This window comes from Pteropus vampyrus, unplaced genomic scaffold (assembly GCF_000151845.1).
Source record: "Pteropus vampyrus isolate Shadow unplaced genomic scaffold, Pvam_2.0 Scaffold37, whole genome shotgun sequence".
Taxonomy (NCBI): domain Eukaryota; kingdom Metazoa; phylum Chordata; class Mammalia; order Chiroptera; family Pteropodidae; genus Pteropus; species Pteropus vampyrus.
This window is the reverse complement of record NW_011888818.1, coordinates 6708710-6777451: the sequence shown is the minus strand read 5'-3', so window position 1 is coordinate 6777451 and position 68742 is coordinate 6708710. Positions and strand designations below refer to the sequence as shown.

At 48.4% G+C, this 68742-nt stretch overlaps 4 protein-coding genes and 1 pseudogene across 15 annotated transcripts in view; 1 reads left to right on the top strand and 4 right to left on the bottom strand.

Annotated features, from left to right (window-relative positions):
* Positions 1-8492: 8492 nt before the first annotated feature.
* DCTN1 (dynactin subunit 1) lies at positions 8493-37579 on the bottom strand. Of its 4 annotated transcripts, none has more exons than XM_011358126.2 (29): positions 37286-37389; positions 24899-25144; positions 24528-24606; positions 24302-24336; positions 18415-18609; positions 17883-18080; positions 17518-17722; positions 17363-17441; positions 17084-17243; positions 16853-16957; positions 16479-16670; positions 16273-16389; positions 15893-16045; positions 15142-15302; positions 14870-15038; positions 14546-14614; positions 14246-14308; positions 13994-14143; positions 13666-13827; positions 13451-13582; positions 13131-13256; positions 12766-12908; positions 12327-12493; positions 10919-10933; positions 10594-10727; positions 10286-10478; positions 9968-10047; positions 9339-9428; positions 8493-8968 (listed from the first exon to the last, which is right to left on the bottom strand). In XM_011358126.2, the coding sequence occupies exons 2-29, from the start codon at positions 25124-25126 to the stop codon at positions 8831-8833; spliced, it is 3738 nt and encodes a 1245-aa protein (XP_011356428.1). In that variant the 5' UTR covers positions 25127-25144; positions 37286-37389; the 3' UTR covers positions 8493-8830. The 4 variants fall into 4 exon arrangements, with proteins under 4 accessions (XP_011356428.1, XP_011356430.1, XP_011356429.1 ...); XM_011358128.2 differs by having other exon boundaries at positions 12360-12493; XM_011358127.2 differs by lacking the exon at positions 10919-10933 and having other exon boundaries at positions 37286-37579.
* Positions 37580-43615: 6036 nt separating this feature from the next.
* Positions 43616-48659, bottom strand: LOC111738352 (annotated as a pseudogene).
* A 448-nt stretch (positions 48660-49107) lies between these two features.
* CUNH2orf81 (chromosome unknown C2orf81 homolog) lies at positions 49108-53891 on the bottom strand. Of its 2 annotated transcripts, none has more exons than XM_011358124.2 (4): positions 53756-53891; positions 51026-51247; positions 50715-50936; positions 49108-50551 (listed from the first exon to the last, which is right to left on the bottom strand). In XM_011358124.2, the coding sequence occupies exons 1-4, from the start codon at positions 53771-53773 to the stop codon at positions 49292-49294; spliced, it is 1722 nt and encodes a 573-aa protein (XP_011356426.1). In that variant the 5' UTR covers positions 53774-53891; the 3' UTR covers positions 49108-49291. The 2 variants fall into 2 exon arrangements, with proteins under 2 accessions (XP_011356426.1, XP_023385235.1); XM_023529467.1 differs by having other exon boundaries at positions 53734-53877.
* Positions 53892-53899: 8 nt separating this feature from the next.
* Positions 53900-57674, top strand: WDR54 (WD repeat domain 54). 3 transcript variants are annotated; one of them, XM_011358121.2, is made up of 10 exons: positions 53900-54029; positions 54427-54649; positions 54818-54880; positions 55260-55326; positions 55419-55472; positions 55803-55930; positions 56803-56903; positions 57003-57165; positions 57342-57416; positions 57493-57674. In XM_011358121.2, exons 1-10 carry the CDS (start codon positions 53965-53967, stop codon positions 57622-57624), a joined length of 1071 nt encoding a protein of 356 aa, XP_011356423.1. In that variant the 5' UTR covers positions 53900-53964; the 3' UTR covers positions 57625-57674. The 3 variants fall into 3 exon arrangements, with proteins under 3 accessions (XP_011356423.1, XP_023385238.1, XP_023385239.1); XM_023529471.1 differs by lacking the exon at positions 53900-54029 and adding an exon at positions 54036-54051; XM_023529470.1 differs by lacking the exon at positions 54818-54880.
* An 86-nt stretch (positions 57675-57760) lies between these two features.
* Positions 57761-68742, bottom strand: part of RTKN (rhotekin) — a 14415-nt gene continuing 3433 nt past the window's right edge. For 5 of the 6 annotated variants that reach the window (XM_011358116.2, XM_011358118.2, XM_023529469.1 and 2 more), the window contains 11 exons: positions 64034-64233; positions 62320-62381; positions 62173-62226; positions 61953-62070; positions 61528-61737; positions 60706-60800; positions 60502-60608; positions 60135-60263; positions 59285-59453; positions 59029-59133; positions 57761-58440 (listed from right to left, as the gene is read on the bottom strand). In XM_011358116.2, coding sequence (XP_011356418.1) covers positions 58127-58440; positions 59029-59133; positions 59285-59453; positions 60135-60263; positions 60502-60608; positions 60706-60800; positions 61528-61737; positions 61953-62070; positions 62173-62226; positions 62320-62381; positions 64034-64233 — 1563 coding nt within the window. In that variant the 3' untranslated portion in view covers positions 57761-58126. The remainder of the gene's footprint in view (positions 58441-59028; positions 59134-59284; positions 59454-60134; positions 60264-60501; positions 60609-60705; positions 60801-61527; positions 61738-61952; positions 62071-62172; positions 62227-62319; positions 62382-64033; positions 64234-68742) is intronic. The other variant, XM_011358119.2, reaches the window with a different exon arrangement.

Below are 68742 nucleotides of genomic sequence, written 5' to 3'. Positions count from 1 at the left end.
TGAGGGAGGAAGAAGTGGGAAACAGGAAGTTTGGAAGGAGAGACAGTGAGTAGGAAGTAGATGTGGAAGGGAGGCAAGCTGGCAGGGTGGAAAGGTGAAGAGGAGCGTGCTGGCAGATCCAGGCATCAGGTGTGTGGTGTGGTACTACACACATTTTCCCTCACTTAACTCTCTCAACTGTCTTGTGAAAAGAGATTTTCATCCCCAGCCTTGCAGATAATGGAAGCTGAGGCTCAGAGAACATAATACTCGCCCAAGGCCCCATGAACACAGGAGAAAGAGCAGGGGTTGGAAACTCCGTTAAAAAACGAACTCTACTCCTTTCTTCCGCAGGCCCGTCTATGGAGTCTCTCAGTTTCTTCAGACACATATTTCAGGGTTTACTTTCGCTTTCAGACAAGAAATTTATATTCTGGTTTAAAGTCCTCACTTAATTCCTAGCTCACATGGCGTTTTCCCTCAGTGGAAAGCCATATCCTTGGACCTCGGGCCACTGACAGCAGACATATAGAAAGATGTGTTTTGGAGGTCCTGGTTTGCCTGGAACTTTAGTGATTTTAGCACCAAAAGCCCCACGATCCAGGTAACTCCCGAGCTGCGGGCAGATCAGGATGGCCTGGGAAAATCTAGGTGCCTCGAGGAGTTTCAAGCAAGACAGGATTAGACGAATTCACAAGCAAAAGAAGGAGAGGCCCCTAAAAGAAGTGCAAAGGGAGAGAGGGGTTTAGTTTAGTAAAAGAGAAACTGCAAGTGTTTGGAGGATTAATTGTCCCACAAACGAACATTGCCTGCCTTCTAAGGGCTAGGCCCAGTGTGTTAAAAAAATTCTAAAAATCGCTTCATGAAGAAAATAGCCTTGTGCTGGACAGTGAAGAGGTCAGGTAGGGGTAGGATTTGGAACGGCAGAACTACCAAAGGGAGGCAGAAGGATGGGGACTTGAGAAGAGAAAGAACACAGTATTTCCCGGCAACTAAGGCTGGTTTGGAGAGAAAAAGGTTGGGGCCTGAAAAATAGGCTCGGTCTTTCTAAGGAGAGGCGTAAACATCAGCAACGCTCCTCATCCGACTCCTAATTGACAAAGTCTGTGGATGCTTTTCAGGCCTCTCCTCGATAGACCTGTTACATTTGACGTTATTGACAACTCTTTCCTTCTTGAAACCCCTTCAGTTAGAGATGACTGGGGATGTTTGCCTGTTTGTTTTGGTTGGGAATATTTTGGGACTTCTGGATCACACTGGGTATGTGTACCTTCATCTTTGCTAGAAAACAACACACAGTTTTCCAGAAGGGTTGTAGTACTTCACACCCCAGGCAGCAGTGTCAGATCATCTAACTGGATTATTTAAGGACAAGAGTTGTTAGATTTGGAATGTTCTAGGTCTCTGCCTCCTGGCATTTGCTCAGTTTCCCCTTTGCAACTTCTCCCCACAAATCCTCTCTCCTGTGAGCTTGAGTCCTGTTGCTGGCCTAAGCCAATCCCGCCACCGTCAGCTTTCTCCCCACAACACAGACCAGTTAAGAGCTTTAAAGACTCACCTTCCTGAAACCTTGCTTTTGCATTTTGTTCTGTGTTCCAAAATTGCCAGTGGCTTCCCAGGGAAGTCGAATAAAGTCTGCACTCCTTGGACTGGCACCCAAAGCCTCTCCCTGCCTGGCTCCCTCATTCTTTCCAAGACTTATTTCTCCCTACTCCCCAAGGGGGCACCCTTGAATCCAGCCAAGGGGACCCATCTTGCTGGTGGGGGGCGGGCACAAATTTGTAGAGCCACTCTGTAAAAATAATGTGGCAAAATTTAATAAAGATGAAAATACACATCCTAAATGACCAAGCAATTCCACTTTCATACATACCGGGGCACATAAACAAAAATGTTTCTACAGCATTCTGTAGGCAATTAAATTTGGAAGCAATACAAGCATCCGTCAAGAGTGGAATGAATAAGTAAATTCCAGTCTCTGCACCTATATTCGCTCTGTTCTCCCAGTGACTCTAGGTCAGTGGGCATGTTAGTTTTTGAGACAACATATCTTCATTTAAAACAAGAGAAAGTTGGGATTTTTTCACTGAAAAATGAATTTCCAAAGTCATTGTGTTAATATGTAGGAAAACTCTAACAGGTTGTGGTCATGTTTCATCATTTTATTAATTTAAGTGTTCCTTTTCTTTTTTAATTCGCTTTTTAAAATTTATATACAGCAAAATCCATTCTCTTTTGATGTTTGGTTCTACAAGTGTTAACAAATGCATACAGCCTATCCTTTGCTTTTTTGTGTTTTTTACAAAAGAGTATCAAGATGGGTTTAAAGTGATTTCTCTTTGACTTCATTCACCGGGGCTTTGGAAAACAAAGTTTAATTTCACAACTTGGTAGGGAAGCTATGTTTACTCCATGAGTTCACAAAAGTTCAGTTCCACCTATTGGTTCTTGCTCAATTGTTTGAGGTCCTGATTGCCTGTCAGGATGACCAGTACTGGGCTGACCCTTTCCACTAAAGACAGAGGGGTCTCTTCTGGCAAAACAGTCCTGGCTTTCGCTCTCTATGGAAACTTGACAAGCCATTAGTGCTGCTGAAAGGCATAGCCAAGGATCTTTCTAAACAAGGTGCTCTTGGCTGCTAAGTATGTAGGTGACCTAAAACTCCAGAGGGTCTGCTGTATATGAACTGACTTGTCCCCTAGAAAATGTCAGAATTCGATGGCCTAACCATTGAGAGAGAGTGAAAACTTGTCCCTTCACTTTTCCAAGAAAGGCAGGGAATATTGGACTGTTAGTAATCGTACAGTTTTCAAAGTACATTAAATTAGCTAAGTTAACTATTCAAACATAGTGCACCATTCCAATTGTTATGACATTATGCAAAAATTTTTTTAAATTTTTCACTAATGGGAAATAAAAATCTAGAAATACCTGCCTACCATCCCATCAAGAGACCAACTACTACCTCATCCGATATTTTACCCCTCCACACTCCTGTTGTTTTGACCTTTTTACTTCAATGAGTGACTACAAAAATGGGATGCTAGGCCCCACCAAGATGGCAGCGTCAATGGCCAGCCCCACTGGGGTGAGTAGGAACTAGCAGCTCTTGCGAGTTCCCAGGTGATGCTGATGCTGTTGCTCAGGGGACCACACTTTGAGAATCACTGCTCTAAATTTAACGATTTATAGAAAATGCATAAGGTAGAGGAACCAATTAACACCACGAGGATGCATTAAAACAAAAATCTAGACTCTGAGAAATAGTTCCTTCAACAAATAAATTATAAGGAAAAAGCGAGCAAGGAAGAACCTAGAGATTAAAGAAGACTAAATAGGTACAGAGAGCAGGTGAGAGAGCAGCCCAGTCAGAGTACAAGCCTTGTCCTGTGCGTGAAGCTGGATGTCCACATCTACCAGAGTCTGCCATGGGCCTCCAACGGCAGCTTAGACTGGTCACATCCAAATCACTTTAAAAGGGAAGATGTCTATATCAACTCAAGTATAAAATATCAGGGGAGCTCTTTGCTCAGGCACCAGTAGAACAATATCCTGGCTTTGCCAGGGAGACAGTGACAGATTTTAGCTTCTACTTTGTAATCTGGTTCCAAGATGACACTAGGCATAGCAGGTTCATGGGCATTCACTTCATAGATCAGAGTGATGCCTTTGACTTTAATATTTTTTTGCAAAATCATTTCAAGTGAGTAAAGCAGGTATCTGAGATGTCCAAAGAATCTGAAATCAAACATGGCTATGGAAACCACCCCTTCAACTTCCTGTAGTTCAGAATATACAAATTGCATGTAGTTGGTTATATTGTATTCAATTATTATTGCACTTAGCTTAAAATAAGAATTGACATTGCATTTATAGGGATCAATGAGTGTTACTATTCGTAAAACTGTACGTTTTGTGTGCCACTTATCAACGTTACCCATAAATCAGCACTTGGGGAAATTTTACTCTCTTAACCTATTAATACTAGGAATAAAGTATAAAAAGTTAAATAGAAGAAAAATGATGCTGGGAGCACAATCTTTGAGGTTGGAAACCCCTTCTCTCAGCATTTATAAGTCCAGAATTTTGACAGGGATAGAGATGGAGAAGGACATCTTTCCTGGTCACTGTCCTATACTCTTCTGCACCGTGCTCAGGGCGGTCCCATCACCCTCTTGTGCGTTCATATGTCACTTCCCATGATAAGAAGGTTGTTCAGTGGCACCTCCACTATTTTCTGTTGGTTGAAAAGTACAACATCTTTGGATGAGTTGGAGAGCTATAGCTTTAGCTATTTTACGGGTTTTCCCAAAGTGAAGGGTTTGATACCCATCACCTCAAAAACAAGTTGCTCTCTATCACTTTCCTTTCCCGCTGCCTGACCTATGCCATATACAGACCTTCTCAGTTGGATAGGTGCTATCTAGTTGGTTCATCAATGGGTAACTTAAGGCAGAAATAAGAGGATATAATGTCTTTTCTTAGCACCTATTTGGATGCTGTTATGAACTGAATGCTTGTGTCCCTCAAAATTCATATGTTGAAATCTAATCCCCAATTTGATGGTACAAAGTGGGACCTGTAGGAGGTGATTAGGTCATGAGCATGGGGCCCTCATGAATGGGATTAGTGTCCCCATAAGAGATCTGGCTTACTCTCTTTGTGAGGAAGTGAGAAGTCAGCTGCCTACTAGCAAAAAAGCACCCTCTTCAGCACCAGACCACGCTAGCACCCAATCTCAGACATCCAGCCTCCAGAACTGTGAGAAATAAATTATCGTTGTTGTAAGCCAGCCAGTTTATGGTATTTTGTTAAAGCAGCCCAAGCTAAGACAGGTGCATACACTCTGAATGAAAGAAACCCTTATAGTTTCAAAATACATTCTCTCTCCTTGATTTCCATCTTTTCTCTCTTCCTAACCTCGGGTCCATTTTGTTGTTCATTGTACTCCCCCCTCCAGCATCTCTATTCTTGCAGTCATGGTAGGACATCTAAGTTAATGTTTCAAACAGAAAACACTGAAAGAAAAATCTCTATAACCACTAGTGACTAAAGTACTGGGAAGCTACGTTCTCAATCTTTGTATCCTCAGGATGATAATATATTTTATATTTAAATTGCTGGTACATTGAAAATAAAGTTTAAGATACATGCATCTAAAGCATATGCTGTATTGGTACAATAACGCTAATTTGAAATTTGAAATGTTTGTAGTACATTGCCTTTCTCTTGAACCTGTACACTTACTGTAAAGCACAACAAAACATGTAGGAGATAATTAGGGAAATTTTAACACTGGACATTTGATGAACTTTTTGTTTAGTTGTGATAAGGGTATTGTAGTTTTCTTTTTTAAAGAGTGCTATCTTTCAGTACTAAAACACTTTTGGATGAAATGATGATGTCTGAGATTCACTTCAAAATAATCTTCAGGGAGAGGAGAGTGAAGAGGGGGTATGGATGAAAGAAGATCGGTCTTGAAATGATAAATATGGGCACAAAGAAATTCATTACACTCTTATTCTCTTCATTTGAATGTTAAAGTTTCCTGTAATAAAAAGTAACAAAACAAAACACAGAGGACAGACATATACTTCCTGACGCTAGTTATCTGAGCAAGACAACTCCAAGTCTCACCCCTAAACTCCTCAGCCTTCTGGGGAGAGATAGAAGCGAACATCCCAGGTCACCTCTCCGATCACCTCGGCAGTAGTGATCACCCTGGGAGCAGTGCTGCCTGTTTAAGCTGGTGAATGAACATGCTTCTCAATATACACAGAGAAAGAGAGGGCTAAATGGAGCATAACAGGGAGGCAGGAGGGGCTGCTCACCCTCAGGACCCATGTTCTCTGGGTGTCCTGGGCCTCCTTAGCAGGGGTCAAGAGATTCTGTGCCATGAAGCTTCCTCGGTTAGAATACAAGTGCTACTGGTTCACCTTCATCCCCAAGGCTGAGTAGGGTGGAATCAGCCTGGGCCTTGCACATTTCCTAGGATTAGTGGCAGACTCAGGTCTCTGTATTGCCCACACTCCTGCTACCACTGTGGAGTAGCACAGAAAATGGGAACCAAGCAGATAAGTTGGCTGGGAGAGGTGGAAAGTGCCACAAAACTTTGACTCTCTCTCAGCCTTGGCCTGCTAAGAGTAGAAGGAAATAGTGCCTGAATGGTAGAAAATTAGATAGTAGCTACCCATGGAAACCAGTCAAAAGCTGGCCCACCTATCTTTTGGGTCCCAAAATATGGTTGTACCATAAGTGTATGTCTTGGGAACATGGCCGCTTTTATCTATTTCCTTTTCATTTGTTCAATATCAGCCTCTCTCAGGTATCCTTTTTTTATTGAGTACCTGTGTGAAGCATACTATTTCATTTAATCTTCCCCTGATGATTACCTGAGGAAGGGATACCACCTGAGGAAGGTGCCATTAGCCTCACATTACAGATGCAGAAACTGAGGCACACAAGTTAAGGAACTTTCCTAAGTCCACAACTTGTAAATGGAAGAGCACAATTCTTACTTCACAAAGCTGCCTCAATACTGGAGAAGATGATGACCTTGAGAATGTGCCTAAGAACCTCAAAAAGAAAGGAGGTCCTAGGGAATAAAATTGAGACTGCTCATATCCTGCCCCTGCCAGCCAGTCTGCTTGGTTCACATGCCATAACTGGCAATTCTAGGTTTGGATGGATCAAAGGAGGCTGTTCCATGCTGTGTTCCATTCTTACCTCCCTAGGCCTCTCTCTCCGCCATCGCATCCCAGTTTCCAGAAATCTCTCAGGCCCCATGAGCAGCAGCTCCATTATCATCATCAATGGGCAGTGATGCTCACATCAGCTGTCTGCCATCCCCTGGCCACCCAACTTCCCCACTGAGTATCAGGCCACAGTAATGCACTAGTGCTGCTCTCTCCCCTCTAACCCAGTTTCTGCTCCCTCTAGTCGAAGAGACTGCTCCGGCCAGCTTGCCAGATTCCCAAATGCCACTTTCTAGAACTCAGCCCACCTGACCTCTGAACTGTCAGAGGCTGTGACTACCTCTCCTGATCCTGGCCCTGTGACACTTCCTCTGGGGGCCTCTGCTCTAGTGGATGTGAGCTCCTTAAGTCTCAGGGCTGCACAGGGCTCTGCCCTCCCCGTCTTGTACACTTTCCTCAGGTGACCTGTAGCCTCCCCCGACTCCCAAGCCTGTGGCAGCTTGCTCTGCCTTGACCAAGTCCTGTAAGCCAGTGCCCTTCTGCTGGCCTCACCACTTCGAAGTTGAATAACATGCCATGCTGCAGGGCATGGGAGCCGGCTTCCAGTGGCCAAAGTAATATAATCTCAGCAAGTGGGGGCGGGGCGGGGGGGGAACACACAATCCAATCCCAGGGAAAGGAGAGTGTGGTCTGCAATTTCTTTAGCCATAGAGAAACCCAATTTGGAGAGGTGAGGTGAAGACTCTGGTATCAAGACACAGCAACCCTTCTCAACCAGTTCTGTGAGAATTAAGCCCTAACACCCTGAGGTATCACTTGTGTGTAACAAATTATAACTCAAGCATCTAGAATGGTATTAACCATGCCTCGAGTACTGAGGAAAGTCACCAAATCATTTTCTATTTGAACCCCAGTTGAGAAAGGCTGAAGTACAGAGCAGGCATCAGGCACCAGAATCTGGCCCTTCCCAGAGGGTGCTCGACTGGGACTGTGCCCAGCACCAACTGTGTACGCTGAGCTCCCAACATGGAGCCTCCTAGACCTGTCTGCTTTTCTCTCTCAAGAGAGGAAGCACCCAAGTGGAGGGCCTGCCCTAGCCAGAACTGCCCTTAAGTGCTAAGGGTCTCTTCCACCAGCTGGATCAGACACCTCTGGGAGCCGGGCCAGGAATTCCTCAAGGAGGTAATAAAAGAGTAGAGCAAGGAGCCAGCCAACTACACTAAATGGGTGCTAAGCTCTAAAATGACAGGGTGCTGCTCACTGGCCTAATGGGCCCCAAATCTAGAAGTGATTTCAGTAGGTCTAGGTCAGGGCTCGGAAACCTACGCCTGTGTTAAAGAAGCTCCCCAGATACTAATTTGTGGAGGGACTTGGGAGCAACTTGGTAACTTCTTCCTTACTGACCTGTTGCTTTGCTCTTCCCACACTTAATAACTGTTCCCTCGGAAGGGCCCCAGGAGACTGTGGCCAGTGCATCAGAAAGTTGGCTGGGCTAGTGATCACATCTTTCGCCCAGCTCCAAACACTGGTCTAAACAGCAGTGGAAGATCCAGCAAGCAGAGGCAGGCGTGACAGAGGCTGTACAGCCCCTGCCCTCCTAACCCCACAAATGAATGCAGGTGCCAAGCCCTCGGTCTAATCCTTTCCCCTGCTGCTCACAATAACATACTGCATGTCAATCTGAGGGATGCAACATTCTTCTCGTCACTACAGAGGGGTCCTCAACTTTGGCACAGCCAAAACCTCCTCGGCATCCCTTCTCCTCCACTCTCGCTGAGCCGAATGGCCCAGGACTCATTCCACACACCACACAGAAAGCACTGAAGCAGAAGTTGCTTTAATCAAGGCGTGAAGTCCTCAATCAGGTGGACCTCACTCAACCTTTGGTGGTGGGGTCTCAGCCTATCCCCGCCACATGCCCTGAGGCCCCTCAGGAAGGAGGGAGCAGCTGAACAGCAAATATGGCAGAGGTCAGGAAAATGGGGGAACTCAGGGCAAGCGGCAGGGGCAGGGCACTGAGTGTAGTGAGGCTGAACGGGGGCTGGAACAGCATTACACACACGCTTCTACCTGGGGGCCAGCTGAGGTGGCTGTGCATCAGGCAGAGCGCCACCAGGAGGGCTGAGAGCAGAAAAGGGTAACGGGGGAAGGAGCACTTAGGAGATGAGGCGACAGTGAAGCTGGTGTAGCTGCTCCTGGGTCAGCACCAGCCGGTGTCGCTGTCCAAGGCCAGCTGCACACGAGAAGGTCACTTTGCCCATGTAGACAGTGTCGTCCTGCTGCTCCTCCTTGGCCTGGGAGTTGGCGAGAAGAGAACCCCAGGTCAGGGGCTCACTTGTCCCTGAGACCAGAGACCAAGGTAGCCCCTGGGAGACAGGTTTGGGGGCTATGGTGACACATTCCAAATCAGAATTGGGGTACGCAGTCTCCCAAGGGAGTTTTGAGCCCCTCCTGGTGTCACAAGTCATAGAAGTTATTTAACTGCTACAACAGTGGAATTTCTGGAAGCATTGCAAGAACTTCTGAGTTGACACTTGGTCAGATACTCAGGATGTGCAGTTGTTGGACCTGAGACCCCAGAGGCCACTTCAAATTCTTGGGGAGAGGAGAAGGACCCATTTGAGCCTCCATGCTGCCCACCTCCCTCCCCACACTCCCTCTGACCCTGAGGAAGGCTGAGGAAGGGAAGGTGGCGAAGTCAGTGGGGACCGTGGCTCCAGGGCGCTGCGATACAGTCTCCTTGAGGACCTCATCCTGGCAGAGGAGGGAGAAGAACAAGGGTTCATTTAGGAGACAGACCCCCCTCCCCACCCACACACACATAGGCTAGTCCAAAACCTCCTGGTTTCACGGGAACACTAATACCAGGAACAGGGACCCAGTCCTCTCTATCACCAAACTTCTGCTCTCGCCTCCAACCCCATCCCCACCCCAACATCCTTCCTTATACTTGTCCTTTAAGGCCCCATTCAGAATCTACAGGCTTTGGGAAGCCCTCCCCAACTGCCCTGCCCCATGGCGATCTCAGCTCTGATAAAAGCTGCACCTGAACCACACACTCTTAAGATCAACCCATTTTGTTGATAAGAATCTGCCTTCTGTTTGCACCAAAACAGTGAGCTCCCAAGGCAGGAACCCTGCCTTCCCTTCCACCTCCCCTGCAATGTGCCATCTAGCACAGGGCTGGCCAGAGGAACGCTGGGAGGGCCTGTGGAAGTCAATGTGCTAAGACTTCACCAGGGACTGCTACAGAGCAAGCTCTTAGGGTGAGGAAGGACAGGGTCAGGGCTGACCTTGAGCTTCTCGATGGTGTCGCTTAGGGACTTGAGCTGAGCCACTTGCTCCAGGAGCTGGGCCGACGGGCTCTTGGCAGCTGTGGGAGAGAAGGCTGGTGAGGGCCACCAAGACCCCAGAAGGTGGCTGTCCTGGATTAAGGGTCAGCAATGCAGACACTGGACCCTCTCATGGAACAGGCACATGAAAGAGTGGATGAATCAAGCAAACTGAACACTGAGAAAAAGAGCAGTATGGGAACTGCCTGGGCAGGGTCTATATCCCTGAGGCAAGGGGAAGGGGTGTGTTATTCATCTCAGGGGTTGGCAAGTCCATACCAGGGCTGGTGCGAGTAATATCTACTACGTGGGTGTGCGCGCTCAGCTGATTCAAAGTCTCCAGCAGCTGGTTGGTCTTACGATACAGCGCTCCAGCTGCTAGCTCACTGCCAGGGCCCTCATGGGGCGGGAGGGAGAGCTTTGCCACATGCAGAGGGGGCAGGGCTGCTAAGGAGGCCTTCATTTGGGCTCCCTGTGGGGGGAAAAAAGAGGGGTAATGGTAAGAGGTGATAGAAGGCCCTGCCATCTATCATCAAGGAGGCAGATAGGCTTTACCTCCACCCCAGTCCTCCCTGTGACCTCCTCACCTTGAGAATGCTGTTCTCATGCTGGAGCTGGGAGATGTGCAGCCTCATGGCAGAGATCTGCTGAAGCAGCAGTGGCGAGTCCCTCACCAGCCCGGGGCCTGGCACAGACCCCAGAGCCTGCCCGGGGGCGCCTCCTGTGTCACCACAGTAAATGTCATCAGTCCCAGGGGTAGAGGGCTGAAGATGGGTTCCATCCCTGCTCATCTCCTTTCCTTATATCCTCCCACCCCAAGTCCTGGTGGCTCCCAAGAGGGAAGTCTCACCCTGCTCCCCCAGCCCCAATTCCCACCAGCACGGGCAACCACCAGCCAGGGTGGGTCTCTACCTCGCTGCTGTTCTTCTGTGCTCAGGAGAGCCATGGGGAGCAAGGAAAGAGGAGAGAGGAATTAGGTGATTGGGGGGTCAGGGGGACACCGCAGAGAAATTCTGGACACGACCTACAGGAAAACCCTTTTCCTGATTGCCATACTTTCTCTAACAAGGCCCTGCCTCTGCCCCCCACCTTTGGGAAGAGCAAACGTGTGAAATAAAGATGGGAAAGGGAAGTGAGGCCATAAGACACAGTGTGACGTGTGAGGAAGACATGGGAGTGTGCGCTGGAGAAAGCGCTTGGGGCATGAGGCCACTCCTGCCTCCCTGACTCATACTCCGGCTCCAAGACAGGCGGAGGGCATGCTCCCGAGACCCTGATGTGTCGGTGCCCTTACTGCTTCTAAGCAGCAAAGCCTAAGTTAAGGATGGAGACACATTCGTGTTCCTGAGGTTCTCCACTGCTCTGAGGCAAAAGACATCCTTTTTTGGTGGGAAGGTTCATATATTCAGAACCAGTATTTAAAGAGCCTGTGCTAAAACAATACAAAGTGGTAATTCTGGAGACCCCGCCCACAAGGAAAAGGAGCCATAGGAGTCTACGGTCAAGAAGGTACTTGGTCACCTCCCAAGCTCAAGAGGCACCAGAGACAGGGGCATTGATGAGGATAAGACCCTAGGTGAGGCCAGCTGACAAAACAGGCACAGGAGGGGCAGTCAGGAGACCCTGAGGCCTCACTCCAGGGCAAGGAGACTATCTTCTGGAAATGAGAGAGTAAGTGAGAAACTAAAGAAAGAACAACAAATAAACTCTAGGTCAGATGAAAACTAAGATGGCAGTGGGCACCTCTCTGGTCAGGAAACTGGGGAGACTGAGCCTGGAAGCCAGAAAAACTCATAAAGGAAGGAGCCCTGACCATGCTAAGAGATAGGCAAAGGTCAGAACACAAGCCCCAAGTGAAACTAAGAGAATTCAGCAATGGAAGAGACAGCCACACCACAGGGAGAAGCCACGTGAACTCAGCAGGGAAAACCTGGTGCCCACGCAGAGGAGCAATCAAAAGCAGGCATCAGGCACAGCTGGATTCTACAGCAGTCAGCCCGGCCAAGGCAAGGAATCAGGGCTGGGTCAAAAAGGCCACACTGCAGACCCAGAAGGGACATCTACTAGAGTCCGACCGTCACTGTAATTCTGAGCGGCACTGACAACTTGGTAACACCCCACCTTGGTTAGAGGGACTCTGCACATATCTTTGGGAGAAGTCAAATCTTGGTGAAAGCTGCCACAGAATGAAACTGGGCAAGCTCATTCCTGGCTGAACATCTAGGGGTAAGAATGGGGCAGAAGTCAAACTGAGGCCAAGGACAAGAGGGAGGCCATTCAATCTCCTGCGGGCCAGTGCTGCCTGTCCCACTGCACTCACCACCTGCAATGCCAGAGACCAGAGTAGCAATACCGGAGGGAGGGGGCCCCCGGAGGCCCTCGATTGTGCGCTTGGACTGGCTGTTCAGCCGCTGCTTGAGCTCTGCCTTCTCTGCCTCCAACTGGTCAATGTCAGCCTGGAGTGCATCCATTGTCTCCTCGAACTCCCTGTGAAAGAGAATCCGAGCTTGGGCAGTGTCCCTACCCCATGGCCCCATCCTACTTCTCAGTCCTGGCAGGTCCTTGTAGTAGCCCTGCTGGCGAGGTCCAGAGGTGGCACAGGCTCAGACTGGGGTGATGTAATGGAGTCGGCAGTGGGCGAGGAAAATGGCGCCTGTTCCCCTGGGGAGCCTCAGGATGAGAGAGTAGGGCATGTCAGGAGGCAGAGCTGCCAGCAGGAGAGAGGGCTGGAGCAAGCGGGGGCCAGGGAAGAGCCTAACTTTTCTTTCTTCCGCAGCAATGCCTGGGTTTCCTCCAGCCGAGTCTGGACTTTCTCGATGCGCTCATCTGCATCCTTGGCAGCACTGTCCAGCTTCTTCTCCAGGAGGCTCAGCCGCACGTTGGCCTCACTCAGCTCCTCCCCCTGGACAAGGGCAGAGAGCTTCTAGTTCCCTTACACCCTCCCATGGCCCCCAAGGACCCAGGATAGACCGTAAGATGGAAGCCTCTCTAAAGGCCCACTAAGCTCCCACTGATCACAGGCACTTCTTGTCTCAACCCTAGTCCGTCCTAGTCTCAACCAAGACTCACCCTGTGCCCTGCAACACTTCCTGGCCCCTAGACCCTGAGACTACCCTACCCTCACCTTGATCTTGAGTGACTTCTTCAACTCTTTGATAACTGTCTCTCGATCTTCAAGCTTCAAGCCCAGGCCTTCAGCATCTGTGATCTCTGCACGAAGGGCTGCAGCCCGCAGTTCAACAGGAGGAGGCTAAGGGCCGGGGTGAGAGCAGAGGGCAGGGGTCGGGAGAGGAGGTCACCAATGTGCTCCTTTCAGAGAGATCCAGTTTCTTGCCTTCTAAGGAGGATGATGCTCTCCAAGTTCCTTCCTCCACCTCCCAGCCCTCCCGCAACGAGCAGTGTCTCTAGGTCCCAGCCCCCTGGGTCCAAGGAGCACATTCCCACCTTGCTGGGGGGTCGCTCTGCATCATACTCTCCCTCCTGCATGGCTGTGGCCAACTTGTTCATGGTGCTGATGAGAATGCTGCATGACTGGCGTAGACACTCATAGGGGCTGCTGGACGGGGTCCCATAGATCTGCAGGAGCCACGGGCAGTAGTGAAAACCTCGTACTGGCCATTTGATCCCCCCACACCTTCTGCCCTGCCATCCAGGCCCACCTGCTCGCTTGCTTTGAAAGCCAGCTCCTCCAGGGCAGCCACAGGCAGTCCCTCATTCTCCGCCAGTGGAGCAATGAGCTGGGCAGCAGCAGCTGCCACCTCCTGCAGCACAGCCACCACCCATGTCAAGTGTTTTCTGCAGTCTAGGAGTGTGTCGGATACCTGTGCAATAGGCCAGGGTCAGGAGTCCAACCTGGGTCCAGTACCACGGCTCCCAGCTACCTCAAAATCATTCTTGCCCCATGACCAGATTCAGGACTTAACATACTAGGCCCTTCTTTGCTCTACTCAACTTCCTTCCCTTCCCCCCCCCCTTGCAGCCCTAAACCTGTGGTCCAAAGGCCAGTGCAGCAGGGATCCCAGGAGCATCTGTCCCTGGCATTCGCCTTCGGATCTTCTTGCAGAACTGGCGGATGTCACTGCATGACGTTTCCAGGTCCCGGAGCAGGAGGGCAATATCTGAAGCCTCCTGCCCACCCTTTCAGGGAACAGGAGGAAATGGATGGGGAGCCGAGACAGCATTAGGGCTGGAGGTGAGGAGGGGAAGCTAAGAAGAAAGAGGAGCCAGTTGTGCTCTCACCTGCAAGAAGGCACGCAGCCGTCCCACCTCCACACTCATGCAGTCCAGGGCACTCTGGGTGAACTGTGAGGACAGAAGCATGTCAGCCTCCAAGAGGAGCCCTTCTGCCCCATCATCATCTCTAAGAAGTCCCAGCCCTCTAGTGAACCCCATACATAATGGGTTCCCAGGCTTCCCGAATTTGGCCTCAGTGACTCTGTTCCAGGCCTATGTGCTACCCCTGAGGGTCAGATCCCTCGACTTGATGCCCTCCGTTTCTGATCTCTACAGGGGGCTCAACCACCAGCCCAGACACTTCACCTTGATGTGGTCAGCCAGCTGCATGGTACTGTCCTCGGGCTGTTCAGCAAGGTGGATACTGTACAGATGCTGAGGGATGACAAAGAAACAGAAGCCTTTAGGCCTTGGAGGGATGGAGGATTCTTCCCCAATTGCAGTTTGAGCCCCAGTCACCACAGGACTCCAGAGGTAGGAAAATCTGAAAGCTCCAAGGGCTGCATCTTGAAGTGAGTTCATCTAGAGCATGCTGAGCCTCAGGCACACAACCTAGGCTATGCTGACCACAGCCCTAGAAGGAGAAACCCTCCCTCCCTCCTGCACCAAGCCAGGATCCGCATCCCAGACCTGGTAGTACTTGATGGCCTTGGTGAGAGGCTCAACATTGACAGTCTCGTCCAGCTGGTCCTTGTGCAGCAGTTCAATGAGGAAGTCCAAGGAGCGCTCATGGGCACTCATCTCAGGGTAGAGGCTGCCCACCTTCTTGTACACGTCCACATTGCACTGAGAGAGAGCGCTAGAGACCAGAGAAGGGCCCTGTGAAGCCAGGGTCTGCCAGGCAATCTCAGTTCAAGCCAATCTGAGACCTGAGGCCTGGAATAGAGGTCAGAGTCACTTACTGCTCATAGCGGTGGAGTGTGGCCTGCAGCAGACTCAGTGAGTACACCAGCCCAGCGGCAAAGCTGAGCTGCTCCCCTGCAGCTCCTCGAAGCCCAGGCCGCTCTGAACAGTTCTCACTTAGGTCAAACTTCTCCTGGGCCTGCTTCCGGATCAGCTCTGCCTGTAGGAAGAAGTGCCAGGGACCTGGGGCTCAGAGCAGAGGATGGAAGACACAGACTCAGGAATACAGGACACACTGCTGAGCAACTATTAGGGGGTGGGTGGAGAAAGCAGAAACAGCTCTTAGATGGGCAGGGAGTCTTGCATAGGGAAAGGGTAATGATGTGGTTACTGGCAGCTATGAGGATTTGGGATGTGGGGATGAAAGGGCAGTGGAAACAGTGGGACCAAGCTCTTTCCCGCAAGCTTGAAGCTGCTGCTCCTGCTACCCTTCCACTAAAATGCTATCCTGATAATTATCCCCCAACTAACTCCTAGTCATCTTCTGGGTCTCAGCTCAAATGTTATTCCTTCAGTGACACCCCTCCACCTAAATCAGCTCCCCAACTGTGCTCTCTCAAAGAAGCTATCCCCACTGTAACAGGCCATCTGTGACATGTGACCACCTGCAACTTTGCTGACTACGTTCACCCAATACATCATAAACTTGGGAGAAGGGACACTGACTGCTGGCTTCACTGTACTTCCTCAATGCCTGGTTCACAACAAGTTCAACGGGTTCCCACTGAACATGTGACTGACTGGCCGTACCTTGCAAATGAGACGAGGCATGAGCAGCAGCACCAGGACACAGTCGTGGTCTCCACCTGGCCGAAGGAAGCTGTCAGGCATGAAGGCTGTCATCAGGGACATGTGCCGATTGGCCTGGGCCACCTCCATCTGCCTCAATTCCATCTCAATAGCCTGTGAGGTAGACAGGGAGGCAGGCTCTCAGACAGGATAGAGTTCCAGACCTACTGTGCCTTGCTCACAAGGTCCCCTGCTTCTAGGACAAGCCCAGGCCAGGAGTCTTCCAAACCATGACACAAAGCACCTGGTCCCCAAGGAACCTCACACCAGGTCAGTCCACAGCCACACTCAGGCTGGGCTCTCCCACATTCTCCCTTCACTGGCCAACTTGCTTTCCTGACCTTGGCGTGGGCCTTAGTCTCAGCAAACTTGATTTTGAAGTCAAAAGTCTCTGGGGGTGGCTGCTGCTGACGCTCCACAGATGCTTCCTGCTGGTTTGTCAGTTCTCGATTCACGTCCTGAGAGCAGAGATGGAGAGTGAGGCATAGCTGGGTCATGAGGGAGCTGTGGGGTGATCACAGGCAGAGAGCAGGGGATGCACAAGTACCTGTAGGTGGGCAGTCAACTGGCGGTATTTCTTGATAGTTTGCTGGTAGTCTGCGACCGTCTCCTGAGCGGCCTCCACACGCTTCTGGGCCTCCCGTACCCGGGCGCCAGCCATGTCCAGCTGCTCCCGCAACTCCAGTTCTGTCTCACGTGCATTCTCTTGCAGTTCATCGTTCATTTCATTCATCGCTTCCTGGGAAGCCACAAGGGAATTGGGGCAAAAGAGAGGCAAGGTTAGGGTAGCAGGCCAGGGTGAGTCCACTTACCGCACACCCTGCTCAAAAGTCAAGGGTCATGTGTCAGTGCCTCTCTCAGCAAGTCCCTTTTAAATACCCTCCATCAGGGTCAGAAGTCAGGGGTCGGCTCTCGTCTTACCAAGTCCCCCACGGTCTCTCTCAATTCCCGCACTTTCTCTTCTAGATTCAGGTTCCTATCTGTCAGCATCTCCACCATCTCCTCAGCACCCAGAGCAGCATCCACCTGTGTTGCAAGGAGGGAACAGGGAGAAGGACTGCTGAAAGGTGCCTAGAGAGGGGAGGCACCTACGGAAGACTCAGAGAGTGGGGCTGGAGGGAGACTCTGGGTAAGGGGCTGGGCTCTCCAGACCTGCTCCTTCAGCTCATCGATGGTGCTCTCCGCCTGGCTCAGCTCCTCTTGTAGACGCTCCCGCTGCTGCCTCACAACTTCCAGCTCCTGGTTCTTCTTTTCCATGAGCTTCTGGAGTTTCACATGTTCCTGCTTCTCTGAGGAAGAAAGATCCCGCATCCTGTGGGGAAGTGGAGAGAGAGAAGGTGTGGCGTGTGTAAGAGTCACTGGCAATGGGCACTGTGGCACATCTGGAGCCAGGAGAGTGGGCCCCGGAGCCAAGCAGTGAGGGGAGCCTACCTCACCAGGGCATCCTTTAGGCGGGCATTCTGCTCCTCAAGCTGCTTGAGCTGATAACTGGATGCAGCTCCATCTGAGCCTGAGGAAAGCCATTAGCATTTTCAGACATGGTTCCAAACCCACCATTCGTTCCCTAGCAGCTCCCAGGCCCTTACCTTTCTCTTCAATCTCAGCCTTAAGGATCTCCAGGTCAGTGGTAAGCTCGTCCACACGCTCCTTCAGCGCCTCGACCTCCTGCTGCAGGGACTCAGCCCGCTCTTCAGCCATCTCCTTGTCCAGAGTGGCCATCTCGATGGCATCAGCAGTATCGGCCATCTCCTCCATGTAGCGTTCCTTCGCCTCTAGCGCCTCCTTGGCTTCCTGAGGAGGGGTGGAGGTTGATGGAGCATAAGTACAGAGATGCCTCGCCTCCCATGCCCTATCTCACAGAATGTTCCAGGCTCCAGCTCCAGTTGAGTTTCCAATACACTTCCTCAGGCCTGATGCCTCCCCAGCCACCCCCTTCATGCCCGAGTCTCACCTTCCGCGCCTCCTTGAGGCGCCGCTGCAGGTCAGCCTGCTGCTCCTGCATTTTGCTCTTCCATTCCTGCACTTGCTCCAGCTGGATCTTGTGTTTTTCCAGCTCTTTTAGCTTTGCCTTGTCTTCTGCCCGTTTCAGCCGCAGTGTCTCCAGTTTCTCCTCTAGGTCTCGCACTTGGGCCCTCAGCCCCTCCTCCTCCTGCAAAGGAGAGACCCCTCATTCCGTGCATAGCCTCCTCCTCCTCCCCACCAAGGCTATGCTGGAGCATAAAGGACAGAAATGTGTGCACACAACATTCCAGCTCCAGGGTCAAAAGGCACATAAACATCTAAGAAGAAACTAATACGTATGGGGAAAGTGTAAAAGGGCAGAGAGGAAAGGGCAGCTTAGTCAGTGGCAGGATAATGCTATGTCTCCACCCTTCTGACCCAAGTTCTAGGTCTCCCCCAACCCTGGGAAATGTCCAAGACCTTGGAAATGTCACGGGCCCCTTTGTGTCTTGGTTCATCTTCACTCCAACCCCAGTCCTTACCTTGGAGGGGGAAGGAAGTGGGGGCGCTGCTCCAGGAGAGGTGAGGGCTGGCGTGGGGATGATGGGTGCTGCCAGTGGAGTCTGAGCTGGGGTGCTGGGCTCACTGCTACTCAGCTCACCTGCTGATGCTGAGCCAGAGGGGCCTAGGGAGCTACTAGCTCCGGCCACCCCAGTACTACTGGCTGGGCGGGTGGGCTATTCAGAGAAGGTAGGGGCAGACCAGAAAAAAGTAGGAGATAAGGGTGGTGAAAGAACAAGAGACAAAATATGAGAATATGGTGAGGGAAAGAGACAGAGAAAGAAAAAGGCAGGAAGAGAGTATCAAAGCACAATGAGAACACAGAAATAGATTGAAGGGGAGAGGGAAAATGACACAGTCAAAGATAGTGACAAAAGATGGGAGGAGGTAGGGAGGCAGAGGGGAGGGAGAAGAAAGGATGGAGGAAGACATAAGATTATAAGGTTCCTCCCTTGGCAATGACCCCACATTCCTCACAGCTCTGGCACTACCCCCTTAGAGCAGAATCCTTACTCCCCAGAACTCCCCTTGGTGACCCACTTGTAATCATCTTAGCAGTTTCTTAATACTCCCAATCCTATCGTTGCTCTGGACCTGCACCCTCCTCTCCCCAGAGATAAAAAGTGATTCAATGTCATTTCCAGAGAAAAAGAACAGATTGGAGTTTGTTCTCTAACTTTTATGTTCCCAGAGAAGGCTGGACTGACTAAAAGTGGGGAGACCAAGCTCTACACCTCTGCTAGGCCCTCCCTGCTCTTTGGGAGTCAAGTTGATTCTCCCTCCCTTAGTCTATTTCAGGGCACCCAGCAGGTAAAAGGGCCCCAGGTGAAAGTTGTATTCTTAGACTCCCCCTTGAAACAAGGTCAGCACAGCCAACTTTTCTGTCCTCTCCCTCCCCCAAGAGAAAGAGGCTCTAATCAGGCACCACTACCCAGGCCCGAGTCAGGCTGGGGTGGAGGAGCTGTGCAGCCTCCAGCCTTGGAGGGGACCGGCCTTCCCAATGCTCTCCCACGCAATGCTGAGCTTTGACATTTTACTGGTGGGCTGATACTCAGAGACCACGTGTATCCACAGACCCTCCCACAGACATTTACAAGGCCAAGTGCTTCTTCGCCTCTCTTTTAATCCCCACCCCGTCAAAACTAGTCAAAATGCCTTTCTTCAAGAAAGCCTGCCTTGATTAACCACGATCACTCTCATTTCCCTTTTGAATTCAAGCTACTGGCTCAGACATCCTCCCAAGAGCCAGAAGTCACTTTCTCAGGAGTGGTCTGTCACTACCCTCAGACCCCTCACTCCCATGAAAAGAGAACCCAGGATGCACTGTGACCAAGTTTTACTTGACCACACACATGCCCACACACATGCACATGCCTGAAATGAGTGTGTACATTCAGCAGTAGCTTGTGCAGAGGCCTGTTTTTTCTCACCTTGGGCCGCCGAGTTGTGGTCTGGACAGGCAACAGGAGCCAGAGGAGAGGTAGTCAGGAAAGAAAGGAAAATGGCACAAAGATAGACAGCAAAAGGGACAGCAATGAGAGCATAAGAAGTAAGGGGAATGGGGCTATGGTTAGCCACCCTCCCACTCCCACCCCACCCCTTCCTCTCTCCAGGGAATCACCCTGTTCCTACTCCAGGAACTCAGAACTCCAGTTCCCCATTGGTTCCTTCTCCCACGTTTGCCCAAGCTTCGCAGACCTCACCCCTTCAGACACCCTGGAAATCCCAGAACCCATCTCCTAGGCTGAGCCACAGGAGACCAAAAGCAGTAAGTAGCCGGTGGAGAAGGTCTCTAGAGACCAGGCCTTTTGAAAACAACTTCTGGCACTCCAGCCCAGAGCCAGAGGCCCCGCCCACCCATCACTCCCAAGGACTTTTCCAGGTCAGCCCCTTCCTTCAAGTGCTAGACTCCACAGAAGGCTCCCTACACACGCCATGCGACAAGGCTAATGACATGAGGTCAGAAGTGAGTAAAATGAATCCAACAGAGGGAGATCAGGTCCCCAAAGCAGAACACTGCTTCCCTACCCTCACCCCACCCCTTGCCCAGGACCAGATCCTGCAGCAGTCCCCTTCCCTAGGGCAGAGGGCTCAGGTGTCAGGACCATGAATATTGCATTAGCCAGAAGCCCAGAGCTCAGCAAAGTAACCCCAACTCACTACAAGAAAGGGCAAGCATCAGCACACACAAACTACTGCCTTAAATCAAATCCAGAAACCCCTCAGGTTACTGCAAAGTGGTAAAGAGACGATTAACTCTAACTCCCAAATAGTCTTCTTGCTACCCAGTATCTCATAGCCCCAGCAAAGACAAGGTTTGGCTTGGGCCCTTTTTCCAGTTGACACTGAGCCCAAGGAGACCAATCCCCACATCTCCTACCCTGAGCTAAGCCTCCATAGCTGTAGGTCAAAAACTATTCTAGGGTCCTCATCCCACCCTGGGAAAGCCCCCTGATACAAATCCTGGTGGGGGAGGGATGCTAGGAGTACAATCAAGAGTCATCCTAGCAAAGGTTGGGGGAGGCAGGCCTGCTAGAGGCACGGAGACATCTGGACCTGCTTCCCTAGATTTTCTCACAGGAAACTCTCCCAGAGCTGCTTTGCAGCAGAAGCTGCCTCAACCCCAAGCATGTAAGACCACTGGGTACAAGGCCCTGAACACAGACTCAGAGCCAAATGCAGGCAAAACAAGGAACAAATGCTCAGGGTGTGGGGCATGGCAGTGACACACACCTCTCCCTGCTCCCACCTTTACCCCCCTCCTCCTCCCCCATCCAGGTAGACAGATGAAATCAATCAGCCCCCACCCCCACCCCAGCAGCCTGCTGCCACCATCGCCCTGGCAACCCAGCAGCAGGACCAGAGCAAGCAAGAGTACCTTTCGGGCTGTCGGTGCCTGTCTCATCATTGCAGAAAACCAAAGAAAGCCAGGAGAGAAAAGACGGGGAGAGCGGAGGATGGACACACAGAGGAAGGACAGACAGAGGGAGGGAGGGAAAGAGACCGAACAGAGGGAAAGGCGGCGGAGACAGGAGATTAGTGCATCAAATCCCAACAATGCAGCCTCAGCTTCCCGGTCAGCGGCTTCCCGGCCCGCAAACGGCCGAGGCTCCGATGCAGAAGCCCTGCAGGTGCGCAGAGGGACAGCCGGGCTCTGGCGGGCACCGGGGAGGCGCCGGCCCAGTTCCCCAGCTTAGGCTGATGGCAGCCTCAGTGGCCGCAGCACCAGCTCCACCTGACGTCATGCACCCACCCTCCTCTGCTCCATGGGGGTGGAGCCACTGCTCCTCAGTCACCTAGCAACCAGCTGGCTCCACTGGCTCCTCCTCCTCCTCATGACTGGACAAAGTCCTACGCAGAGCCCGCCCTGCTTCTTCCGCCAAAGAGCAGGTTCTGGCTCCTCCTCCTCCGCTCGCCACTTAGCTCCAAGAAACTGGGCAAGGGGCCAGGGCATCATTGGGCAGGGACACAGGGTCTCAATGCTCCATCAGGCCCACTCATACTCACACTCTCCTTAGCTGGCAACCCCATCAACTCCACTTCTGTCTCTTATGAGCATACAAACCCAGAACAGCCCTCCTGCCACAGCATCAGCGCTGAGGGGCAATAGCGAGAATCAGAAACCATGGGGACCATTTAACAGCAGCTCTACTGACAGTGTTTGGCTCCTCTCCCAACCCTCCCCTGGCTGTGGGCAGGTTAAGCCTGTCTCTAAAGGGCTTCCAGAAAGGACTGACCTTGCAGAGACATCTGAGTTCTCTTCTGCCCTCCCCCTCTAAATACAGTCTTTTGTTCTGAAGTTAGCTCCCTGTTCCCCATGGGGTGAGAGCAGGGGCCCTGGGCTAAGCAATCTGCTGCACTGGAACCACTGGAGAGGGAGGCCTGGGGGGACTTAACTTGACACTTTGCACCATGAGCAAAAAGGTGCTACATCCCAGCACCAGCAGCCCAGGCTGGGCTTTGCCACATTTCCTCAGGCAGCTGCCAAAACCCCAGGATTTGCACATGGCTCAAGTGCCACCAGCATCGGGTCAGGCTGCAGCCAGAACTCCTCCACAGACATCAGACTGCAGGTCCATGCTCTTCTCTATGCAGGAGCCTGATGTGAGAGGGAAGCCCAAACCAGGAAACAATATTCAAAGAAAGAAGCCCAGTTTCTGTGACCTTGGAATGGGTCCAGCATCCTTCAGAGCATCATTTTCCTTCTTATATCCCCATTCCCACCCAAGCTAGGACCTCTCTTCCATGGCAAAACTTCAAAGTGAGGACCCGTCATCAACCAGGATTCAAATGGGAGATGTTTTCCTCTCCCCTCCCACTGCCCTCATTCAATAGCTCTTCATGCAAGGTCAGAAGGGCCTGAGACAGGCTGACAAGGAAATCACAGAATCATACACACAGCACAGTACAGACAGATTAGACAGGCACATGCAGATCAGAGACAGCTTAGGCACATGTCCAAGGTAGGGTCTGGTGTGAGAAAGTGGTCATGGCAACAACTTAAGAGTTTAAGAGTCTGGGGACAGCACAGTTGAGACCCACTCTGATAATGGCTGACAGAAGGCTGCAAGGCGAGGACAGTAGGCCTCAGGCACAATACCAGAAGGAAGAGGCAGGCAAGGAAAGACTGGTGGAACAGAGTGAAGGTGGCCATTCATGGCAGTGCCCACCCAGAGGCAAGCACACAGACTCAGGTGTTCCAACATGGGACTGTTCTTACTGTGCTCTGTTGCCTGACCTCCTGCCCCCTTGTCTAACCACCTCGCTTGGTATTTTTCACAGCCCCAATTCCTCAGTCTCTCCTACTAGTACCCCCAGGTTCAGGCTAAGTGAGAACCCACTATAACCCAGTAAAGGCTCTATTCCATGCTCCTGATATTCATAGTCAAGTGCTTGCAGTCTCTGACTAGAAGTCCTAGGGCGAGGAAGGGTGGGGATCAACCCAATGAGTACTACCGGGCTTGACACTGAGCCTGATATCCTTGCAGCCCCCAGAGGAAATCTGGAAGCCAAGGTGACCATTTCCTCTGGCCATCCCAGCCCAAGGTCACACACACATACATGCAGCAGCTCAAGACATGCAGGATGGCTGGGGAGGGGCTCATGGCCCTCACCCACCCAGGCACAAATAGTAAACACACCACCTTCTTAGGCTTCAGTCCCCGCTGCATGAGGAGTAGGAAAGGGCAGAGTTAGAGAAAAGACGTCACACTGTACTAGCTGGCCAGACATGCTGGGTGTAGGCATTAAGATCAACTCAGGCATACACAGGTAAAGAGGGAATTGAGTCACTGTCAAGCTCTGGGTAAGTGAGATGAGGGGTCCCTCAAAGATCAGCTTCCAGGATGTCTACACTCTGGCCCAAAGAAGCTGGAGAGTCTGGAGCCCCACCTCACACACCTGTGCAGAACAGCAATGGGAGCTAGGACAGGCCCTCTGCACACTGCCTAAAACAGATGGCAGAGGGCCTGGTTCCTTGCCATTCACTTGTGAACAGGAGAGCTCCTTCTCCTCTAGCTCCCACCTTACCCCTTCCCTGAGACCCTTTAGACCTTGGCAGCTTTGGGTACCAAAAGGTAGGAAGCTGACAACAACAAACTAGGGTCAGACCTGTCTTTCCTATCATCCCCAGAAATTGTCCCATTTGACCCTGAACTTCCAGGCCCTAATAGTTGTTCCCTACCACCACCTTTACTCACTCCTAAAATAGCATCTGATACCCAGAAAGCTTCCTTCTCAGGGACGCTGGAAATCAGAAAGCTAATAGTTTACTCACCTACTGCTTCTACCTGCCTGGCGGTGCGTCTCCCTCCTTTCTTTTTCCTTCCCCTCCTTTTTTACTCCCCATTCCCACTCCCAACCACTCACCAGTTTGCTGGTCTTTGCAGCTGAGTCTGTTCCCTCTGTAGAAAGCAAACAGAAACAAGTATGTGTTTGCATGCAGAGGCAGGGGCAGAGAACATTATGGTGAGATGGGAAAGATATAACAAGGGAATATGATGGCGATGGAAAATCTCTGGATCCATGTTCTGAGGAGAAGTCTTGGGGACTCCTGAATGTGGGGGGCGGGGCAACTTAAGTGGGTGGTTGTTACCTCTTTTGAGGATCTTTGAGGCAGAAGAATCAGGTGTCTCTGGGGAAGTAGTATCTGCTCCATCTTCAAATACTTGGATCTGAGGCCACAAAACAGACTCATTATAGCCAGACCAAGAATGTTATGCTGTAATATGGGTCCCTCCCCAGGCCCCGAGCAAGGCAGCTTCCCAAGGATGGATCGCCAATCTTTTCTCCCCCGCTACCTCCCACTCTCCCAACCAAAGACTTATGTTCATGCCCAGGAAAAGGGAGCACCAACACACCAGCTGCATAGGCAACAGAGCATGTACACACACACACACACACACACACACACACACACACATACACACACACACACACACACACACACACGTAGGGCATGAGTACCTGGGATTGGCGCACAAAGATGCCATGCCCTTCATCACAAGTGAAGTACTTCCTGCCTTGGACAGTTCCATCATTCTTGCCTTTTGCTTCATCTAGGATCACACCTACCCATTTGCCAGTGGCAAAGAGTGTGGCTCCAACATAAGCCACAGTACCTCGGTGCCCTTTTCCAATCACCTCCACACGGGAGCCTACTCGCAGAGGCCGGGCGCTTGCCTCTGCACTCATTCTGCTGCCACTGGGCGCCTGAAAGAAAGACACATGCAAACATACACAGTTAAAGGCCTCAGGTCAAGGGTGTCATCCTGATGCATAAGAAAGGCCCCTGTCAGGATCCTGGACTGAAAAAGGACCAGAAGTCACTTCCCTGAACCCCAGTTATAGGGTGAAGTAGGCCCCCAAATTCCCTTCTGAAAAATGTCAGTGATGTGTTCACCTAAGACTTCTCCCAACTCCTCTGGAATCTGCCAGAATTTTTAAGAGTTTATATTTAAATTTTATAACAAATCAGAATTCACTGATAGATCTGTGAATGTCACCACATGGCTGCTTTCTCAGGAGTACTCCCCACCAAGGAGGAGAATGAAGCTCAAGCAAATAACTCACTTTAGACCAGGTTCCCCACAACCCAATGCCTTGACTCAGGAGCCTGAATGAGAAAGACATGTGATTCAGGTGTCTCTGCGAAGGTAGTATCTGTTCCACAGAATCTTGTTCCCCTCCCCACTGTTGCATGTCTTCCCTGTTTTCGAACATCTGTTAGGGGCACAATTGTGCCTCCCTCCAACTCTCAAGTCAACACTACTCCTTCTGGACCTGACTTCCCCCAACCCCGTCCACATATACACCATGATACTCCTGGATGCCTCAGTGCAGCCCATTTGACCATTTAATTCCCTTCTTCCTTGCCTGAGCACCGTTCTATCCACATTCTACCCTCAAGTTCTAGAGATCCTTCTTCTGTGCTATGTTGCTACAAAAAGTAAAAAGAAGGCCCAGTAAATCAGGTACCTCAGATCTGTCCTACACTCTGGCCCCCAGACTCTGCTCAGTGGTCCAAATGGATGATTTATCACCCCAAGGATGGACAAGGCAAAGCAACAGACTAAACACTGCCCTTGGGAAGCTCTGTTTCTGACACATCCGTGATGACAGGACACATGAAATTAGGTCCTAAATAGGCCCATAGTTTAGAAGAAAAATCACACCTAAGCCATTTTTAGCAATAGCAGCTCCAAGAACCAGGGGCCTTGCAGCAAATTAATGAATGAGGCAAGAAGTGGTGACACCATGGTCCTAAAGACTCCACAGGGCTCCCTTCCAGTGCCTCCACCTGGCTTCAGAAGGGAGCCCTGCCAGAGCCTGTCACTCTCTAACTCTCTTCCCCAAAAAGCTCATGTAGGAAGGTAAGGAAGGTGAGGTGCTCCCAGGAGCTCTAGGACCCCAAACCATATCTGGGATATGTAGGGTACCTGTCACGGACCTATCAATAAAAGGAAGTGACAGTGACATCAGGCCTGGCCCTAAACTCAGAGACTTCCCCCAACCTCTCAACCCTACGCCTCTCAGAACCAGGTGAACACAACAGTGGGTATAGATTCAATCATAGCCAAAAGAGAGAGAAAGCAAGTGACAAACAACAAAGCAGCTCTAAAGAAAGGCTTCAGTGTAAAGCCAGTCCAACCCACCAAACCCATTTGGAGTCCCCAAGATAGTCTTGTCCTCCTCAGGAACCTTGGGCCTAAGGTCCAATTAGAATCAAAGGTTGGGCCTTACCAGTCCCCACTGAAGGCCAAACTCTGGGAGGGGAAGCCTGTCCAGCCTAATACCATCAGGGCTGCAAGTGGCCCCATCCCAGCTCTAGCCTGTCTCCCCAGCCCCCACAGCAATGACCATAGGTGACCAGGCCTTTTCCAGCAGCCCTCCCAGGGCTATCCCAAAACAGGGCCACTTACCCGGCTATACACGTGCCTCTTGCTCTGGGCCATGTTGCTCACCCAGCCTCTATGGCCTCTACCCCTTCCCCAGCTTGCCAAAGACAGAGAGAAAAGGCAGAAATCTAGGCAGGAGGGTCAGGGCTCCAGGCTCTCATGGACAGACACAGAAGCCATCAGGCGTGGCCCTCCCCAGTCCATGGACCTGCTGGGGTAAGGGTCGGGGCACAGATGGGGACCATGGAGCAAGTCTCCTCTGCTGCCTGAGGATTCCTAAACCCACAGACACCGAATCCTGCTTGCCAGCTGATGAGACTCACTCTGCGCTAGTGCTGCTCTAGACTTGTCAGGAACCGTGCTAGCCTCTGGGTCCTAGTGCCCCCCTGCTTCACCTGGGCCAAAGAAGAAGGACAAGGACTGAGGGGCTAGGCCCAGCCACAGACCCTCAACACTCACCTCTAGAGTACACTGTTCTAGGGCTGGGAGTACAGCCCTTACGGGTCCTCCTACTCTGAGCCCCCTCACCATCACTGCCCCTCCCCCCTAGGATGTGAGGCTTCAGCAGGATGAAAGCATCAAGTGACACTTCAAAACCATCAGGTACGGCTTTCACACAGCCAAAATAAGGGTCTCTCGCCCCCTTTTCTGGTGCTCTTCTCCCTCTGCCTTCTAAACTCTAGACTCAGGGTCCAAAATCATGATATTAGGGTCTGGATTTCAATCTCACACTGGGCCGCAGGAGCCAGGCCCTGCTCGATTTCCAGCAAAGGAAGGACAGTAAGGGAAGTCACTTGACATACAAAACAAAGCAAGTCAAGTACCCAATTCCCACACTGCCAAAGGTTGCCACAGTCATTCTTTCTCCCTCTGGTTGTTATAAAGGGTCAGGCTCTGAATCCCAAGAGTTTCCGGTTCAACTGGATTCACAAGGGCAATAGTCAAAAGCACAAGGCCCAGCCCCCTTGTACTCTTGGCCTTGCCTCCTAGGCATCTCCTTAACAGAAATGATAAGATGGTGTATTTTCTATATATCTATATTTCACAAAATTTCTTTAATAGCCATTTATTACCTTTATAATTTAAAAAAATGTTTAATTTAATAAGATTGTACATTCTAGTGAAAGGTCTTCAGAGGGCTATGTAACAATACCACTTCATTTACCCATCTAACATGGGCTAGGGACCAACAGGCCAAGGTCCCTACTGCTAAGTAGCCAACAAAGGTTGGCCTGGGGTCTGACTTATGGCTCCACCGGGTGTGGTGTGGACCTAGATCCCTGGGCCTAGGGATACCTGCCTTGTCGGAACTGGGCTTCACTGGCTGAACAGGGTCTTCCTCCACGCCACCCTCTAAGACAGCCCAGACAGCCTAATAGCAGAATGATAACCAACACCCAAAACACCTTTCCATATCTTCGATCCTGGTCAAACCCCCTGGGAAACCATTTCTCTTTTTCCCCGCAAAATCTCCATATTGCCTCCTTCCTTCCCTAATTACCATTACACAGGTGGGCAAGGCCATGCAAGTCCTTGCAGACCAGACTTCACATGTACAGAATACTTTACAGTCTATGAGCACCTTGGTTTTAGACTCGGGCTACTTTCGTACAATTCCTGACTTCACCGCTTGGTAGCCACCGCTCTCAGAGAGCTGTTGTGAAGATTAATCAAGATAATCCACGTAAAACATTTAAGACATTGTCTGGTATTTAGTAAGTACTCAACGAAAGTTATCTAATAACAATGTTGTTATTATCATATTTGGACATCAGAATAACACCATAGAGAGGCAAGCCAGGGACAATGCTGACAAGGAAATGCAGGCTTAGAGAACCAGGCAACTTCCCTGAAATTACACAGAAGGTAAGAAGTGGAGCCAAAACTGGAACCCAAGCCTGAACTGGAACCCTCTGCACATTCTACTATCCTCACTATTATCACACATATCTCTAGGCTTCCAAGGCAAACCACACTGCCTTTAGAGATTCTAAAGAGCTCAGATCTAAGAACAACCTCAAAACTCACTAGTAACACAGGCACATGTGGTCACCTAATTTCCTGGAGGCTGTTTCTTCTCCTATAACATAGGAATAATACCTGTATCAACATTATGAGGCTCAAGTAAGACAAAGCACATAAAAAGTGCAGAAGCTGTAGAAGTACAAAGAATAATCTCGCATGGTAACAGATGGTATATAAGTCTTAAAATAAAATAACTAGACAATAAACATTATAAAGATTACAGGCAAGAGAAAGGTAAGCTAGAAAGAAAAGGGGTACTTGACTGTGCCTTGAATCACAAGTTGTTTTTGTGTATGTGGAGAAGAAAGGCCTACAAACACTGTAAGTTGTAAACACAGTATAAGTAGAGACAGAAACAATTTCCCATTACTAGGGAACATCAAAGAAGACTAGCTTGACTGAAGTGAAGAATGCTATGAGTTCTTCTATTGAACTATAAGCTTTTTAAAGCAGAGCCCACAACTTTTCCTCTTTATGATCCCAGCACCCTTAGTTCATGGAGCCAAATATTTATTGACTAAATAAACATATTAATATTGAGACGTATTAGAAGGTAAGTATGGATAGTCAGGGAATTTAACATCAGGTAAAGATAGATGGACTTGATACAATAACAACAGGAAGCCAGTCTCCTCCTGAGCAGAAGACCAGCCTAATGAAAACTACGTTAGGAAGATCAAACTGGTGGCAGAGTGGGAAGGAGAAGAACAGGGGCAACTTTGTAAAGATTGGGTACCAGCTAGAGAGCTGCTGCAATAATGAGCGAGGGGAGAAGAGGGTGTCAACAAGGCTCGTAAGAGAAGGAAGAAAAAAAGGGCCAATTTAGAGATGGTACCAAAAAGTCCTGGTAAGACCTGATGATAGATCAGACATGGGGAAAGAGGCAGCGGGCCTGCGTGGGCTCTGGAGACTGACCTAGATACAGCATTGGTTCTCCAACTTCCTCACCTGTATGACTCTGGTCAAGATATTTAACTTTCAGAGCCCAGCTACCTCATCTGAAAAAAGAAGGAAATGACTACCTCACAGGGTTGTTGGGAGGATTCAATAAGATTGAAGTAAAGCATTTAGCACAGTGCCTGGCACAGAATACATGCTCAACAAATTGTAGACATCGTTTTTGTCATTACTGAGAGGGTATATCAATGATGACCTGCATACAGTAGGTATTCAAATGTTGCATGAAGAAATGGGTGGACAAATGAATGAATGCACATTAAGTAAACAAATGAATAAACTTGGGAGTTTTCAAGCATGAGTGATGAAAGAATGATTAAAAACGGTAACAAAATTGGGGAAAATGGGAAGGAAAACTGTTAGGAACATGTTAGGACAAAGAAAATAAGTCTTGTTCTTAGGCTCTCTCTGGGGCAAATTTATTTCACCATCTCCTTCCAAAATGCACCAGTTATGTGGGCAAACCAGATTCTATTCTCTCTATTCTACACGTGATGGAACAGAGTCTCAGAAGTCAAACGTCTCACCTGAATCTCATGGCCAGAAAATGGCAGAGAGCACATCTGGCTAGCTGTACAGGTGTATGATCTTTCCACAGCACCAGTGGGTGCCACCCCATATCACAAAGGACAGTTCTGAGTCACAAGCTCCCTCAGTCAGGGAGAAGACAGATACTCTCTGGATTTCTAATCCATTTTTATCCTCACTGATATTAAATACTACTAATATGTCTAGGAAAATGGGAGAAGAAGGAAAAATCTGTATCTAATGAATAGGTTACTAGTAGTCTTGGAGAACATTCCAGAATATGACAGGAAAACAGGTAGATGGTTGGGAATTAAGGAGGAAAAAGAAAGGAGGCAAAGGCTCTGGCACCCAGCCAGCATCATTTCTATCTTGCTTTTATTGGCACACCAGCACCCTTTGAGCCCTTGACCTCCTCTGATCTCATCTCACCTAACCTTGACCCTGGGCTAAACCAACAGTTTGCTTTCCCCGATCCTACTCATAGAGGAGCTGGTCTGAAACCCAGGCAGTCTGACAGCAGGGTCCACACACTTGAACTGACTGCATTAGACACTGGGCAAAGGAAAGAAAAAAAAAAAGGAAATGCAATGGTAATTAGCAAGATTCAGATCTTCTTAAGACTAAAGCTATACATCTCTGAAAGCATTAGAAGAGAAGGGATAAGTGTGGACAGAACTTCCTCACGAAAGGAGAGGGTCTGCTCACTGAGTGGGGAATAGAGCCTGGGGAGCTGGAAGCTCTGAAGCCTGGATTCCAGATATAAACAGGAACCCAAAAAGAAGATACATACGGAGACTTTTGTTCCTAGGTCTTACTCCTGTACCTGCTTTACAGATCTCATACAGAGAGGGCCTAGACCCTAAATGGACTTTATTTACCTCTCCAGCTCCTCATTAATCCCAGAAATGTTTGCAGCCCACTCCCAATCTGCATGCAGCTCTACCCCCTCCCAAAGTATTCCCCTACCCCAGAAAACCCAGTGATTGGCAGGCCCACCTCTAAAGGGTCCAGACCTCCAAAAGCCAACAAGGAAATCTATACAATATGCCTCGTTTATCCTCAATCAAAGAACTTTTGCAGGAAGGGAACAGGCACTTGAACACAGCTCTATAATCAAAAACTGCAACCCTCCCAGGGCTAGCAAGAATCCTACTTAACAGCCTGCTCCAAGTTCCTGCTGATTCCTCCCCATGAATCAACCAGCAACTCCCCGGCACTAGGACCCTGCAGACAGGGAACCCTGAGCCTGCGCTCTAAAGAGAGAGATGCACCATTTCACAACTTCAGCAAAAGCCAAAGCAGCCAACAAAGCCACAGCCACCTGGGCTGTGCTGGGCTCTGCCTTTTGGGCAGCTCTCTGGCCACTCCCCAGAAGCAGAACATTCTGTCCTTTCTCTTTTTAAGTCCACGTCATCATCTGATCATAATGGAAATCAATCTCAAGTCACCACGCAAAGGCGTATCCATGGCAACCTCAAGACGAAGGACACGGAAATGATGCTCCAGTGGCTGCAGCAGGAAAAGGTAAGTCCATTTCTCCTCCATCCTTGCCATCCCACCATTTTCCCCTTTCACTCAAGTCAGGTGTGCACCTTATCTGCAAATTCTATCTATCACACTAATGGAGAAAACACAAAAGGTTAAGTGTTAATAATCTATGCTATTATATAAGATTACAGGTCTGCCTAGTACCATCATGGCAGAAAAAATAATCTTTTTCTGGCTGACAGGGACAAGATCTCTTTTCTTATACACTGTCTCAGGTGACACACAGTCTCACCCAGCAGTACCTTACACTATCAGTCACTTGTCTTTCTAGTCAGGGTGCTGAGAAATCACTCAAGGATTTCAGAGTTCCCTACAAAAAGCCAGCAGTAGCACTGACTCCACCGCCCTGCCCATCCATGCCATGATCGTGCCCACAAACTGGCCTAGTACGACTCCCTCCTTGGCAGCCCTAGACTCCAGTCTCTGGAAGTTCAGAAACTGAGAATTGGGATTAAATTTCTGCCTTCTCTGATGCCTCAGGGGAAGGAATGCCATTTCTGCAGAAGTAAAAATTCATCAAATCTAAGTACTAAGGCTAAGTAATCCTCCATGTCTCAATTTCCTCTTCTATAAAATAGGGCTAATAACAATACCTTTCTAACAAAGTTGTAAAAACCACATTAAGAATGCCTGAAAAGTACTTAGAAGAGGGCCTGATATAAAGCGCTCAATAAATGTCGGCCATTATTATTATTAAGAAGAAGGAGAGACCGGATTTCAGTTCGGCGGGTACTCAAAACTCTAGGAGCATATCTCAAGTCTGCTTTCTCTCCCTTTCCTCTAGAAAGCTGTTTCAAGTTTCCCTTACTACTTTCAAGTCCCTGTTCCTACTTTAATCCATACCAGCACCCTCTCCCCTCCACAGATAACCTCTCTGAGAAAGAAACTGAGCTTATTAGATAAGAATTTCTTTGCAAATTCAGGTATATCTGTAACCATCACTGCCTCTTTCTTCCTACATCCTTTCCTTTCTTCCCTCATCCCTCTTCAAAGGAAAAGATGACCTCTCCTTTTCAGGGCCAACCCTCCCCCGCCCCGACATCTAAAGACCTGATTTAACAATCATCTTTTCTCCTGTGCCTTCGATTGCACCCTCTCTACTGGCTCTTACACATCATTAGATAACCCATGCTCAAGACTCTTCTATTCTAGGAAAAGCTGCCTCTAGCCTCTGCTACCTCCACCACATGCTGCCACCTTCTCTTCATCCCTTCCCTGGCAAACTACTCACAGTGAGTATGCCCTCCCTATCCTCACTTCCCATCCACTGCTCACTCCACCAGGCTCCCATCCCTACCACTCCAGTGACACTGCTCACACTAAAAAAGTAAAAGAGCCCTAGTGACCACAACCTCTACCTGCCCAGTCTCAAGGTGCATTTCCCAAGTTCATCTTACTTGACCTCCCTGAGGCAACTGAGGCTACTGCTCCTCTTCCTGGAACTTTCTCTCCTAGTTTACTGGGCAACATTCGCTCTCACCTTGCACACCAATCCTTCTCATCTCCTCTGTCATCTTCGGCCTCCCATAAACGTGGCTGGACTCATCCATTCCCAGAGCATCAACTACCACTTCCACCTACTGCCCCCAGGCACAGACTCTTCTCAACCTCAAACACACATTGCCACCTGTCTGCTAAGTGCCACAGATGCCCCCATGACCCAAAACACACTCGCTATCTTCTCCCCACAAAATGTTCCTCCTCCATATGCCTTCTTTACTACTGGCAGCATAATCCACCCAAAATAGAAAACTGAGTCATTCTCAGCAACTCCCTCCCAATTAGTCATTATGTCAGGTGAGTTCTGTCTCCAGTCTCTCTCAGACTCAGCCCCTCCTTTCCAACCCCACCAAGCTAATCTATAGTTCCGGCCAGCCGTAGACCAAGCCTAGGTTATCACAACTATGTCCTGATGTCCCTGATCTAGATTCTCCTCTTTCAATCTATTTCCACAGTTAGCTTCCCAAAATACAATCACATCAGCTCCTTGACTAAATCCCTCCAGTGGCTTCCCTGCCCACAAAACTGAATCCTCTTAGTACAGCACGACGGCCATTAAAAACCTGGCCTGCTTATGAATCTAGTCTCATCAAGCACCTCCTTTGACCCTAAAATTCTCTTACATCCCAGCCACTTGGATCTACGTATCTTCCTCCTTATGCCTCGGGAAATGCTGCAGTGTCACCAGGGCCAATCCCTTTCCTCATCTTCAAGGCTGAGCTCAATGTTCACCTCATTCCTAAGGATTCTCCTGATGTCTCCAGGTAGAGCTAGTCATTCCCTCCTTAGCCATCACATAGCACTTTGGACCTATCTCTATTATGATATATTTTATTTAAAATATTGTTTCCCTTATCCCACCATGAATTCCTCCAGGGCAGAGAGTTTTTACTCATTTCAGTATCCTAAGCACTGAACACAGAAGACACTCAATGCTGAATACAGGCCTGTACCAATACTAGGCCCTCGGGATATAAGTTGATTCTTACAGCTTTCCCAGAGAGTAGCTCCACCCTTAAAGACCACCGCCATGGGAGAAATTACCAGTCATGCACTCACTGTACGCTGGAGTCATGCACACACACACACACACACACACACACACACACCAGCAGATGTAGCCCTTTTCTCTCCAGATAGGAGACAAACTAAAAATGCAGAGACAGCCCCAGCTCCTACGGAATTTAGTAGTGACACTAATCTCAATCTCATGTGCTTCCAGGATAAAAGAACCACAGAAAGACCTCTAGGCTCTAAAGAAAGTATTGATCTTCTGGGAAAACAGCTTTAGTGAGGCTCTGGGGGTGACAAGGGTCCAGTCTCTGCTTCAGTGAAGTCCTCCGGGGATATGCAGGAGCTTGGGGAGGTCAGACTAGACACAGAATTTGTCCATCAGCCAAGTGCAACTGTTATTAGCCTGAATGCTGAGGATCCAGTTCTCATTTCCCTGGTATGGGACAGATAACCCAAGTCACCAGAGCACCACCCAGTGGCTGGAGACAGGCCAAGCAAGCTGGGAATCCTCTACAACAACCCCTCCCAAACCATAAGCCACTAGCAATGATAAAGCTGGCAGAGTAAAACCTACAGTGGCAGTTGTCAATGGTATTATGATTCTCCCAACTATTCTGACTACTAACAACTTCTTTTTTGTACCTCTATGTCAGGCCCAACTTATCAATTTTTCCTTAGTATTGCCTCCTGCATCCTTCCTTTATCCTCCATTACCACTGTCATAACTTTGGTCTGCCACTTTATAGCTTTGAGAATTAAAGCAAATCATTTACCTCTTTGGAACCTCATCTATAAAACAGGGTAACAGCTGCTCTGCCTACCTCACAAGATTATTAAATCAAATGAGACCATGCCTGTGAAAGGTTCTGTAATCTGTAAAATGTTATACATAAATATAAGGTATTACTCTTATCAGAAATCTAAGTCCTCTATTACTGATAGGTGAAGCAGATCTGCTTCTCTGCATCTTTCCTTTCCCATTTCCAACCACACTAGACACCAAAGAAAACTATACACTCTAAAATATTGCTTTGCCCATACTCTCCTGCCCAAAATCTTTCACTAGCATACCATTTCTTACTTGAGCCAAACACTGCTGGATCTGATATATGCACCGTCATCTCTGCACTACTGTCAGCTGCTTAGGATGCTTTCCCTAGTCTTGCAAGCCCCACTCATCCTTCAAAGATCAGCTAAAGCCCCACTACACTACACGCAGAAATACTACATTTAAAAAAGAAAAGGATTTGAAACAATGTCATGTGAGAATTAAGGACAATTTTGTCTGGAGAAAGCTTGGTAAGAACAGCTGTCATCTAATATATCATCACCTTTTAAAGAGAGAGTACACTTTTTTCTATTTAATTCTAAGAGATAACTGATGACCACCAGATGGAAGTTGCAGAGGTGTATTTCAGCAACAATATCTTCCATATGGAACTATACCAAGATGAAAGGGGATGCCTTATATTTAGTAAATTTCCCATTAACAGAAATGTTCAAGCCTGAATTGGCCACTGGGCAAGGATATTTTAGATGGAATTCAACTATAGCAAGGGTAACTGTACTACAATCACAGCATTTTAGATATGAAAAGAACCTTGGAGACCTGTTCCAGTCTCCTATTTAATAGGCCTGGACAGGTTAAGTGTAAGGCACTACAGTTTGTTCTAGAGAGCGGGAAGCAGAACATGGTCTCCAACTTTCAAGCCTTGCTACTCAAAGTGTGGTCCATGGACCAGCAGCATCAGCAGTACCTGCGAACTTTTTAGAAATGTACAACAATCCAGAATCTGTGTTTTAAAAAGACCCCCAGGTGTATGCATCATTAAAGTTCGAAAAGCACTGACCTACACTGCACCTTCCAAACGCTGAGTTACTAATTCTGGAACTGCATTTCCCAAACTGTTTCAGATATTAAACAGAAGCAGTACCCAAGAAAAACAGTATTTCCCGCCCAAATTTGGGAAACTTTATATCATACTTCCAGTGGGAGATTCGTGGCAAGATCATTAGCATATTGAAGGCTCTGAAATATTCTGTAGCAGAGAAAACTTTAACCACGAAGTTTCTAAACACATTTGAGCACAAAATGCCTTTTAAAAGTTTGGTATCTCTTTTAACATTCCCATGGCTCAGGCTTCGACAATACACCAGGTAAAGAATGTCAATCTCAACCTCATAGCTTGACTCAATACTTAAACACACTGGATTAGTAGGTGGTCAATATAAGCTTGCTGTTCTCACTGCAAAAAAAAATGAAAGCAAGCTTCTAAATCACTGCTTCTTTTAAAACAGCAGAGTTCCTCATCTGTGTGATTTAGCTGTGGTTCTGCCTAAAGACAAGAGGGATGCGCAAGATGACTTAAGGGTCATCCTACAAGGTAAAGCAGATCCTAGCACCGGGGGACACAGACACACCAAACCCATATCCAGGCCCCCATGCTTGAGTCCTCTACGGGTTTTTTGTTTGTTTGTTTGTTTGTTTGGGAGGGTGGGGCTTGGCAGAGAGAGTTGTTATTTTTGTTTGACACAAACTTCTTAACCATGTGCTCACAGGAAACCTGTGGCTCGGAATGGTTTCAGGGGTGTCTTGGACGCGCCCAAGAAAAGAGGGGAACCCTTGCAGTTCCAGAGGAATTTGGAGGCGCAATCACCCTGACCCTGGGAGAACACAGTCAGGCTGAGAACTCAGGTGGGTCGGACCGGCCCAGACCCAGGCGGTCGCCCACCCTCACTGCGGCCCACCCTTACCGTCCCCCGCCCGGCACTCAGGGCTCCATGCTACCCAGGCCAGTGCCGAGCCCCTAGTCTACCGCCGGGATCCTCGCAAACACGCGGGGGTCAGCAGAGGAGACGGTTGGCGGGGTCGCCACCTCCGTACCTGTCTGGTCAGGGGGTCCGCGCCCGGCTCCAGCCCCACCAGCGACCGACGCCCAAGACCTTGCCGGTCCCGCCCCGCCCCGCCCGCGTGGGCTGCCCGATGCACCGCCCGACCCCTCTAGGCCCACCCCAGACCCTCTTGCCCCGAGACCCAGAGGCGTTCTGGGTCCAGGGAACACGCTACTCTTCCCCGAAAACCTGTCCGGGTTAAAAACTGCGCGCTGAGCGCGACCGAGATGACACGGACCAGGCACAAAGCTGGACACCTGGAGCGAAATATGCGCGTGCGCACTGTGCCTCGGAAGCCGGTTAGGACCACATGAGAGAGGCGTGTCATGGCCAGAGCCCTCTGCCGGCGGATAGGAAACAGCGCGGAGGGGCTGGAGGTCTCATTTGCGGCGGGCAAATGGATCGCCCATTGAGTAGCTCAGCTTTTCAGTGCAAAACTGCTAATTAAAATAATAGTAATAAATCGTATCTCGTCGGTTAGCTTGAGGAAAAAATTAAATTTTGCTGGTACTCGGTGTTATCTATCTTATGGGGGAAACAGGCATTCTCATTCCCTTATGCGAATGTAAAATACGCAAATTTACATAATGGCATTTTGCATTATTTTAATTTAAAAAGAGAAAACATTAAAAAGTACAAACATTTGACCCAATGTGTCCATTTCTAATAAGAGAGCCAAAGAAATGAAGAATAATAGAGCAAGTGTTCAAAGATACTTGTACAAGAATATTGGAGAGCAAGGATTTGATAGACAATGGGCTCCAAATCTAACTAATTTACTGGCTGTGTCAGATCTTGGGTTGGTTACTCAACTTCTCCATGCCTTTGTTTCCTCATGTGTAAAATGAGAATGCTAATGATAGTATCTATATTATTAGGTTGTTAAGAAGATTAAGTGAATCTATATAAAGAGCCCAAAAATAACTATTGTAATGTTATGTTTATCTCAGTTAATCTCAGATTGAAAACAACCTGAAAAATCTGTAAAGTTGGTAGTGGGGTGGAGGTGGCGGGCAAATGGTAGAAAGGATGAATTTTGCAACCTCTCCACTACTGCCCCCCTTTTCCCATTTCATCTTCAAAATATTTCTAATTATCATTCTGAATAATGTATTTGCATGAACCAAAAACCAAAACGACATAAAAAATATGCACTGAAAAACCACCCTTCAACTCCTGTTCCCATCCACACTTTCCTCCTTGTCCACTACAGGCAACCGTTATTAATAGTTTCCTTCTTAACCATAATGTAAACAAATATGAATGTATCGTATTCCTCCTCTCATTTCTTACGCAGAAGGTAGCATAGTGTATACACTCGTGCCTTAGTTTCTCCACTTAACAATATGTTCTGGAGATCTTTCCAAATCAGTAAATAGAGCTCTTTCTCATTCATTTTTCAGCTGCATGGTACTCTATAGCATGGATACACTTAGTTTATTAACCAGCCTCTTCTAGTGAGATACTTTGTTTCTAGTCTTTTGCTATTGCTATTGCTCCAATGTATCATCTTGTACATATGACATTCCACATGTGAGCAGGTATATCTGCAGGATACATTTGGGTCAAATAATAAACGTATCTGTAATTTTAGTAGAAGTGACTGCCATCCCCTTCAATTAAAGAGAAATGGTATAAAAATAAATTTAAAGGTTTTAAAAGGCACAACATACAAATATTTTTTATTGTGGGAAAGTATATATAACATAAAATTTACCATTTTAACCATTATTAAATGTATAGTTCAGTGGTACTAAGTACATTTACATTATTGTGCAACCATCGCCACTATCTATCTCCAAAACGTCTCATCTTTCCATACTGAAACTCTGTCTCCATTAAACAGTAACTCACTTTTCTCCCCTCACCCTAGCCCTTGGTAACAAGCATTCTACTTTCTGTCTCTGTGAACTTGACTATTCTAAATACCTCATATAAAGAGAATGCTACAATGTTTTCTTTTGTGTCTGGCGTATGTCTTCAAGATTCCGAGTCAGCATTTCCTCCCTTTTTAAGACTTGAGTAATGTTCCATTTAATTCATATACATTTTGTTTATCCATTTACCCATCAATGTACATTTGGGTTGTTTCTACCTTTTGGCTGTTGTAAATATGCACATATTTTTTAATATAAGTACAAATCCCATTCATCCCATCCCCAAGCTTCCTACCCAAAGGAACTCCATGCCAGTTTTTTGTTTGTCATTTCAGAGTCAGTCTCTGAAAAAATAAGCATTTTAGATGCAAACAGCAGCTTCCTATGCATGCTGTTCTGAACTTTGTTTTGATCTCCACTGGACAATGTATCTTAAGAATTATCCATATTACTACATATTGATCTGCCTTGAAATTTTTTAAGTGTTTTGTTTTTGTTTTTGTTTTTGTTTTTTATTCGAGCTGGAGTCATCCTGAGTGGCTTTAACAACTTTTAACAGATGTGCTGAGTCTTCATGTGAAGGTGTCAGGCCTCAGGTGGAATGGGGGTAGGGAAACGGGAGAGATTAAAGTGCTTCTCAACACCATGAAAGGGGGTCCCAATAAGTCTAAGATAGGAAACGTGCTAACAAGAGAAATAGTGTTTCCTTTACATTGGATTAGGCTGAGTGGTCTTCAAGGGAAATTAATATTGTCTTTGTCCTATGTGTTTCTTCACAGTGCCAGGCTGAGACTTCTTCTGTTGAGGGAACCTGAACGGGATCCCTAGTACTCCAAAATTCCTGTTCGTGTGACTGGAGCCCAACCTGTCGTGCTGAATAGAGAACATCTGTGCTCATCTGGGTGAAATCCTAGGCATTCCACGACATCAGAAGGAAGCAAGAGGGAAAACCTCCCCTTGAGGAAAGGAATGCTGTTTCTCAGAGTAGGAGGTGGTTTTCAGGCTGAGAGACTTGGAGAGGGGATGAGATGAAGTCAGAGAGAAACCAAAGGTGGCAGGTATGGAAAGGACATAGGCTGGGGAGAGAAGCATCTGGCTTAGCTATACCAGATGCTGTCCAATAGAAATAAAATGTAAATTTTGAAATTGTCTTTAACTGACATGTAGGCTAATAAATTTTAAAGAGGTTTTTTTTTTGGAGATAATTAAAATTAAATTTTATGTAAGCCAGACACATGTATAAGCTTAAAATTTTAGCAGTCATAATTTTAAAAAGTCAAAAAGAACAAGTGAAATTAATATTAACAAGATATCCAAAATGTTATCATTTCAACATGTATAAATATAAAAATATTTATTGAGACATTTTAGTTTTTTTTGTATAAAGTCTTTGAAAGCCTGTATTTTGCACTTATAGCACATCGCTATTCAGATGGTAAATTTTCATTGGAAATACTTGATCTGGTTTAGCTTTCATAAAATTTATAGTTGAAGTAGTAGATTCATGTATGCAACTTGTTTTAAGCTTATTTAGAAGTTTTCCAATAACTGGATTAAATAGATATATTTAAACATAAATTTAACTTAATTAAAATTAAATAAAATTTAAAATTCAGTTCCTCAATCACACTAGCCACATTTCAAGTACTCAGTCGCCATATATGGCCAATGGCTTTCATGTTGGACAGCCTAGAGATAGAATTTCAACCCTTAGATATATGACAAATCTATATTATTGATCAGTGCAGGAAAGACACACTATTCAACAAATGATGCTGGGACAATAGGGACAAAAGGGGAAAAAAAGGAAGGAAAGAAAGGAAGGAAGGAAGGAGGGATGCTTTTCCTTCTGATTAGGAGACAAAGGTAAAGGGTATTTGTGAGAAAGAGAAGGGGAACAATTATATCTATAGAAAGAAGGCATTGTTATTGGTTCAGATAAGCTAACAATGTTTTTAATTTTCAGTCTGGTAGACATTAGTCCAGTAGTCATAATATCTGCTTTCTTGTTATCTTTGCAAACAGTTCTGTGGGACACAATGTTGCTTTAGGCCCAGTCTAAAGGTTAATTTGCAGTTTTAACGTTCCAAAGATCTCAGGCACAAGGTGTACGAAGTGGTTCCTTTGGGATGGCAGCTCCCAGTTTAAAGTGGCTTTGTTTAGATTATTTTTTACATAGCTGAAGAGGAAAGTAGTGAATTGGAAAACAGATCTTAAAAAATGAACCAAAATGCAGCTTTAACATATAAGAAGAAAAATGTGGAAGAGGTTAAGAGATATGAACGATAAAGTGATACAGTCCAACCTTTATCTAATTGCAATTCCATAAAGAAATAAAGATAATAAAGGAGAGGTTATATTTAAAGAGAAATATAAGATACATATATATCCTCCAATTCAGGAAATCCAAGGGATTCTCACCAGAATAAACAAAAAGAAGTGCACATCTGGATTAATAGTGAAGCTGTAGAAAAACAATGACAAAGATAAAATCTTAAAAGAAGCAAGAGAAAAAAGGCGGGTTCTCTACAAAGTAACCGTTAGATTAACATCTGATTTCTCAAGAGCAACAATGAAAGCCAGAAGACAAAGAAATACTCAAAAATTAACAAAATAACTGCCAACCTGTAATTCCTTAGCCAGCAAAATGATTCCTCAAAAATGAAGGTACAGTTTAAACAAAAAAAAAACACACAAAAAAACTCAAACAAATAAAACTGAAGAAGTTTACTATCATTAGAGCCTATATTAGTTTTTTATTGCTGCATAACAAATTACTACAGGCTCCGTGGCTTAAAAGCACACATTTATTGTCTCTCAGTTTCTGTGGGTCAGGAGTTCAAGTACAGGTTAGCTGGGTCCTCTGGGACATCAGGGCCTTACCAGGCTGAAATCAAGGTGTCTTCAAGGGTTGCGATCTCAACTAGGCTCTAGGTCCTCTTCCAAGCTCACTGGTTATTGGCAGAATTCAGTTCCTTGGAGCTGTAGAACGGAAGCCTTCATTCTAGAGGCCACATAGCCCTCTTGCAGCCCTCTCCAAAATGTGGCACTTTGGTTTTTTCACAGTAAACAGAAGAATCTGACTTCTGGGAAGGTCTGATCCTTTTAAAAGCCTCACCTGATTAAGTCAAGCCCACCCAAAATAATCTCCCCCTTTGATTAACACAGAATCAGCTGATTACGAACTTTAATTACAACTTTAACGAACTTTAATTATGTAATGTACCAGGAAAATCTCATTTTCCTGGTACATTACATAATCACAGGAGTTAAAGTCCACCTCTGCTCACACTCAAGGGGAGGAGATCATACAGAATGTATACACAAGAGGGTAGGAATCTTGGGAGCCATTTTAGAATTCTGTCTACCACAAATCCTCATTAAAGAAACTTCTAAAGGAGGTACTCTGTATAGAAGGAAAATAACCCCAGATGGAAAATCTGAGGCACGAGGAAGAGTGAGCAAAGAAAATATTAAACATATGGGTAAATCTACACAAATATCAACTATTTAAAATGACAACAATATATCTGATTCATGAGATTAATGAAATAACAATGTCATTGAAATATTTGGTTACGAAAGCATATAAATTCAAAGGGAGTGCTTAATGTTAAAGAATTCCAAGATCTATGTATTGTTTGAAAGAAGAATAAAGATATTGATTAAAGATACTGTTAAGTTAAATATGCAGATTAAAATTTTTAGAAGAACCATTAAAGAACAGAAATAGATTTTATACTTTCAAAACAAGAAAGAGTTTAAAAATGGAAAAACAATCCTGCTGCTTGCTAAGTGTCAGGGCTGGATGATATTGCTGACCCAAAAGGGAAGGTTCTATGGTGTGACGCCCAGCTGGAAGAATGCACAAGAGGCAGATATGAGGACGAAATGTTAGGCACTAACTTAATTGTGCAGAGCGCACGTCTGTTGGGAAGTACAGTTCTATTGGGGAGGGCAGTCTATTGCACGAGGCATGCGGTCTTATGTGCACTACTCCTGCTCCCCTTTCTTGTGCTCCCCTTCTGCTCTCCAGGGGACTGCATGGCTCCTCAAATAGCAGAATACAAAAGTGGCATTCGGCCACACATGTGTGATACAATAAACTGAAATATGTTTACATATTTTCTAAGTCTGGGGTCCTATTCCTAGCTGTGGGCCTGGATCACAGCCAGACCTTGGGCCAGTCAGGCCTGGCGCCTACACTATTCTTAGAATTAAATAAAGTTGCTTGGTATATGATCAATATATAAATTTTAAAATAGCATTTATAATAGCATGAAAAGTAAGGTACCTGTAATAACTATAGTAAAATTTGTGCAAGATCTTATTGGATAAAATTATTTCAAATTTTTGTAAAGATAACAAGGTTTAAATAGATATGAGTATACCTTGTTCATGATTAGGAGAACTCAGTATTATAAAACTGTCAGTCCCCGCAAGTGGATGTAGAGCAATCCCAACAGGATTTTTGTGTGTGTGAAATCCAAAAGTGGTCTAGATGAACAAAAACCCCAGGAAAGCAATGGGCTCTCACTCCCAGAGTTGCCTGCTCTCATTGCCTGACTCATTACCAGGAGCAGCTAGTTTGATAGAAAGGTGGAATGATTATCTGCCAGGTTCAGTTGCTGTACCGGTGAAGTTGGAGTGCTGTTCTACAGGATGTGGTATATGCCTTAATCCAGAGGACACTATGTGGTACTGCCTCCCCAAAGCCAGGACACACAGATCTAGGAATGAAGAGGTATAGATGCGAGTTTGCCCTCTTAGTGGTACCCTAATACCGACTGGAAGGAGTTTCACTCCCTGTCACCATAACCTGGGACTAGGTAGGTTTGGAAGTCCTAATGCATAAAGGATGAATAATTCTACTAGAGAATTGGCAATAAAGTAGAAGCTGACACTGTCCCCTGACTAATCTGAGCTCTCATACCACTGAGGCAACAGGAAGAGAAAATGGACAAGGTAATTGATCCCTGGAACTGGCCAACAAGAAAGTATAATCAGAATAAGGGCTGAGAGTCAGGGAAAGTGTCAAGTTAGGGCAGGGGTCACAGAGAATTAGTCCATCTTGTCTAGGTTTGTTAGTTAGACTGAGGCATTCTAGAGTGTTGGGCCACATGAAAATCCTGAGCAGCTTAGGGGGAAGAGTTATCACACAGGAACTGTTAAAATATTTTCCAGAAATGCCATCCACCTCCTTTGCCAAGCTCAGGTAGAGGACTGGGATTGCACCTTGTTAGAATCCTATGGAGACAAGGGCCATGGTGGGGGGGCGGGGGCTGGTGGCAGAATGGGACATCAGGCCGGGCAGGCTTCAGCCTGTCAGGGACACATGAGAAACAGGGCCCTGTCCCACCCTCTTCAGGCTGAGCCAGTTGCTCCCTCCCTACCTTAATGAAGAAACTGGTGAGCCTGAAGAGGAAGAGGAATAGCCAAGAAAATTGCTTCATGATCCCTGTGTATACAACACCTGAGTCCACAGAGTTAGTTCACAGTCACACCTGAGAGGGTGAGGCAGATGCATAGCACACAGTGAAGTGAAAGGAGGATGCTGGGAAGAAAAGATTAAGGGTGGTTCTGCAGTGTGCAATGAGGGAGGGATCCCATCAGGTCTGTTAGACAGAGGTGACCAAAGACATGGGAGTGGTACTAGGGACATCGGTGCTCTGTAACTTTCATGAAAGGTAGTACTCAAGCCATGAAGAGGACATAAGTATTTGTAAGTGTTGAGTGAACTCTAGGAGGAACATGATGCATGGTGTTGGTACTGGAAAATACTGGGCGGAGAAGGATATTACAAGTGATGAGAGTGGTAAAAGGTTGAAATGGAGATGTGAAGATGGGGTTGAAAGAAATATAGGGTGTACGGATGGTAAATGGAGAAGATTTACAGCTGGTTTGGGGGATATTGGGAGTACTTTATGGCCAGGGCATGTTGAGAGAAGTTGTGAAGTGTAGGTGGTAGTGGAGGAGTAAAGGGTGTTGGAGGCAGTTACCTGTCCCTTAAAGTCTCCGGGCAAGCTCCCCAGTGAATGAAGTCAAAAGCAATTTGCAGCAATCATGGTTCTGGTTGAAGCCCAAAGGCCTGCCAGCCCCCATCAGCTGTTCCTCATCAATGAACCCACATATTTGCCGAAAGGAAGACACATTCACCACCCAGGCTGACCTTGCCCATTGCAGGACCCCTGGGAAGAGAGAGGACCACAGTCCTTCAATCCAAGTCCTGGGGTAAACTCTCATGCTCACTGGCCACCCTGCTTCTCCAGGAGACTCCAGGAGGGCAGGGCCCATCCAGGGCTTTCAGGAGTGAGTCAGTGGGTCCCCACCTAGGCACCTGGGCTAGGTGCAGGAAAACTTAACATGAACTGAGACCTCATTTTCATTAGCTATGTTCCTAATACTCTCCTTCCTCTTTTATTTTAATATTTGGAGTTTTGCCTTGCCTTCCTTCCACTTGCCAGCTGGCGCTAACTTAATTGATCCTTGTTTACATTTTACCTCACTGACAAGGAGCAAGAAAGGAGAGGCTACAAACTCTGAGAGTTGTCTTTCACATATTCATACATTCATTCACTTATTCGTTCCACAAATGTTCATTAGGCCCTGGATTGTAGCAGACACCAAGATAGGTGCTGAGAACATAGGGTGCTAGGTTTGGGTGGGGGAAAAATGTGTGCAGAGATACTTGGGAAGGTGAGTTTTTTTTAAATCTACCAAAGGAACAAAAAAAAAAAAAGTCTAGATTACATAAATTATGAAAAATAGTAGTTCTCACATATGAATTTACAGTATTGTTTTCAAAATGCTAAAACTATTTGAACCCTATATTGAAATTAAGAATCACAAATGAAAATTTGAACAGGTAGTATTTAGCAAAAATTTACTAGAGAGAAAATTATTCTTAAAGAGGACAATGGACCCCAAACTAGCAGATGTATTGACATAAAGACCAAAGGAGCTCACAGCCTAGTTGGAGACTGATCCTTACAGAGCAATGTCAGGGGACAGAGATGTGTACAAGGAGTTAAAGGGAGCCCTGTAAATTGGGAGTGGCTGAGAGGCAGAGGTGTCAGGGCAGGAGCCACAGCACAGGTGATATCTGTGCTTAGTCTTGGCAGGTTAACTAAAGTTAGCCAGGCTCAGGGGGTGGAAAGGGATATTCCACGTAGAGAGAATCGCATGTGTAAAAGCATAGCCAGAGCGGGGCGAAACATAGAGCATAGTCTAAGAGCTACAGATTGGCTGGAGATGAGGGTGTGGGTTAAGGAAGGGCAAAAGGTGAGGTTCTCAGACTGCAGAGGGTCTTGTAAGTAAAGAGAAGGGGCCTAGAGTTTATCCTGTAAAGGACAGAGTACCTTCAAAAGATTTTAAGCAAGAAAGAGATATGGCAAAAGGCGATTTCTAGAAGTGGCAGAAGGGAGAATAGATTAGATATGGGGAGACAGGAAAGGAACAGTTAAGAAACTATTACTATGAACACAATTTAGGTTGCTATCTAAATTGGCGTATCCCAGGCTGAAGTAATTTTTGCTCAAATAAATGCTTTATATATATAAACACTATTACTAAGCAAGGTGCAGACACGTTACAATTTTTGGGAAGAGGAAAAAAAACATGCTCGCAAATGCATGGAGTTTTGCCTTGCTCTTTGTTCATTTTCCATTTGGGTAATGTAATTAACTGACCATGAAAAGGTACATGAGACCCTGACAACCTTACCTCCCAGGGGGAGACTGGACAGCTGATTTTCAAGGAGAGGAGACATTTTTTTTTAACTGCATACCCTTTTGTACACTTTCAATTTTGTATTTTAGACATGTATTACCTGACCAAAAAATTAATTTTCTCTTAAAGAGACTATTATACAAACCAGGAAAAAATGTTAGGGAGAATTTGCCTGTCACCCACTTCCTTCCTTCTCCGAGAAGAACTCAAATTTCCTTAATCAGAAAAAAATTAAAAAATCAGAAAGTAAAGGACTTGGGCCCAAGGCAGTGGTGGTTTTGTCTACCTCCCTGGTAGTTCCTGAGCTCTTTGAGAACAGGAAGTCAGTCTTCTTGGTGGTTATGTCCCTAGTGACCTAGTGACACCCTCAAGGAGCTTGTGTTGGGATGACTGACTGCTGGTCTGGCTGGAACTTGGAGCTGGGAGAAGAAGAGGTGGGATCTTATATCCCCTTGCTGGTTGTATCTTGGGCTACCTGGTTCCATTACTAGCATCCTAATCCGGACTTGTGACTGGTGGTTCCCCTGCTGCGTACAACAAAAGCACACTGGGTCATTGCTCAGCAAGCAGTTGAGTGCCAAGGGGAAGGAAATAACCATGGGAGACAGTAAACAAGGAAAATGTCAGGAGAATGGAGAAGTGAGGTTGGCACAGAAGATGGGCATAGTTCCTTTGCAGATTTGTAAGCAGAATGGCCCGATATAATTGGTGGCAAAGGTGAAATCCAAGGCCTTTGGGGTTAATGTCTTGGGGATTCCTGGGAGGAGATAAGAACACAGGGAGTGGGTGATGGAGGGACGACCTTGAGGGAGACAAAGTCTGGGGGATATATTGGGGTTCAGTAGAAATGCCACAAGAGCATGTCTGTGCAAAGATAGGACAATGAAGTTTGAGGCTATAACTTAAGGCAGGTTCTTTAGGGTTGTGTGAATTCGAGTGTTTCAGCAGGATGTGCAGGTTACGCTTCAGGGATGCTTGTTTTAAGGTACCTGAGCTAGAAAGGAAGCTCCCAAAGCAGGTTTGGGGGAAGCGAGTCAAGGCACATACCAAAGACTGCAGCATTGTTAACTAGTAGACATATTTCAAAATACTCCTACAGGAGCCACCAGGCAAAGGTCCAGAGGGAGGCCATAGAGCTCAGGTCCACCTCACCAAGCAGAAAGCTTTTTGAGGCTGCTTGGATCTCAGCCAGAGCTTGCTGTCCACACTCATGGCTACGGCAGGCAAGGACCACACAGGTCCCATGCGGATCAGCTCCTGGGACACTGCCTTCTCAATGCCTGTTGGAAAACAGCTTCAGAGGCTCATCTGGGAAGTAACTAGAGGGCCGAGGAGCAACGGGAGGGACAAGGGTCCTGACAGTGGGTGTTCCTCCTCCCCTGCTCTCCCTGTTAAAGCTATTGGGGGCTGAGGTCCCTAGTGAGGTGACAGGATGGTAGCACTCACCACTTTTGGCCTCAGTCACCACTGCCATCTTCCCAGTCATATCTGTGGAGCAGTGCTGGAGGTCTCCCAAAGTTGAGACTTATGCCATAGCCACCACATACTTAGTCTAAACAGGAGGAGCAGAATGAGGACAGAACCAGGGCCCCAGACCAGGGTGCTGAGTAGACCACAGCAACATAGCAGAGACTTCTGGCCTGCTACCTGGAGTACAGCAGTGGGAGGAGGGTGGGGAAAAGCTAGTCAAGGCTGAGTGGGAACTATTAGTGAGGCTGGTGTGGAGCCTAAGACACAAAATTTAAGGAGGCACTCACACATTTAAGCAACCCATTTGAACCTGAGAATGACTTCCTCCTTATATTGTGTGCCCATTATTACCGCACTCCAAATCCAGTCAACAGAAGCTCAAGGCTTTGTCTCCAATTGACAGAGCTCCAGGGATTAGTGGAGCAAGAAATCAAATTCTTCATGTTTTGAATAATTCTGTGCCTTCCTCCCCAAATGAAAGGAGGCTGTAAGTTCTCCTAACTGAGGTAGATCCCACTTGCAGACCTTATGTCCGCTCCTTCGTGGGGAGAGGGATGATTCTCCAAAATGCCTCTGCTGGGGAGTAGCCTTGGCCCTCAAGTAGCAGGGGCTCCTAAAAGTGGAAATGTGTTTATTCCCTGGAGCCAGCTTTCTATCTTTTTCTAGGCCTATAACTGTTCCTCTCCAGATCCGTGAAAGTACACACCCTTTGAAGAAACTAAAAGAAGTATCAGGCCAATTCTTAAGGCAACTTAGGTGTTTATTTCTAGCAGACAGAAGGTAGGTGGGATTCTCACTGGCTGAGGTTCAAGCCTCATAATGGGGCAGGAGCTTGGAGAGGAGTGACCACAGTCTGGGGGTTGAATTCTTCATTAGCTGTGTCACAGTCACCTGGGCTTCTGAGCACCTGTCTAGATAAGGCACTACTCAATGAGAGGAGAGGTACCACCTTCATTGTCCTCCTGCTGGGGTGTGCTAGAGCTGAGCAGCATCTGCGTGGGTGAGTTCCACATGCTCACACCAGGAGCAAGTTTCATGGCTTCGGACAGCAGCATGGGCTTCCACACCACCTGGGACGTGGCCTCGAGGATTTGGGACTCAGGACTCTGACTCCTATGAAGATCCTCACCTCTCTGGTCCTCGGGGTCCCCGAAGTCCAGGCCCTGCGGAGGAACCTGGATGCGGCCCGCCCACAGATCTTCCAGCAACTCGGCCTCTCCCTCCCAGCCGCTGGGCCACTTTGCACTCGGCCACATCTGGGGTCTGGGGTTGCGGGCCACGTTGGGTTGCCTGTAGAGAAAACGGATCTCGGGGCAGGGCAAGGGCAGCTTTGATCGGAAGCCTGGCGATGGTAGGCATAAGCTTAAAGTGGGGTGTTGGAGGCGGGGGCCCAAGGCACCAAAAGGAACGCCAGGCGGTAGAGAGACAAAAGGTGCTGGGGAGACCTGGACACAGGGGCCAGTGGCTGGGCGTCTGGCTGGAGCCCCGGTCTTCACAACCTGTGGGCGCCCGCGGTAGGTTTCCAGGAGGCGCGACCCGGAGTCTGGATCCACAATCTCAGCCAGCGGGCACACCCAGTGGTGCGGCAGTTGTGTGGGGTCCAGATGTGCCACAACCGTCCTGCGACTCGCGGTATAGGAAAGGGTGCTCAAATGTGAGTCTGAGCCCTCGGTTTGCTGCAGCTGGAAGAATCCTGAGGGGCTGAGCATGGTGGGGCTTCCCTCAGAGGAGCTGGCCAACGATTCGCCCGAGGCCATGCAGGGCACATGCTCTTTCTTGAGCTCCAGCAGGTCCCCAGCCACGTGCGGTTGCCGCATGCAAGAGTAGAGGTCCTTGATCGAGAACTGGGAGCTGAGGGCCTGTGCCTTCTCAGCAGATTCCTGGGAGCTGGCTACCAGGGACAGCTCCAGAGAAGGGTGGGGACTGCCAGTGGTAGCCATCTCCACCGATGACGGTTGGAGGCTCACGTTCAAGGACTCGGGCGAGGACAGGTGGCCTCCTCCCTGGCCTTCCAGTTCATCTGAAGGACATCTGGGCCCTGCCTCCTGAAACAGCTCGGGGGTGGGTAGGGAACCAGGGGTGTCTCTCAGCTCCGGAGAATGCTCCCAAGATTCCATCTGCTCCTCAAAGTCTCTGTCCATCCGTGCTCTTCCTAAAGAAATTTGGTCCTCGCTCTCTTGGTCCTGGGGAAATACACCGGGGGTGGAGATCAGAGGTGAGCAGTGAGACGTCAGAAAGGGGAGAGAGGAACTAAAGGTAGAGGAGTCCAGAGAGGCCCTGAGGAGAACGAAGAAGACTCCGTGGAGGTAGGAGTGAAGGTCAAAGGGAGCTGGGTGCTGGGCTTACTTCGCTTTGGAAGGTCTCCTCCAGCCCCGCCGAGGCGGGAGCGTGCAGCACAGGCACGGATCCCTGAGCCCAGGCATCTGTTGTACATGCTGAAGGCTCCTCGTCCTCGCCCCACGTGGGGTCCTCAGCCACTGAAGATTCTCCTTCGTCCCGGACCAGGAAGCGCCACTCAGTGATCTGCAGCATGGCCTCCCGAGCCTGGCTGATGGTGAATGGAATGCACTGCAAAGAGGAGAGAGAGGGGTCTCAGCTGGGCAGGGAGTGTGGGGGAGGGGGGAGGTGTTGTCTGGAGGACCCAGATCCAGGCTCACCTGTTGGGTTAGGTAGACCTTGAAGGCAGAGTCCATGACTCGGGACAGCAGATCTGCCAAGATGTCCCCCACCACATCCTCGCCCTCCTCCACAGCCGTAAGCGCCATCCACTCAGCCTCAGTGAGCCGCCCAGGAACGATGTCCACCTGCGGCACAGGCACCGTAGGTGGCCGTGCCTTTTCTGCTTTGGATCGGGTCACCCCGCGGTCTCGGGCCTGCCTCTGTGGGAAAGGAACAGGATAATCAAAACAAGAAACCAACGAGTGGAACAGAGAAGCAGCTATAGGCTAGAGGGAAGCTTTCTCAAATTGTCTAGTAAGAAAGAGAAACCTTTTGAAAGGGTCAATTTACTAAGAGCCTGCTGTGTGACAGATACTTTTTAGGTGTTTGACCTAATTTAGTTTCATAATAGCTCACTAAGCCCATTTCACAGACAAAGAAACTGAAACTTGACACAGGTTAACCAGCACTTGTTTTGGATTACAAAATAAACCCAGGCTTTATATAGCTCCAACTCCACAGTCCTTGCTATTTGCACTAGGTCAAAGTGTTCAAAGTTTTTGAGAGGTTAAAGAACTTGAGAAAGACAGTCAATATATGGTGTTGGAATTATTGATGCTGTTTAGAGTCTCCTCTCCTCCCCTAAATCAACTTAGATCCTCATTTCATAATATATATCTAAATAAATTCCAGATGCAGTATAGGACAAACACATACATACACATACACACAAATATAAACAAAAAATAAGATGCAAGAAAAATAGGTTAAACTGTCATATATTCTCTGGGTGAGAAAGAACTGCTTAAGCATAAAAGTAATGTAAGAATAATTAAAAAAATAGGTAGATAGGTATATATACATAGGTCAAATTTTCCTGTACTTATTTTTAAAAACATTCTAATTACAAGCTTATATTGGTAGTTACCATGTACTAGCACTTAAAGTATAATAGACACATACGTGGACTCAATTCCTACATTTTTTAGACAATATACTCTTTTTATCCCCATTTTACAGAATTTTCCCAGGATCACATAACAAGGAAGTAGTGGAGTCATAATTCAAATGCCAATCTGGTTCCCATGCCTGACTTTATACTGCTTTCCAAACAAAAAACATTTGTAGCAAATATAAAAAATAAATATTCCCCAATATATTAAAAATGCACATAAAATAAGAAAAATATTACACGTAAAACTACTGTACAATGTAATGTCAACTATAATCAATAAAGAAAAAAATTTAAAAAATAAAAACTTTAAAAAAATCATAAGACCCCAAGGAAAATAAGCAAAAGACGTAACATTTCACAAAAATGGAACTGTAGATGAGTAATAAACATTTGAAAACATGTCTAACTTTCAAAATTATCAATTCAAGTTTTACAAATGCATTCAAAGGCATATTCTAAAATAAAAATAAAAATATATCCTCCAACATATTCCCTGTGTTGTGATTTATAATAGCAGAATATTAAAGCATGTCTAACAAAAAGAGAATAGATGGCTAATTGTATACTATCTTCATGACAGAATATTATGCAATGATTAAATGTAATCTTTATGAGGAATTTGCAATAGCATAAGAAAATATTTATGATTTAATGTTAAGTGAAAGAAACAGGATAAAAAATTATATGTCAAGTATGATCTCAGGTAATATAAACCAGTATTTATTGAAGAAAAGAAAAACAAAATTGTAATGATAGGCACATTTCTTTTCTATGCTCTTCTCTATTTTATAAGTTCTATACGATTAGCTTGTATCCTTTTATAATCAAGAAAAATCCACTTAGAAAAAGACTAGTGCCAAAAATTCATTCAGAACACAGGATTTTACTAGCAGATTCTTGGGAGCCTCCTCACTAACCCCACGACAGTCTCCTTGAACTTAGTTCCTTCCAAAATTGACCTCCAAATGTACTCTTCCCAAACCTTTGCCTCCTCAGACCCAGCCTTACTGACTCACACCTGATGTTCCCTAAAATTCTTTCTCTCCCCTATCTGGTGTTTTCTAAACATCGCACTGAACTCAAAATCTCTTAAGCCTCATTTCCCATCTTTGTTAGTGAGAACAGCCTCGGTGGCAAGCCTAGGGAATGGTCCCGTCCAAGCTTGGCCAGAAAGGACAGGTAAGGCTGGGAGACGTCCTGTTCCTTAGACTTCACCTCCCCATTCTCTCATGTGACACTGGTGATAGTGCCCATGGCTAGGCGTGGCCTGACCAGAGGTGCCAGACATATTGTTACACAAAGGTTCTTCGAATGTCTTTTTTTAACTTTAAAATTTCTTGGTTTAAAAAAATTTTTGACTTTCAAGTTCAGCCTCAGAGTTGTTATTTAATCCATTTCTTCCTCCTGTAACTCTCGAAATGGATAACTTTTTTAGCAACACCTCTCCCCAAGCCTGACCAATTCTCGTTTATTCATTTAAATGGACACCTCAACGTAAGAGATTTATTACATGCATTAGCTGTTTCCAAAGTCACTTCTTATTCTCAGGCTCTTCACTACCCATTTGAAGCCTTCCCTCAGCTTCCGAGTGCCACAAAGCGTGTGAGTGGGAGTGGTGCAGGTGTAGATTTTGTCCAAGTCCCGGAGTGGATTCCTTGGCCATCTTGAATGCCTGTGTGGTGGGCCGGCGCCGGGTGTCGCGGAGCCCCCGATGGTTCCCGACACCGACCTTAAGAGCCCACTCTGGCGTACCGCCAGCTAAGGTGAAGCTCACCGAGCTTTCATGCGCCATCGCATCAGCTGTTGCTCCAACCTCTGGATTTCCGCGCTTCCGGGTCCAGCTCCTGCCACCGCCTAACGGTCGCCCCAGCAACCACGCCTTACGCAGAGCTGCTGCTGCCCGCCCCCCACCCCGCGCTCACAGTTGCCCTAGCAACCGCGCCGCGCGCTGCACGTTCGGGTTATTCGCCCCGCCCAACGGTCATGCGTACGTGCGTCGTCTCTATGGTGGCGGCGGATTCGGAGGGACCGAACGATCCTGGAGTCAGGCAAGCCGACCTGGGGCTTCTGGTGTGACCTCTGACCTGGGCCGGGGGCTTCGGGGAGCCGAACTGAGGGAGGAAGGGCATGAGGGTCACCCTGCCTCAAACTTCCTTGGCTCGGGCACTTGGGGACATCACTCTTGGCACTGGGTCATCACCATTCCTCCTCTAGGATTCCCCCGTCGCCCCATGACTCAGCCCTGGGGCTCCTCTCTCCTGTCCACGAGACCCTCCCCATGCCAGACCCCCCATCATCGTCCTTGAGGCCCCCAATTACATGATGACCCAGTCTCAAGGGTTTTCCCCAGTGCCTCATGACAGCACCTCCCAACCTCCCCGCAGAAATCACCGCTGTCACCTGTTTACCTCTGCGCTTTTGGTGATTCAGGCGTCTCTCCCCTAGGATGTTCCGCCGGGAGCGCTCCATTCCTCTTCGAGGCTCCGCTGCCGCCCTGTGTAACAACCTCAGTGTGCTGCAGCTGCCCCTCCGCAACCTCACACATTTTGGGGTTGTCCATGGACCCAGCGCTCATCTTTTGAGCGCTGCTCCTGAGGGTGTGCCCTTGGCCCAGCGCCAGCTCCACGCTAAGGAGGGAGCTGGAGTGAGCCCCCCACTTATCACCCAGGTGAAGAATGGAGTTGGGAGTGGGGTTGCTGAACCCAGTTCTAACCCCTGTCCTTCCTTTCCAAACCTCAAAAAATAGGCTTTCCCGAATCCTCTGAATTTCCACTCTTCTGAGTCCTCATATCCCCTGCTTTGACCATTTTTCATACTCTGATACAACTCCCTCCAGGTCCACTGGTGTGTCCTCCCCTTCCGAGTACTGCTGGTACTTACCTCACATAGAGGAATACAGGTAAGAGGAGGACCTTTCTGTCCTCCCCAACTAGTCTTCTCAACTCCTCTCCAAAGCCCCAAGACTCTTCCTCACTTGCCTCTAAACACTCCCAAATTTTACACGTGCTTAGCCCAATCTTCATTATTTCTCATCTTCATTCCTTTCATCTTTTCTAATTTACAAATGCCATCTCCAATATCTGCCTTTTTGCCAGCTGAATGACCTTGGGCAATTTAATTAACTTCTCAGAGCCTCCGTGTCCTCCTCTGTAAAATGGAATAAAAGTAGTGCTTATCTGCCAGTTATTTTGAGGATTAAATGGGCTAAGGCTAACACGAGTATGTGATGTACTCAGCATAGAACACAGCGAAGGTTAGCCTTTGCCCTTATCTTTCAGATGTATGAGTCTGATGGGTCTGTCATGGTCTATTGGCACGCACTCGACGCTGGAGATGCCTCTCCAGGTACCTGCAGGACTGAGTAGGGTGGAGGTAGGGAGTACTTGCTGGCACTGGAGGAGGCTCTATTTCTAATAGTTTTCCCCTTTCATACTCAGTACAAGCTGTGTTTGCCCGAGGAATTGCTTCCAGTGGCCACTTCATCTGTGTGGGTGAGGGGACCAAGAGCATGGCATTGGGGGGGTGCTCGGGAATAGGGCCATGGGCTTTGGCCAGGATGCTGCTGAAGGTCTGAGGAAATTGTGGAGGGTTAGAGGGAAGGGTGGAAGTGAAGGGGGGTCTGAGAGACTCCAAAAAGCCATGGAGGGGTTCGAGGGGCAGGGTGGACTAGAATAAGGGTATTTATGGAGGGGTAGGGCTGTTGAAGCAGTGAGAGCTGTGTTTGTTACTAAGGTTCCCGGGATGGAGAGGGTGCTAAGTGTAGAGAGTCCTGAGTGTACTGGCTGGAGACTTAGGAGGACCAGGACACACTGCTTCTGCAGGAACGTGGTCAGGCCGGGTACTGGTATTTGACATCCCAGCCAAAGGTCCCAACATTGTATTGAGTGAAGAGCTGGCTGCACACCCAACATCAGTTACCGACATTGCCAGCGAGCCTGCCCAAGGACAGGTGAGTGGATTTTCCCTTCCAATTCCAGTGAACCTGAGAGCCATCCCCATCTTGGGAGGCAGGAGACCTGGATTCAAGTCTTGGCTCTGCCACTAAGCAGCTGGATGACTTTGGGCAAATTACTGCACTTCCCTAGGCTTCAGTAACCTCAGGTCCAGTGACGAAGCCAGAGATACTTTACATTTATATGGCATTTAATAGTTCAGTAACATTTTTCAATACTGGTGTGAATTGAGGAGTTGGGACAGATGGTCTCTAAGATGCCTTCCAGCTCTGACATGTGCAGCTTTCTTCTCTGGACTTGGGAAAGTCCTACCTATTCAGGCCCATCTCCACTGCTACCCTTTCCAGGAAGTCCTCCCTCTATTCGAGCTCCCACTGATCTCCCTTAGCTGAATCCTGAATTGGTACTGCCCTCAAAGATAACTCTTATGTCCCTAAGTGGATTACAAACCTCTGTAGAACAGGGTTTGTATTTTCTAATTCATATCCTCTACTGAACCTGGCCTAGAGCTGGGCCCATGGGCTATGCTGGCTGCCTGAGGCTGGGGATCAAGAGGCTGACTCTAGTCATAACTGGCTGGTTCACTAGAAGGTCAAAACATTATGGCTTCAGTTTCATCATTGATCCACTGAGTACAATTATATGCCTCCTCCTAACATATGGTGTGGGTTGGGGAAGGGAGGGTGGTGAGACTCTATGAGGAATGCAAGAAAAGCATTTTATGCTTCCTGAGGGAATGCTGGGTCTAGCCTATGGGGGCTCCACATCTTTCCTTTCCCTGGAGAGGCAAAGATGCAGATACTGCCTCCCTTGTATATAGGACCCAACAGGGGAGAAAAGAAAAGGCTGATCCTGCCTTTCCCCTCAGGACTGTGTGGCTGACATGGTGACGGCAGATGACTCAGGCTTGCTATGTATCTGGCAATCAGGTCCTGAATTCAAATTATCGACCCAAATTCCAGGATTCGGGTAGGTGAGGGAGAAAGGGCCGAGGCCTTCCTGCGGCAGCTTCAGGGTGGGGAGCGGGCTTGGGTCTGAGGAAATTAAAGTGGGTTGTTGCCTTTGCAGGATCCCATGCACCTCCGTGCAGCTGTGGCAGGGGACCATAGCAGCAGGCTATGGGAATGGGCAAGTACGTCTGTATGAGGCCAGTACAGGAAATCTACATATCCAGATCAACGCCCACGCCCGGGCCATCTGTGCCCTGGACCTGGCTCCTGAGGTGGGCAAGGTCAGTCCCTACATCCCCTCGTTCCCAATGTTGAGATGCTGAGAGGAACTCCACAAGCTTGTCTTTGCTACTTGATGTAGCCCCATCCCCAGACACTTAGAGCAATCCCTCCAGCCTATACCAGTCCCCTGTCAGCATGTTCCAATTCCCACTTGTCCTCTTTGCTTTTTTTATAGCTACTAACTGCAGCCGAGGACACCTTTGTACATATCTGGAAGCTGAGCAGAAGCCCAGAGAGTGGCTACATTGAGGTGTGTGTGGCTAGAGGAGTGAAATGGGGGGCCCAAGCGTGGGCAACAGGCCCTGAGCAGCCCTCTTCTCCACCAGGTGGAACACTGTCATGGTGAGTGTGTGCCCGACACCCAGGTGTGTGGTGCTCGATTCTGTGATCCCTCAGGCAACTCCTTTGCTGTGACTGGCTACGACCTCGCTGAGATCCTGAGATTCAGCAGCATGTGAGAACAGAGTATCCCTCTCTCCCTGTTTTTATAAAGTACCTCCTCTACCCAGCCCTTGTCTGATTACTCAGTATCACAGTCATCCTCACAACCAGCAAACTAAGCTCTAGAGACGCAACGCATCGTCAAGAACTGGGTGAAGGCTGCTGTTAAATAACTTTAATGGTTGATGTGGGAGTCACAAGGGAGGTGCTTTCCCTCCCAAGGCTCTTCAGTGCCATCCTCAAAGCTGGTTAGTGCAGGAGGTAGGGCAGGGTTGGTTCCAGTTTTCTCCCAGGAAGGGTTTAAGGGGTCTCAGCCAGCCCCAGGAATGAGTCCCTCAGCATCATGGCAACCATGCTTAAGAGGGGCTTCCGCTCCCCCCACCCCAGCCTACCCAGGTCCAGCGGAGGAAGGGGAGGCCAAGCTGGCCAACCTGCTACGGCCAGCACTGTATCCAGAGCCCAGGTGCATACAGGTCATCTCCTCTTCTGGCCAGATCCTCTTGCCAGTACCTTTCTCTCTCACACTGGTGACTGCAGCCAAGTGCGGGGTGGGCCTCTGGACCGTGGGGATTGGTGCGGAGGGAGAGGGGCAATTGAGCAGGAAGCCCCAGGGGAGTGGTCTGGGGGGACAGCGTCCAGGGAGAATGTTCGGGGTCGCCCCCAGGGCAGGGGATGGGTCTGGGCTGGAGCCGCTGAGGCAGATGGGCAAAGACTGGGCAGAGCAGGCTGGTCTGTAAACATGGCTAGCCAGGGTGGGGGCTTCTCCAGCCTTGCGCCCTCCCGCTGAGCCAGGATGTCTGTCACCGCTGCGATGTCATCCAGTGGCTCAATAGCTGTGGCACCAGGAAGGAGTTGAGGGGAGGGGGGCTAGTCAGAGCTTAGGCCTCAGGCCTACCCAGCCCTGACCATCACCTGTCACTATAATAAGAGAGCAAAGCCCGGATCTCAGCCGAGACTGCATTATCCTGAAGGAGTAGCCCCTCGCCTGGGCCCCCTGGAGCCACAGGCTCTGATAAGACTATGGGATACAGGTTGTAGAATGGATGGGGATTGGGGGATGGTCAGCAGAAGTGGGTGAAGAAATCAAGAAAGAGGAGAAAAATGAAAGCAGTGCCAAGCAAGTGAAGGTCAGAGGAAGAGACAGGAATCCGCATGCAGAAAGGGAAACAAACAAAAAATGAAGTTAGGACAGAAATCCATGAAATGAATCTGGTTCTTCGGGGTTTTATTTTGAACTTTGGTGCAGGTGCTTCTAAGAAGAGTTGGAGAAGAGAAAGGACTACAACAGGACTGGGTGGGACTTGGGTCCCCAGAATTCTGCCTTAGCACAAAGTGTACTTTCTCTCTGTTTCCATTATCTGGATTCCCTTCAAGCCCCAATCCCACTTCCCATTAGGTTCCTGGAGTATACTTTCACTTACCCATCTCATGGTACAAGGACCCCTGCTTGGCCAATACTTGGGGTGGTTTCCGGGGAGCAGGGGTTTCAATCTTCATGATTTCATCACAGCACTGCTTCCACTGGCCTGACGGGAGAGCGCTGATTAGGGGTGGAGGTGGGAAGGCTATCCTCTCCCCTGCTACATTCCCTTCCACTTGTTCTTGGAACAGAAGCCTATGATAAAAATAACAAATCCCAATTTCTCCCAAAGGTTCAATCCAGCCCCCTCCTCTTACTCATGTCAAAGAAAAGCTGCCACAGAGCCTCCATCCAGCTCTGCAGGGCTCCCCGACTCTCTGTCTGAAGGGTGTGTCTCAGCTCGTCCTCCCCATACTGGTTACTGATGCTCAGTGTGAAGGGCCGGCCTGCAGCCTGCTCCAGCTCCCCTGCCCGGACTCGAGTCTCCTGCAAGAGAAAGAAAGGGGTCTGCTTCCAACTCCACCTTAGTCACAGGGGTCAGCAGTGACTTCGGACAAGCTCAATCATCCCTGCCTTAAAAAGAGGAGCTTGTGAGGCTTTCACCAAACCCTCTCATTTGCCTCCTACTAACCAGAATGGGAAGGAATAGCATGAAAGGACTGGAGATAAGACAGATGGTCCTCAGGGAAAGAGGAGCAGATCGAGACAGGGAAAGGGGTTGGGTGGGGGCAGGCACAGAGGTGGGCAGGAACACTAAAGTCGCTCACTACTTCCATAAAATTCAGCAAGAAAATCAGCAAAAGGGCTAGAGAACAGAGGGGTCATTGGACTTGGGTTGGGAGAGGAAACCAGGAAAGGGTGGAAGAGATGCAGACTGGAATCTGAAGAGGAAGATAGAAGGAGGATGAAAAGTCCTAAACTGGCTGTAAAACCCTCTCAGAACTGGCAGGGGCTAAGTCTAGTGAGTCGAAGGGTCAACCTTCTTCCAGTGATGTTGCATAGGTAGAATATGGTCCCTTCAGCATTCCTGGCCCTGGAGCTGGGTATGGTGCTATGACGAGCAGGAGGCTTTGATCTCTCTGAGGCCTGCACCCACCACCCTCCTGGAGCCTAAAGGAGAGGCTCCTGGGCCCTAGCACCTCGTGGCTTGACCAGGAGACCCATCACCTTGTTGATCGCAATAGTAAACAGTGGCTCTTTCCCAGCATCTGCATCTTCAGGTTGCCGGTAACAGAAGAGGTTTGTGCCTTTTAGGACTCCATGCACTCGTGCCCAGTCCCGCCGTTCCCCAGCTTGCTGCATAAATGACTCAAGGTTTCCCAGGGAAATCATAACCCCGCAACACCCTTCCCATCCCCGCATCTAGAATCTCCTTTCTGCCCATCCTCTTGTCTGGGCCTCCTCTCATCTTGCCATACTCCCCCCGCCCCCCACCTTCTACCCAGATCTTGATTTTTCAGTATCTTTTGACTCCCAAGTGACCCAGCTTTCCTCTGCCTTCTCTTGTTCCCTCCCACTCCTCAGGGCCCCTCACCTGCACCCTGAGAGAACCACTTGCAGTTGGCTGAGTCATGCAGAGAGGCTGAGCCACCAGGCGGCAACATACACTACCATAAAGGGGCAGCCAGGTGGGGTTCTCCTCTGGGGGAGAGGAAGTGCAGGGTGAGGGTGGGGAATGAGAAGGGGACCATCCAACGGCCCCTCTTCTCACCACCCAGAGTCGCCCACATACACATACCATGGCTGGTGAGGGTGAGGTCATGTGTGCGGAACCCATCTTGCACTGCTGCCAGGGTGAGCGTGGTATGAGCCAAGAGGTGGTAACGAGGACCACTGTAGGACAGATGGAGAAGTGGACTTCAGCCAAGTGAGGGGCACGTGAGGGTCATGTTAGAAGGCAGGAACTGTAGGGCTGAGGTCTACCCTATTGTTCCAGCAGCCTCACAGAAAACTCTCTCGCCTCCCCCATGGGAGTTGAGAACAGACATTTACTGAGCTCCTGCTAAGTGCCGGGTCCTGTGCTTGTTATGTGTTATCCTACTGTATTCCCATGACAGCCCTGGGAGGTTGATGGCATTCTTTAGTTAATAGATGAGGCAGCTCGAGGCAAGAGAGGTTAAGAAATTTGTCCATAATTTATAGCTGGTAGATAGTGGAGCTGGAATTTGAACCCATGTCTGTCTTCAAAATCAGCATTCTGTTCATTACCCTAGAGGTTCTCAAACTGCTCCTCAGAGGCGCAGTGGTTCCACAGGGTGCTTTTAGATGTCTGTACACACCACCACAGAGCCTAGGCTACCCTCCTCCAACCAAGGCACTCCATTCACATAAGATGCATTTGCTGCTGCAAAAAAGTGAAGACCTAGGGGCCTAGCTCTCCCTGCATTCCTACCGGTCTTCTCAGTTGGCTTGGGCCCAGCTATGTGGCCGCCGCTCATCCACGTCTGTCTGCCATGTCCTGGCAACAGTGCAAAGTAGGTTCTGCATGCTCCCCACAGCTCAGAAGTCACCCGTAGCCAGGATAGGCATCTGAGGGCAGTGGTGGAATGCAGGGCCTTACCCCACAGCTGGGGTGGGGAGCAGGATGGGACTGCTCCCTGAACCCCCAGCGCTCTCCAGCGATGCCCGCACACGCCTCCCTGAGGAGCGGCCCAGGGAGCTGCTGAGTTTGGTGGCAAGTCTCTTGGGGGCACCAGCCAGGGCCCCCTCCTCTTCCACGCAGGCTCCATACAGCTCCAGCCGCAGTTCAAAGTCCGGCCCTGCCTCGGTGCTGCAGGAGTATGGGAGGAAGAGAGGAGGACGGTCCTGGGGAAGTCCAGGGAAGCATGAGGGATAGGGGGTAGGGGTGGAGGACAGATGTGGTACAAACTTAGGACAGCTCTACAGGCAAGGCCCATCTCCCTCCCTCTCTTCCCCTAGAGCTACCTCATTAGAATACTGGAGCAGAGTAGAGAGAGGAGGGAGCCACAGGGATGAGGTACTCACAAGAGCAGGTTGTTCTGAAAGGAGATGTCCGTGAGGGTCCTGTCCACCAGGACCATATCTGTGTCTTGAATGTCTTCTCCTAGCTGCAACAGCAGGAACACAGCCCAGCGGTGCAGGTCTGGGGTAAAAAACCAACCAAACAAAAACAAAAACCATGCCCCACAGGAGCCTCCAACCTCAGAGTCTCCCATGAATTTGTCTCAGCCTGTGTGAAACTCACCGCCTTTGTTCTTAAAATATTCGGTGTCCTTCCACATGAGTGGAATCCGCAGGTCTAAGGGGCAGAAGGGTAGGAAGAGATGTTGAGATGGGGCAGGAGATCTTGTGGTTGGGCAAGGAGAGTGGCTGGGGTGGCAGTGGGTCTTACCAGAGATGCAGACTCGGCCTCGGCAGGGGGAGCGCTCAGCAGGCGGCCCACTGTCAGAAGGCCTGTGGGCAGATCACAGTGTCCTAGCCTGGCCTCCCCTTCCCACCCCCGCAGCCCAGGCAGCCCCTAGGTCACCAGCCAGGGGAACTGTTAAGAGTTGTCAACTGAACCCAGGGGGTTGCTGGGCTTGTGGTCACTAGAGGCACATTAGCTCACACACAGTATAAGCTTGGGGCTCCTCACCCTCCAAGCACCCTCCCTGACTACCTCCCCAGACTCCTGCCAGGGACCCGTGGAGATTGAGGGACAGAGGCCCACAGAGAGACTCCCTTTCAAGGGCTCTTCTCCATTAAACCTCGGGCTTCGAGGTGTTTGCAGCCTTTCCTTTTAACAATAAGGAAGGCTGGTCATCTCCACCGTCTCATCACTTCTTACATAAAGGAGGATACTAGGTCAGTCGGGAAATCAAGTTAACCACTGTGTGATGAAAAAAAAAATCCAAGTAGGAAACATTTGTGTTCCATTTGCCACAAACCTCTCTCCTCTTCATCATCAGCTTTGATTTCTCCTTTACCCTCTTGGCTAGATAGGCTGAGCCTTCCCTGTGCCCCACCGCAAGGCCCCAGACACCCAGCCTTCCTCACCTCCCTGCCCATCGTCAGGACTCGCCAAACGTGTCCCTCCCTAAGGTGAGGGCCAGTTTACTCATACTAATTCATAATGCCAACAATGTAATTAGCAACTTAGACCTTAAGCTAAATGATGTGGCACTGATAGCAATGTGGTTAGCTATCAGGGGCTTGGGGTATACCTCAAGTCACACTGTCTAGACCGTGTGGGGACGTGGGCAGGGCAAAGACTATTGATGGCTGCCTCTCAGGAGACAGCAAATTCATAGTAGAAGTTGCCCCTCTGCCTGCTTGCCCTTCCTTTAGCTTTAGGGGGAAGGTATAGAGTGGGGTTTCTGTCTTCCCTGTGGCTTTATGGGTGAGCTCTGGAGGGCTCCTGGCAAGCTCTCCTTGTGTCAGCCTTCATGGCTGAGCTAGGACCTTCTTCCACTCAGCCATGTGGGGCCAGAAGTGAATTTCCCAAGTGACCAATTTACCCAAAATGGTCAATTCTTAGAATGATCAATTTGCCAAATATTTTCTCTAACATCTTTGTTTTACTGGAGCATTGTCTCAACCATTTCACTGCAGATCTTTCAGATCAGCAGAGTCTAATGTCAATGCAGCTTCCAGTTTCAAATCCAAAAGCTGAGCCCTTTCAGAATGTACAATCTAATTTATATAAAGGGGTAGGCTTTCCCTTGAATTTTCTTTATTATTTCCTTCTCCAATCCCTGCCTCTGATAGTGAACCCCAGGTACAATGAACTATTGTCAGTTTGTAGTAAATTGGTCATTTGGTGAACTGGCTTTGAGAAAACTGGCTTTCCAGAAGCCAGCCAACCAGATCATAGGCAGGGCTTAGCATAGTAGCGCTTTTGCATTACTACCCTCTCAGAATGCCGGCCTTTCACCAGATATGCTGGCTTTGCTAAGTCCTACTCTAGCTATTCACTAGTGTATCTCTGGGCGGCACACTGCAGTGGTGAAATACCAAGGTGTCTTCCAGGCTTCTGACCTGGGGAGGTTGGCTTCAAGGTAGTCTATACTCCATGTACACACATGCTGCACCACTACCCCCAGAAGGCCTCGACACCCCTTGCTTACCGCCGGCCTGTCTTCTCCAGCACCTGCGCCTCCTTGCGCCGCTGCAGCTCGCCCATGTAGCTGAGGATGCGACTATTGCACACCAGCAGGCTCTTGGTGGCCTCCAGAGCCTGCTCACGTTGGGAGCAGGCCGCCAGCAGCTTGCAGGCTCCTTCCCTCATCCGGATCTCATGGTCTAGCTTTCTTTGCAACTCTGTGTCCTAACCAGAGTAGAGAGAAGGATGAGAAGGACATGTCAGTCAGGTGAGAGGCGGAAGCATGCTCCTGTCCCCAAGTGGGCTATGGTCCAGGAGAAATTAACAAGAAACTTATATTTCAGGTACCTCAAGGGCAAGGGTTCAGTCTCAACCTCAGCTGCCCAAGAACCAGAGCAGCATTGTAAAATAGAGATGCTTTCCTGCATTTGATGGGGGGAATATACATTCCTTCAGCCTCTTTTGAAACTACAAATTCACATATCTTTTGATCCAGCTATCCAATATCTTTATCCTACAAATATAGTTTACACATATGGGCAAAGCCATATTCATGGCAGCATTGTTTTAAAACACTAAAAGTCTTTCAACAGGGCATTAGTTAAATAAGTTACAGAACATTTCTACAATGGGATATGGAATATTGCATACATTGAAGAGTGAAGTAGACATGTGTGCAGACATAAAACAACCTTCAAAATATATAAAGTGAGAAAAGTAAAACACTATTATGGCATGCTACCATTTGTGCCCAATATGTACACATGCATATACATAGACATAGATATTCATAAGATAGCAGTGGTTGTAGAGCTGGGAGCCAGGAATGAAAAATAGACTTATTATACTTTACATGTTAGTACTTTACTACTGTACTATTGGGAAATATGTTGCCTTTTAAGAAACTTAAATCTTCTCAGTTAAAAAAAAAGTACCAGGCCCGACCTCAGACTTGCAAAATAAAGATATCCATGTGCATTCTTTTTTTTTAATTCCCCCAAGTGATTCTGAGTTGCAGCTAGAGCTGAGAACCATCAACTAAAGGGAATTAACACAAATAATAAAGGCCATCCTGGGTTACCCCAAGAGATGGGATAGGAGGGATATCTAGTTGGCAAGGGCTCAGTGGAGAAGAAGCATACCACCTACAGAGTTTACCCTGTACAAACCCCAAATTAGGAGTCTGCTACCTGCTGGCCTTCTGAGCTTGGGAGGTGAGGACAGAGGCAAGGAATGGGGATGGGAAGGCAGGTGAGGCAAGAGGTCAGGAGTGAGGGGCTGAGCAGGCCGTGCATAGGGCCAGAGTGGGGGTACTGGAGGAGGCACCATGATTCTCAGGAACATTCACTCAGAAAGGAGCCCTGGAGGTCTTGGCACAGTCCAGAGGTAGAGAGCACCAGTTTGACATAAGACAAACCTGGGTCTATGTCATAGCCTTGCCAGTCTTGAGAAGCTGGGAAGAAACTTACTAAGAAAGCACTGGGCAATTTATTCGACCTCCCTAAGCTTTGATTTCTCCATCTGCAAAATGAGGATAGAAACAGTCCCCACATTCTAGGGTTGTGAGGATTCAATGAGACCGGAAGGTAAAGCACTAGCACAGTGCCCAGCACATGGTACACATGAATGGTAGGGATGCTCATTTTAATGATGCTACTTTGGCAGCAGTAGCATTCACCTAACAAACACTGGAGCATCCCTGTGCTTTCCAAAGCTCCATTTAAAATCCAGCTAGTTGGGAGGTAAGAGATGCAGACATTAATGGCTGCTCCATAAGTGCCATGTCATGGCATAAACATACTCACAGGAAATAGACCCTGTTTGCTTCTGGTTGAGTGATATGGAAGGCTTCAGAGAGGAAGTGGAAGACTAACCCCATTACAGTATACAGATCAGTTCAGGAGGCAAGCCAGTGGGGGCATTGAGTTGGAAGACGGGGGTGAATGTGACCACCCAAAACCTGTCTTATCCCTTACAGCAAGTCTCTCCCACACCCCGTACCCTTGCTTCTGTCCCTGTTGGCTCTGGCCTTCAAGTCTCTAAGACATGAACACCCTAAACTCTTCCAAAAGCCTTGTACAGCCTCTCTGCAGATTCTTCCTTCACTGTCTATTTCTGGGTCACTGAGCAAGGCCAGATTCTCCCTTAATACAGCACTATCAATCTCCTGACCCTTCAGAAATAGGCCAACCCAGTACCAAAACCCCTTCCACCAGGAAGCCCTCCCAGACTACATAGCTTCCCCAACCCCACTATATCTATCTGTCTGCACCAGGATCTACCTCTGCTAAGCTTCCCTGCTTGCCATCCCCCATCCCATTCTGCATCCAGCTTCTGCCATATACTCTCCCAAAGAGGTGAGAATGGGGGAGGGGGACAGACAGGCATCCTCAAGCCCCCTCCTGACTGGCCTCTCGGTCCCAGCCCCAGCACTCACGGATCCTTCCCTAGCCCTGGCCATTGCATGTGCCACGCCAATGCAGGCAGCGCAGCTGGGCTGGTCCTGGGGAGCCGTACAGCTCTGGTCTGGTGCCGGCACAGCCACCAGCCACCCTCTCCCCCTCCCTTTCTCCCTCCCGCTGCACTCAGGGCCCCGAGTGACATCAGCTCCCAACTGCCGCGAGAGCGCCGGCCTAGGGGCTCCAGGGCGCGGTTGGTCTTTCCATAAGCCTGGTGTAGCTAGGCTCCTGGCTCCCAGCCTCCCGGTGGCATGACCACAGAGACCAAGTGGCAGTGCGACAGTACCTCCAGGAGTGCCTGCATCAATCTGGAAAGAGCTTAGGTCCATAGCTCCAAGCTCGAGCTGCAGGAGGCCGGTGCCATTGCCCTCCAAGGTGACCCCTTGCCCGGGAGAACAGTGTGTAAATTGGAATAAATGGGGCCATAGAAGCGCCTGGGCCCAGTCTGAATGAGCCGGACTAGGGGCCCAGACACCCCTGCTACCACCTGCTCTCCACCCTCCTGCCCCAAATCTATTCTCCAGCCCCAAATCCACTATCCCACGGTATAGAAATTCGAGCTTCCACCCTTTGCAGAGAGCATCTCAGGAATTTTGGCACAGTTTCTGGATCCCTGTGCTTTGCACCCATCTCCCTGCCCCAGGGAGGTCTCTTGTTGTCCCCCTTGCCACCCACACACGCCCCTCTCCCCAAGAAGGCAGCATTTTCATTAGACTCTCCAGGGAAAGAGCCCAAAGTTGGATGTAAGTGGGACCTGGATCAGGGCCCAAGCAACTGAAGGAGGATGAGTAATGGGCAGAAGCCCCAGCCCAAATTAGGCCCCCCAGGGACATCCTTTCCCACTCTTCTCTGTCCCTGACTTCCTGCTCTGCTTCAACTTCTGTTCCTTTAGAATTTCCACCAGGGCTAAATTCAAATCCTGACTTAGGAACTTCACTAACTGTGAGAACTTAACCTTTGTAGCCTCAGTTTGTAACTGGGGAAGTATTCCACCTCCTTCACAGCACTGTTTGAGGATTAAGTGGGAAAGTCTAACCTCTACTTGGGCCCAGCACATAAAAACAACCTTTCTCTCACTCCCACCTCTCCTTTACTTGTAGCTTAAGTTGCCTCCTCCAGAAAGTCTTCATGGATTTACTCTTCCATGACTATCTCTCTTCCCAATCCCCGAAACATCAATGGGTTTCTCTTGGGGAGAAGGAAGGGGTACTGCTGAGCTACATGGAGAAAGAGTACAATGCCCTCAGCCCACAGCTGAAGGAGAGGTGACAAAAGTGAAATTTAAGCCCCTTCCTCTGCCCCAGGACTTGGGCAGGCCTCTCATGAAGAAAAATTACATGAGGGTGGGGAAAGGATACAGAATTTAAACATTTAAATACCTAGACTAGCTCTGGACAATAAAATTTGCAATAATGAAAATATTCAGGAGCCATTTAGCTTTTGAAATGTGGCTACAGCAACTAAGGAACTAAATTTTTTATTTCATTTTAAACTAAATTATAAATTTAAATAGCCACATGTATTTAGTAACATGATCAGTGCAGAGGACTAGGGATGGCAAATAGATTTTATCTCATGTGCCAACACAGGACAGTAGGTAGTGTCAGAATCCCAACAGGCTCACTGGGCAGCTTTCTGCATATCAGAAAAAGGCAACCCCCTTCAGGAAAACAAATTAGATAAAGGTGTTCCATCCTGATGCCGCCAGAAACCATGTCAGAACTCCTGCCTCTGCCTGGCACCCTTGTGAAGGAAAAAACCTGCACAACTTATGCAAAGCTTGTGCTAAGATTCTGAGGCCACATCTGGGCTTGCTGGTAAAGAGTGCTGGGATTGACTAGTAATGTCTACTATATAGTCCAGGGAGTGGGGGCGGGGCCAAGGGGGCAACACATGTGAAATGAATTGCCATTTCTGATCTAGAGTCTTTGCAGTCCTGCCTTGACCTCCCTCAGCAGAAAACCCCTGCCTGGTCCAGATGGTCATTTCCACAGCTTCCTGTATCTTCCCCATCCCAGTCAATGACCACACCACCCAGCTGCTTAGCCCCACACCTAGAAATCATCCTGGAGTCCTCTTTTTGCCTCACCCCTCACATCCAATCCATCAGCAAGCCCTGTCATATCTACCACAATCATTTGAAATCCATCCATTTCTCTGAGCCATAAGCACTTTCATTGACACCACCGGATTCACTCCCCTGAAGGTGTAACAACCTTCCATCCTCTGGTCTTCTGCTACCTCGCTTGCCAACCCTCTTCTCTCCCACCTCCAC

What these genes read in the sequence shown, in the direction of transcription:
- CUNH2orf81 (XM_011358124.2), bottom strand. An exon ending in AGGTCTACCTAACCCAACAG is followed by an intron (nt 50,937 to 51,025) that starts GTGAGCCTGGAT and finishes TCCTCTTTGCAG; the next exon opens with TGCATTCCATTCACCATCAG. An exon ending in AGGAGACCTTCCAAAGCGAA is followed by an intron (nt 50,552 to 50,714) that starts GTAAGCCCAGCA and finishes GTATTTCCCCAG; the next exon opens with GACCAAGAGAGCGAGGACCA.
- DCTN1 (XM_011358126.2), bottom strand. Translation starts at nt 25,126, where the DNA reads ATGAGTGCAGAGGCAAGCGCCCGGCCTCTGCGAGTAGGCTCCCGTGTG. An exon ending in GGCTGAGATTGAAGAGAAAG is followed by an intron (nt 17,442 to 17,517) that starts GTAAGGGCCTGG and finishes GGCTTTCCTCAG; the next exon opens with GCTCAGATGGAGCTGCATCC. An exon ending in AGTTGACTGCCCACCTACAG is followed by an intron (nt 16,390 to 16,478) that starts GTACTTGTGCAT and finishes CTCTGCTCTCAG; the next exon opens with GACGTGAATCGAGAACTGAC.
- WDR54 (XM_011358121.2), top strand. Translation starts at nt 53,965, where the DNA reads ATGCGTACGTGCGTCGTCTCTATGGTGGCGGCGGATTCGGAGGGACCG. An exon ending in TGGCCACTTCATCTGTGTGG is followed by an intron (nt 55,473 to 55,802) that starts GTGAGGGGACCA and finishes CTGCTTCTGCAG; the next exon opens with GAACGTGGTCAGGCCGGGTA. An exon ending in TGGCTCCTGAGGTGGGCAAG is followed by an intron (nt 57,166 to 57,341) that starts GTCAGTCCCTAC and finishes CTTTTTTTATAG; the next exon opens with CTACTAACTGCAGCCGAGGA.